Genomic DNA, 72,089 nt, shown 5'->3' with positions numbered 1-72,089 from the left:
GTCTACTTGCTGAGTCAAAATCTCTAGGGGTGCATGTAAGAATAAGCATTTTTTCAAAGGCATCCAGATCAGTATTTGCACACAATTTTTCGAATCACTTCCAATAAGGTTAGAACAGGAATTCTCGATCTTAAGTGGACTCACTTTGGGAAGCTATTGAAACAAAGCAATGCCCAGACCCCACCGCCATATTTTCTGACTCGCGTGGCCTTGGGTGGGGTGAACATTAGCATTAGTCAAAGCTCTGCAGGTGATTCTAATGTGCGGCTAGTGGCTCTCAGATGAAAAGTTTCAGAGTAAAAATGGAGACTCAACCTAATCAAACTTTGTGGTATACACTAAAAACAGTGCTTTGAGTGAGATTTATGGTATTAAAGTCATGTGTTAGAAAAGGGGTCTCAGATCAGTGATATAAGCTTTCACCTTAAGAAACAAAAAAGAAAGCAAACCAAACCCAATACAAGCAGGAGAAAGGAAATAAAAGCAGAATTTAGTGACATTACAAAACAGATAGACAAAAGCAATGAAACCAATAGCCCATGGTTTGACAAAACTGGCAAAATTGATAGACCTCTGATTGATAGACCAGACTGAGCAAGAAAAAAAGAGAGAAGACAAAAATTACAAATTTTAGGAATGAGAGAGGAAGCATCATTACAGACAGCACCAACATGAGCCATAACAACGTAGGAGAATACGATGAACAACTCTTTGCTCATAGTGTCAATAATTTTGATGATGTAGACAAATTCCTTGAACGATTTGCTAAAGCTTACTCAAAGAGAAAAAATCAATCAAGAGTAGCTAATGAGTATTATACTTCTTAAAGAAACTGAGTTGATTTTTTAAAAGATTTTATTTATTTATTTTTAGAGAGGGAAGGGAGGGAGAAAGAGAGAGAGAGAAACATCAATGTGCAGTTGCTGGGGGCCATGGCCTGCAACCCAGGCATGTGTCCTGACTGGGAATCGAACATGTGATGCTTTGGTTCGCAGCCCACACTCAATCTACTGAGCTATGCCAGCCAGGGCCGAGTTGATTTTTTTTAAGGAAAGGAAAAAACCTCCTGGCTCAGGTGGCTTCATTGTGAATTATACTAAATTTCAGGAAGAAATAATACCAACTCCCCTACTAACATCTTGCATTAGTAAGGTATATTTGCTACAGTTCATGAATCAATACTGATACATTATAATCAACTGAAGTGCATACTTTATTCAGATTTCTCATTTTTCACCTAAGGTCGTATTCTGTCCCAGGTCCCATCTGGGATACCCCACTACATGTGGTCATCACACCACCTAACATTCCTCATGGTTGTGACAGTTTCTCAGACTTGCCTTGTTTTCACGACCTTGGCATTTTTGAATACAGGTCAGGTACTTTGTAGCATGCCTGTCCACTGGAATTTGTCTGGTATTCCCATGGGGTTATGAGTTTTTGGGTAAAGTGTCATTTTCATCACGTCATGTTGAGAATACATACAATCAACATGATTTCTGACTATTGTTGTTGGCCCTGATCACCTGGCTGAGGTCATGTTTGTCAAGGGTCTCACCTGGAAAGTGACACCATCCCCTTCCTTATCCATACAGTTCACTTTGGGACACGTCACGACATGCAGTCCACACCTGAGAAGTGGGAGTCACACTGTTCTCCTTTAGGGGGAACAGCTACATACTTTATTTGAAATCCTTCTGCATGAGAGATTTATCTATCCTCCCCCATTTATTAATTTACCCAATCACTTGTTCATATAAGAGTGGATATTTCTTTCATACTTTGGGTTATAATCCAGTACCACGTCACTTACTTCATTGCTCAAACTGTTCCAGCTTTGGCCATTGAGGGGTCTCCCAGGTGGCCGCCATGCACCTTGGAAACACTACCACCAATGGGGCACTTTGTTTTGTTTTGTTTGTGTGGGGCACTACCAGATGCTCCCAGCTAAAATGTACTTCCGGCTTCGGTTGCATAATCAGCCATTTCTCCGAAGACCCCTGTTCCTTTTCCTGGAGAATTGTGTTAGAACTCAGTATCTGGGTGGTGGGTGGGTAGGTTTTATATAGAGCTAAATATTCATCTAGCATAAGATGCAGCAATCCACTCCTAGGTATTTACTCAAGTGCAATGAAAACCTATGTTCACATAAGAACCTGTATGTGAATGTGTACAGTGTTTGTTGTTTTTTTTTGTAATCACCAAAATCTGATTGGGTTTGTATAAAACCCAAATATACCTCAACTAAGCAAATGATAAAGTGTGCTCAATCCATATGATGGATTTTATTGCTCAGGAATAAAAATAAAAATAAACTAGTTATTCCCAGAGCAGATATGAATCACATATGCATTATCCTAAGTATAAAAAGACAGATCCGAAAGCCTATGCACTGTGTGATTTCTATTCATATAAAATTCTTGCAAAAACAAAACTATAGGAACAGACAACAGATCAAAGGGTGCCAGGACCCGGGGGTTGGAGTGATTGAGGACAAAGGGGCGCAGAAAAAATTGGAAGGATGATGAAATTGTTCTATACTTTATGGAGGTAACATGACTGTATATGTTCATCAAACTCTCTAGAGCAATGTGCTAAGAGAAGTGAATATTATTGTATGCAAATTATACTTTAATGTTTTTAAATGGAATAAAAATAAAGTGCTACATATTAACTCAGGGAAATGCTTGTGTTACAAAGCAGGTGACAGAGGACAAGAGGTGCTATGTTCTCAACTACTAAAAAGTGCTCAGACATAGAGGGATGAAAAATTTAGCAAAATCTTAACAATTATCTGTGTGTAGGAATATTATAATATGTAAAATATATTCTTTTTACTTCTTTTTATTAACATTTTATGACATAGCTTTTCAATGACAGAAGCACATTTATACAAAGGAAAGTGCATGTGAAGTCATACATAAACGTGACGGACCTTTCTGAAACGGTGTCCGCGTGCCGGGTGGCTCCCTGCGTCTCTTTCACCTGCGCGCCCCACGCTGCTGCATGGTGCACAGCATAGAGCAGGTGTGGATCAAAGCGGGGGGAGCCCTTGCACCCTGATAGTCTCACTCAGGAATGCCCATCAATTAACAATTTCTTCAATGGGCTGAAAGGGATGCTGTTCCCTTTTATCGTGTTCCTGACCTTCATTGATCTTCCCCCTGCTGACTGGGCACAGGCTAGTCTTCGCTGTAACTGCTGATGAGGTCTGGCTGTCTCCCGGTTGTAACCACGAGCCCACAGCAGCAGATGGAACAGCGTGGTGTTCTCTTACAGCTCATTAATCATGGAAACCTGGCTCGAGCTTAATATTTCACCGGCGGGCATGAGCTGAGCATAAATTTGCATCTCTTCCTCTGGGATTGGTAGGTAATAGTATATTTTAATGTGTAACCTTGCGGTGGGGCCACACATATCTGTTAAATTGAACAAATGTGAAAGAACATTTGTATCTGTTCTTCTCACCCCCAGACAGGTCCAGGTTGTAAGCTTCAGGATAGGAAGTCTCTGTCTTTCCCTAGAGCCACACTCACCCGGAACATCCTCCGCTGTGCTCCACCTCTGTGTTACTCACCACCAGCAAACAACACCCTCCACTGTGCTCCACCTCTGTGTTACTCACCACCAGCAAACATTCACTGGGAAGCTACTATGGGTAAGGAGTGGGGCTTAGTCCTAAAGAAGCGATGGGGTGGACAGAAGGGATGCGGGCCTTAGGGAGCCCATAGTCTTGCAGAGATATAGACAGAGTCTCTCTCTCTCTCTGTCTCTCTCTCTCTCACACACACATACACACACACCAGTGCCAGAATGTTACACACAGATGAAAACAACCAGTGGACAAGTGCTAGGGAAGGACTGCAGGGGCCAGCCCCAGAGTTGGGCAGTCAGAGTGAGAAACCCAGGAAGGGCAGCTCAGGGCATGGGAGCGTGGAGTTTGAAGCATCCTGATGCCAAGTTCTGCCTTATCTTTAGGTTTTGGACAGGCACTGCAATTTTTCAGCAGGCTCATGAGCAAAGCTGCACTTTAGCAATGTTATTCCAGCAGCGTAGGCTGGACGGAGTGGGTGGACAGTAGAAATAAAACTTTCAGTGAAACGATTGGAAGATGAAGACAGCAAGGCCAGTTAGGATGCTATTAAAATATTCTAGATGGGACACAGTGGAGCCCTAACCTCAGGCAAAGGCAGCCAGGTAGTGAGCACAAAGCAGGGTGCGGAGATACTCAGAAGACATGACCGTGACGATGTGATAACTGGTCAGACGGAGGGTTGAGAAGTATTGGTGGAGAAAGAGGGCATAACTTGCAGCCAGTTTTGCCCCCTCTGTTTTCTATCAAGTGTAACTCGAAGTCTTCAACTTCATTGAAAAGTGAAAAACGAAGCCCACTTTCCACAGACAATCCCACACAAGAGCAGAAACCAGCAGGACACAGGAAGGCTGGACACCATGCCCAACGAACCCCACCACGGTGCCTACATTACGTCCGGCTGCTGCTTGTTTTGCCAGCAGTGGATGTTTATATTCTCCCCACCAACAGCCTGGCAGAGCATGTATCCATCGAAGGTGTGGAGTGTGTGACTCCAGGAGGGAGCTCGGGCCACAGTGAGGGGTTAAAAATGAAAACACGCTGGTCCGGTAAAAAGAGACACCGTTATACCCCAATCCAAGCTTTCAGTTTTTCCTTTCCTAGTAAAGCTGTGAGGCCCACGCTGGTCTGCACATGATTTATCTGCCTCCATTCCTGCCAGACTTTGGCCCAGCTTCATGCAGACGCTAGACTATAAATGGCTGAAGAAATACCAGGCAAGGAGCAGAGTTGAAAGGCCACTGGGCAACTGTTTTTCTTTAGCTCTGTCTGAACCGAATAATCAGCCAGCTGGGTTCAGCCAAGCCATGGCCACCCCACCTTTTATTACTCATGAGGCAGTTTATGTGACCTCATCTCGGAGCGGTGACTGGGTCTGGCAAAGTTCTCAAGAGCCTAAAGCACCTCCGTGTATATTTCCTAGACTGATACTGCTGTTTATGTCTTGCTAAGCCACAAGGAAGAACATTCCACTCCTCAAAGTCAGCTTATTACTTTTTTGGGTAGGGGAGGGAAAAAAAAGAAAGCGAAAAACCTTGGTGATCTCTCCTTTACCTGATTCCATTCTGATGGAGATCTTTATGGCTTGCCAAAAGCCATGCGCTTTCCCGAGTTTCCAGAGCCCTTATAGTTACAGAAGGTCATGTAAGTGGTTCTGGCCAATAGACATTGAACAGAAGCCGTGCGTGTCATTCCCAAGCTGAAATAGTTAAGAGACGGCGCACAGCCTTCCAGCTCAGTCTTCCTCTGCCAGCTCACCTGGGAGCCATGTTTTCCAAGTGGTGTAGCTACAAGATGCAAGAAACTGAGATCTTTAAGTCACTGCTTGAAAGCAAATCGTCCTAGGGAGCTGCCAGACTCATGAGTGAGAAATGAAGCCCCTGAGATGTGGGGGCTTGTTTGTTACTGCACTAAAGCCTAGACTACTCTGACTAACAAAGAGAGCAATCAAAAAAATCACAATAGGAACTCAGACCTGGGGTTGTCACGAAACAGCTTCAATCGCTGATTTAAGACTGAGCACGCAGCCAGCAAGAATCTGAGCCAGGTCAGAGCAGGACTCAAGCAGCCTGCATGGCTGCAGAGCTCCTGGGCTCCCCGCCTTCCTGCCACTCTGGGGCTGGCTGGCTCACTCGTAGATCCTGAGATAGCTGTGAGCTGGGGATGGGGCTGAGCAGCCTAGAGGACATGCGGCATGGTGGAATTAGAACAAAAGGAGAAACTGGCATCACACCCAGTTTCATATGAACCTTTTCCATGTTGCTAGGCATGCTAAAACATCATCTCTTTGTCTATTGTGTTAGCTGTGTTGGCGTGCACAGCCAACACGCCCTTGTGCCAGGCACTGCTCTGGGCCCCAGGGGACTATAAGATTGGTGAAAATAGAGCCCCATTGTGCACTGAGCTTACACTCCAGACCCTGCGTGCGGCCCTGGAGGTGAGGATACTTGGGCTGTAGTCACAGTTTTACCCTAACTGTGACCTTGGGCAAGACCCATCCCCTATCTGTGCTTCCTTTCTTTGACAACAAGAAGGAATATTTGGACTTGGTAATGTCTAAAACGCTTTGCAACTTGGGCTACCTCCAAAAGAACTATTTGGGGGCCTATGAAAACATTGCAAGGCTGCTACAGGACAGAGGTGTCTACATCAGAAAAAGTACATAGAAAAGTCTGAATACCTAAAGTAGAAAGCTTCTGAAAACCTTGCTATACCTACTCACCCAGTTCTGCAAAGCCCAGTAACACCACTGATTCTTTAAATGTGTTATATATGGGCCCGGCTTGGTAGCTCAGTTGGTTACAGCATCATCCCACCATGCCAAGGCTGTGGGTTCGATCTCTGGTCAGGGCATGTACAAGACTCAACCAATGAATGCATAAATGAGGGGAACAGCCAATCAATATCTGTCTGTCTTTCTCTCCCTCTCTCCCCACTTCCTCTCTCTCTAAAAATCAATCAGTCAGTGTGTTATATATTCAACATATTTCCCCCTTTCACTCTGGGTAGAGGTAGAACATTCCCCCGATAAGCTGGCTGATTTTGAAAATACTCATTCCTAAAACATATTCAAAGAAAAACACCTTGAGGAAGCATAAGCCCTCCTATTATTATATCAGAAAGCTGGCTTCAGATAATCACTTATCTGCACTGAATGAGAATTATGTCCTCAGGAGTCTCTATACTTCTCAACTACTAAGCTCATCTTTAGAAATTTTTAAATAAAAAATGCATTGCCTCTGTAAATATGCGAGTGCTGATATTTTTGTCTACATAGAAGTTCCCAATTTCCCCATCGCTTGCTGGCCAACCTGGTCTTTTTTATATACCTAACATCAGATTAGTTCAAAGCTTGTGTTGAATTTTGTTTATGTTTCTCAAAAGGAACATTCTGTCTTTTATTAAAGGAAATGCCTATGAGAAATAACAAGGATGGCTCTTACAAATGATCTACTACCCAAATTCAACTCACCTTCTGCCTGTGGTTGTTCTCTCCTTAAAATCACTGTACAGCACAAGACAGTGAAGAGAACACAGGCTGGTTGTCAGACAAGCCTAGTTTTTTAATTCTCAGTTCATAAATGCATTGATTATATGAACTTGACACTTGACACTTGAGCTCTCTCAGCCTCAGGAAAAGTGACATGCCAATATCTTGTGCACTCTTCACAAAAATGATGTGTCTACCACACATTTGGTATTCACAATTGTATCTGTTATGATAGGCCACTCATGCTGAAAGCATCTTAGAGCTCATCTAGTCTGACCTCATCTCCCAGAGGCGGAAATGAGGCCGGAAGGAACAGGGACTTGCTTGGATTTCTGGACGGTCTGAGAATGCCTTATCGGTCTGCTCCGGCACCGCCTCTGCCCCACCACCTCTCTGACCCCCTCCCCGGGGTTCACCTGAGACATCCTGCCCCAGTGCAGGCCTGGTCGCTGACCTTTTCCTGGCCCTCCTGAAGCTTGTGTTGGCGCACTGCCCCTAAAACTTCTCTGCCCTCTCAGGCCCTGGGAGCACCAGGCCTGTCTCGTGAGATCTTCGTCTCCTTAATTCTGGTGTCCCACAGGGATTCATCCTGGGCCACTGTCTCCCTCATTCTGTAGAATTGTGTTCCCACTTTCTATGCCTCCTTATGACAACAACTCTCACGTTCGAACCTCCTTCCTGTCTCTGGAGAATTAGCCTCAACCTACTGCTCCACATATCTGCCTGGGTGTCTCTCAGCCACTTTGTGTTCAACAGCACTGAAAGTTATTCTTCAAACTGCCCACCAAGTCCACGTACGGACTCCTCTTCTACCGATGGCACCACCATCCACCCAAACACTTAGGACTCATTTTTTAATTCTTTCTCTCTTTTGCTGTCTACACAACACCCTGCTCCTGTGCTGAATATTTCTGAAATCCATCCTCACAAGCACACTGAAAACACCACTGCTCTAGTTCAAGTCTTCATCCTCTTCCTCATATTCCCAAGTGCCCTGACTTCCCTGAATACACACATTCAAACCCATCATCCCCAGTAAGCAGAATAATTTGTCTAAAACAGAGCCACTTAAAGACTGGCTCTCAGAAGAGTGATCAGGTTTCTGGACATGATAAAATAAGAAGTTCATGCCAGAATGGGAATCAGCTACATCACTGGCTTGCTATTTAGTTCAGCTGACTTTTTTTTTTTAACTAGCAAGACATTCTCCATGAAAGAAGCAAGTGTTGATTTATACTCTGTCACACGCTTCTTACGTCATCACAGTCAGGACTTTGAATAGCGCTGATCTCAAAAAGTCCAGGCCCAACCATGTGCCATGTGAGACCACAGAAGGTCTGACATCCGCTTCTCTCTCCCATCCTACACAGCACTACGCTCAGCCTCAGCTTCTCTGCTCCAGCAACACTGACCTGCCTCTCAGCCTCTCCTCCTCCCCACCCATGACCACCCTCCTCAGCCACACCTGCTCTTGTAAGAATACACACTGGTGGGTTTCCTCCAGAAAGCCTTTTTATCATCATCATCATCCCCATCCTACTCCTTCCTCTTCTTTCACTGTGTCTTATACATCTCATGTGCTATACTGATCATGTTGTTTTAAAATCGTTTATTTACACTCTTCTCCCAACCATAGTGTTAACTCCTTGAAGATAAGATCTGCATCTCACTTGCCTCTATTAGTTAGAAAACATAACACAGCTACTACAGTAATACATAAACCTTGACATCTCGGTTGCTTGTCAACATCGAAAGTCGCTTCTTGATCACACAAAGTCCCGTGCAGGTGTGCCTAGATGGCGATCCCAGGTGGCTCACCTCCACATGGTCACTCAGGAAACCAGACTTTCAGATCTGGTGATGCAGCTATGTCACTGGGTCTCAGAGTCCTTTCCCGGATCTCCCGCCTTCAGCTGGAGATGGTAAGAGAGAGAGAGAGAAATATCACACAAGCCCTTTTAGCAGCCAGACCTGGAAGTGGCTTTCATTACTTTTGCTCCAATCTGTTAGCCAGAATCTAGTCACATGGTTGCACCTGACTGCCAGTGAACTAAAAACACTATTATCTGTGGACCCAGAAGGAAAAGAAAACTGCTCTAATGAGCACCCAAAGGTGCCTAAGTTGGCCATGCCCAAACTTGCAGCACTTACCGCTTCATCTTGGGAGAATGGAAACTGTGAGAGGCAGTGGCAGGCACAAAAGCAGAGAACAGGTTTGACCTATCTCAGAGACGGCTTCTTGGGCAGATGGGCGTCCCTGAAGCCCCTTCAAGAGGCATCTGCTCTGCCTCCTCGCCATTTCAGACAGCAGCGGCCCTGTTGGACAAAGAACTTTATTTAACCCCTCCTTTATTTCTATTTCTATTTGTTATTTCCAGCAGCTAAAGACGAAAAGTAAGGAGTGTTATGTTCCATTTACACTGACCCCACATTTTTTTCCTGTGTGTTTCAGTTTCCTAGGAAAATCTTTAAAGGTTCCATTTGAACTCCAGTGACATTGTCATTTTTTAACTTAAACCATTCCCCCCCAAATCTCTTGATCTTAACTTTAAATGGCACTCTTTAAACAAAACATTAATTCAGGACTCAAACAGCTTAACAAGTGTCCCTTTAAAGGAATAGTATTTAATCGTATGAGCTGCTGAATTATCAATCCCAAGTTCAGAAAGTTATTAATAGAAGATGATGTGAGACAGATCAAAACATGTCATACTTGGGGAAGAAACAGCCCATTTTATAATTCCGAGGAAATATTCATGTGCTCTCTCAGCTGGAAGTTAGATCCAAGCCTCCCATTGCATCAGGCTTTAAATTGAAGAAAACTATGACTTCAAGTGATTTGTAACCTGACAAATGTAACATAATGAAATAGCCAATCAAATAACATCCATTAGACAGTTTGCAGAAGCAAAGAAACTTTAGTTGCAAACCCCCAATGTTGTGGACATACAGACGTTTAAAACCATCCGTGTGTAGAAGCCTACCCATCTAAGCAATTTCTATCTGTCCCTTAAAACCACCATACACTGGCGTGGGGCTCTGAAGGCAGACCCTCATCCTTAATACTATGTCCTGACTGCCTTTTCATCTCAACAGAACCTTAAGAAACAAAGAACTGAACTAAAGTATGAGCTTTCAGACCTCCAGCGGCCCCACATGACAAGCAGGGAGAAAATCTTTCATTACACCGTGGTCATCCCTGTTCCCTGGAAGCCAAGATTCAAACAGTCATTTCCAGACACTCTTCATGAATTCATCGGTTTCTTTAGGGGGTTTTTGAGTGCTGGCTACATTCAGGGTACTGTGCTGGCATCGCTGTTTTAAAGCAGAAAACATATTCTCTAAGGAGCTTATAGTGTGATAAGGAACAAAGACAGAGGCACCAATATTTACAATTCAGAACTATGTACTGGACACCTGGTCACGCCAGGCATTGTGCGGAGTCCCGGGGAGTCAGGTAGCTGGGGCTGAGGCAGATGGGTGAACAATAATGATCATGTGAATAAAACGTGTGTGACTAAAAGCACGAGGGTGCTTTTGTCATATATTGTATATGACAATGATAATGATACTGGTAGTGATAAATTCTAATCAAAATAATAAATAACAACACACTAAGTTACTATGTGATTCTAGAAACTTCTAAAAATGTTATCCTCTTATAACATTATAAGTGATAGTAGTGCATTGTTATTATCCCCGTGGTACAATGGAGGGAATAGGAGCACAGAGAGAAAACGTAACTTGCCAAAATCACACAGCCTTCGCTGGTGAAGACGGCAGTCCAACTTGGCATTCTGACTCCAGACAACATTGGGAGGAAATAAACATGAGGAAACCATGACGTTTGCTTAGGATGTAACTAGGAATGGAATCGGAGAAACGCCCACGGGAGAGAGAATGTTTGGCCAGTTATTGAAAATAAGTATAGGAAGACGAAAAAAAGAAGAAAACCAAGCTTCCCAGGGAGAGGAAACGGTTCATACAAAGGCAGAGAGGCAGGAAGAGTGAGCCACATTCGGGGACTGGCTTCTTAGTGGCACTGGGAGCACAGAGATCGGAGTCGTGCAAGGGATGACGTAGAAAGATGGAGTGGAAGAGGGAGGCAGGTTCCAAGCCTCTACCTGCCCCATTTAGGAGCACGGACTCATCTCCCACAGGACGGAAAGGCTTGCCCAGTATGGGGTATAAGAAGCACCTGTCTCAAAAGCCCTGCCCTCCCCTCCACGCAGGGTCTGCCCTGTCTCATGTCTGCCAGGTGCCAGTAACATTGGTTTTTGTATTCGACCAGTTCTTTCCTTTCTGTACCATGTGAATCAACTCTTGTTCTTTAAGAGTTTGCTGGAAACAAGTCGCAGTCTCAAATACCTGTCCCTTTTATGCAAGCTGAGGGTTTTTATTTTAAATAAAAATTCATTAGGGTTTAGAATAACCATAATAGCTTTGTGGGGGACACTTTACAAAGCAACTTTAAAGTACAATAAATCAAGGGCCTAACAAGTTGACAGAGCCCTTGAAAGCAATAGTATTTCACCAGCACAGGGACTTAGGAAAGCAATGCAAAGCTCAGAACAGGCACACAGGTATGCCAGCCAGAGGTCACGCCCGCTGCAGCTGCCTAGACAACGCCAGCGCTCCTACCTCTGTCGCGGGCATCTCGTCTTTCTGGGCCCAGACTCCCTTTCCCAGAGCGGGAGGTACGGAAAGGCTCCCCTGTGAGGAGTGGTCCTACTGTGCGTGGACCTAGAGTGCCCAAGCGTGGGGACTGCGCTGAGGCTGAGTGTGCCTGCACGATGTGATTTCTACGCGGCTGCCCCTCCACTGGCCATCAAGCATTTCAGCATCAGCCAGACCAAACGCGGGATACAACTGCCCTTCCATCTTCTGGCAACGGAAAAGGGAGGAAACGGTGTGGTCTTGTGGTGAATCACAGGGTGGGGGGTGGGGGGGTTGCCTGGGGAAGCAGGGCACCCCTGGTGCAGGCAGTAAGGGGGTGCTTGGCTGTGGAGAATGAAAAAATAATAATAAAACCAAGTATTCTCATGTGTTGGGAATTTTAAACAGTGGCAGGGATAAAACACAGCTCCCCATCCAGACAGACACCCCCACATCCCTCTGCTCTTCAAGGTGTGACCCATGTCTTCAGTTGATGGCTGGGTCGTGGGGGGAGGTGGCGGCTGCCTTTCTCACTTTGGCTGGTATCGCATGGGGCCCTGGGCAGAGAGCCTCAGGGTATCAAGGAAGCCATCTCCACCCACAGCTTTGGCTGAGAAATCTTAATGCTTCAGCGAGAATCAGTGGTTACTGGGCTCCATGAAACCACTTCCCGGGGAGAGGGGGGAGGGGCCGCCCTGAGCAGTCTCCTGGGCCAGCGGCTCACGGATGTGTGTATGTGCCTGTCAAACCTAAATAACACCCTCCGAGAGGGTTTTATCAAAGCACTGACATTTCACATTTGTGTTTCACAGAAGTGACTTTGATGTTTGGTAGTGAAGGGCAAACTAGACAACGGTCTATTGAAAAGTGATAAAAAAAAAGATGAGCCTATTTGGTTGCACAGAGAAAAATTCACACAAAATGCTATGTGATGCTTTTTCATCTGTAACCCTATTAAAGGGGTTACAGGGGTCATTCTGTAAGCAACGCCTTGTGGCAGTCAACCTGCGAAAATAATCTGAAAGCGGACAGCCTTACTTAGATAAGTGCTAACTGAACAGCAGAAAAAGTAAGTACAGCAAGAATTCTGAAGAGAAGACATTAGTGTAACCTGAACTAAAGAATTGTACTTATTTACAATTCAATCAAATTTCCCCAGCCTAGAAACACTTTATGTTCATAGTAACTACACAAAATATAGTCCCTTTATTTCTGTTGGTTTGAATGCTCAAATATCAAATAATTCCTTATTTTTGTGTGTTGGACTATAAACATAAAAATACCAAAATGTTTTAATAACAGAGATTTTAAATTATTTCATTTATCACCTTCATTATCAACTAAACAAAATATATTTATATACATTTTGTCATGCATTATTTTATTTACTACTCACAAAAGGTGACTATAGAATCATCTCCATTTGCAGATAAAGAAATTGAGGTCCATCCCTGGCCATTGTGGCTCAGTTGGTTGGAGCCTTGTCCCGTAAATGGAAAGGTCACAGGTTCGATTTCCAGTCAGGGCACATGCCTGGGTTGCTGGTTCAGTCCCCGCTTGGGGCACATGGGAGAGGCAACTGATCAATGTTTCTCTCCTTCCCTCTCCCCTTCCCCTCTCTCTAAAATCAATAAGCATGTCCTTAGGTGAGTGAGAAAGAAAAGGGAAGGGAAGGGAAGGGAAGGGAAGGGGAGGGGAGGGGAGGGGAGGGGAGGGGAGGGGAGGGGAGGGGAGGGAAGGGAACTGAGGTCCACAGAAACCAAGGTAGGGTCATTGGAATAGAAATGTGAGAGCTAGAATAGCAACCTTGGTCTTCTGAAAGCAAATCCTCCACTGGACAGACTCAGAGAACTTCACAAAGCCACTCACCAAACCCAATTCACACGCTAGAAGAACATTCACTAACCACCACCCACGTGACATCAGCAACAGCAGGGGGGTTTCCACTGGACACTCTCTCCATAAAGGGAATAGGACACCCGGTCAGGACACTGGCTTAGGACAGTTACCCACTGTGATCCTTGTAAGCATTCTTTTGGCTTCTGTCTCCATGGCACCGAGGACCTTTGCATGCACAAGCTTTCCCATCCAGAAAGGGAAGAGGAGACTTTGCAGCCTTGCTCAGCCTCTGCCAGAGAGAACTCCTGGGAGAAACAGAACAGGAGGTGAGCCTCTACGGACCTCTCCAGTGACCAGAGGCAGCCCTGACCTACTACTTTCGTTCAACGCTGAGAATATAGGTTGGGTAGTTTTAATAGGGAACAAAACTTACTATGTCCAAAAACTCACTTCAGGGCGTGCCGAATAGAGGACAGACTGCTTTAAATATTTAGAGCTGAGCTGGGACTCAACGCTCACAAGAAGTCTGTCAAATGCATCATCGCTCGTCTGCGGCGAGCAGCAGCCGACTGAGAAGAGGAAGTGATTTTCAATTAACTGATCACACAACATGCCTGAGCCTTTTTAGCAATAATCACTCAAAAATAAATATTCTTCCTTGATGGGCCAGCTGTCTCGGGAGCCTACTTGGAACCAAAGTTACTGGATATTCATGCAATTACATCCCCGTTGGTGGAAGTGTTCTGCCGCCAAGGGCCTCACCCACCTGGGCACTCAGCTGGTGATGCACGGGACCCACGGAACCCAGGCTCCTGGTCAGGACAGCAGGTTCTCGGGTACCTCTCTGGCAGGAAGAGATGCTGGGGAGGTTGTTCATTTTAGAGTCATGTGCTATGATTTCCAGTCCAGGCTGTCCTGTATCAGCCACCGTCTCTCTGATCCTCAGTTTCCTCGTCTATAAAATAGATAATAATCCATTCTCAGGGATTTCTGAGAGAATTACAGAAGATAATAAATACCAGAAACTGTGTTGCAAGGTGTAGAGAGCTCCATACTTTTGCATGTAGAGGCAACGAAAGGCTGGGCTCAGCCCCTTGGCCCCGACTTTGCTCCATACCCCACCCACCCCATACCACAGTGGGAAGAGGTGGGCAGGGTGAGGCTGGCATTGCAGACTCCAGGATCCAGCTCAGCTGCAGGTCTCGGAGGGCTGGGATGACTCAGGGAGCAGCTGAGGCATTTTCAAGTGCACATCCATCTCCAGATGCAATCTGAACTGGCCACCTAATTCTTGTTATCTCTCCGTTTGGAGCATGCTAGGAATGGCAATTATGAAATTTTAAAAGATTCATTGGCACCATTAGAATGAAATTCGTCTTTAGAACAAAGAAGACTCGCTCGCTTTTGCATACAAATAAAACCTGCACAAAACCCCGGGATCCCTTCCACTGCCTCCTTGGCAGAGTTTCTGTCCTCTAGAAATAAAAGTAATTCTGGGAGACGGCACGCCTTGCAACTTTCTTCTTCTTTTTTGGGAACAGCCCGAGCGTTGTGGAGGGAACATATGGAGGAAATGCTTTACTGGGAGTTAGTAGCACTTGTCAAAATAATAACATTTATTCAGTGCCTACTACGTACCAGGTGGTTGTTCTGTTACATCATTAAATTCAGACTATAAGTCTGTAGAAACTAATGCCATCCCCACTTCACAGGGAAAAAAGACAGGGGTATGGAGAGGTGAGTTCCTTTATCCAGGAACACACAGGGCTGAGACAGAGTTCACATGATGCGCAACTCCAGGCCTGTGCTCTTTTCAAAACACAAATGGAATGAAAATTCCCATGGGAAAAAAAAGCAAGGAAGTCCCAGGCATTTCCCACCGAGTAGGCCAGGGTCACGAGTCCTACGGTGTCAGGAGGGGTAAGGCCAGGTTTGCTCGGAGGCTCCTGCAGAGACCAATCAAGTAAGAACTGGCAAATGAGGTTTCTTTCCGCAGGACTTCCATGCACAGGAAACCATTGTGGAGCTTGCGCGAGAACAGCAGAAAGACCCCGGATGTTACAACAGAGATGAGGGGCCCGCACTGACAGAAAGGCACCCCATTATCCTTACCCATGAGCATGGGTACAGCCAGGTCTCGGCCAGGTGGCAGAGTTGGCCAAGGTGTCACCTAAAAAATACTCTAAACTTGGGGTCAGATTGAAAGCCCAGTCCAGTATTTATTAGCACTGTGACCTTCAGTAAAGGATTAACCTCTCTGAGCCTGAACAGGGTTACTGGGGTGACTAAATAACATTTCAGTCTCGACATGGTACCCAGTTCATGCAGGAGCTCAAGGTAGGAGGCCCTGTGCAGACGCACCCCCACAGTGAGAGGAGGGACGCCCTGCCCAGGCTGGGCCCACCCTGCCCCCGGCTGCATCTCGGAGCACAGCATTTCCCAGACACCCATCCGTTCACCCCAGTGCCACAGGAGTCAGGGTTCGATATGCTGGTGCGGTAGCTCTGCAGCCCAAAGCCTGGCTTGGAAAAATAATTCAGAGCAGCAAATAAAAAGCAGCTAATCTCTATTTCACGATCGAGCATAAATTAGAACTGATAAAAAAAATTAGGAGACACCCAAGTCATCTCTGGAATACTGATTCATTTGTCAACTTCACAATCTTTTAGAAGTAAAAGCGCTGCGTTTTGAAGCAAGGCATTTGGGAGAGAGAATGGAATGCTCATCTCCAGCATTTTATAGCTTTTTTGTTTGTAGACTGGAAATGCCACCTAAGGAGAGGGTTGCATCTGGCCTTAAACAACTCAGGTATCTGAATACACCATACAACTAGCCAGTGGCTGGGAAAGAACAGCAAACCCCTCATGCATATGAGGCGGGACCTGAAAACAATGGGACCTGTAAACAATGGCACTGTCTCCAAGGACATCCTCACTGACTTACTCTGATCGTTACACAGCAGCCGTGTGGGCAGGTGTGCTGTCCTCTGTTTTCCGTCCTCGGGAAACATATTCCCCCCACAGTCTCAGCAAGGATGTGGAGGGGTGGCAGTCTTCTGCCTCCCTCCATCTCTGTCCTCACGCGGGAGACCCCGGACCTTCCCCTTTACAAGGTCAATTCTAGCCCCTCCTCCAGGATGCTGTGGACCTGGGCAGGGAGCACTTGGGCAGCTCCGGTCCCTGACTGCTAGAGACACCCTTGGTCAATGTTCACTGACCTGAGGTCCCTTCCCACCCCACACAGGCCACGGAATAGCACTTCGGTCATGGGAACGCCTTCCAGCACCCGAGAGGCACAGGTGCCACTGGAGAGGTCTGAACCCACACATTGCTTCTTTGACCACGGAGAAGGAGAACAAGAGGCTCTTGGCTACTACAATCTTGGCATTGTATCGTTAAATCAGAGAGATAATTGAGGTAAGAAAAGAATAGGGTTGCCATGTGCAGCAAGTAACAACACAGGGTGCCCAGTTAAATTTTCAGCTCCACATCCTACGTATGAAACATACTCATGTAGGATGATGCTCTCCTAAATTTAGAAGCCTTGTAATATTATTTTAAGCACATTCTTAAAATACGGTCACTTGGTGAAACCAGAGTTGCCAGGTGAAATACAGGACACTCAAATTTGAATTTCAAATACACAACAAAAATTTTAGGGGAGGTAGGGAGGTGGCTGGGGTTGGGGAGGGGGGAGTTGTGGGGGGTGAATGTGGACAACTGTAACTGAACAACAATAAAATAATTTTAAAAAATTTAGGGGGTATAACTATGACCCACATATCAAATAGAACCTACTCATACTAAAAATGATTTGGTTTGGCCCTGAAATTCCAATATTGCATGGGGCATACTTATACCTTAAAAAATTATTAGTTATCTCCTGGCTGGTGTAGCTCAGTGGATTGAGCACGGGCTTCGAACCAAAGCATCACAGGTTTGATTCCCAGTCAGGGCACATACCTGGGTTGCAGGCCACGGCCCCCAGCAAATGTACATTGATGTTTCTCTCTCCCTCTTTCTCCCTCCCTTCCCTCTCTAAAAATAAATAAACAAAATCTTTAAAAAATATAAAACTTAAATAAAAGAGTCCTGAAATTTCACCATAATTAAAAAATTATTAGTTATCTGAAATTTAAATACAGCTGGGCATCCTGTATTTTATCTGGCAATTCGAGCGGGAGACCTACACATCTCTCTGGAAATCAGCTGCCTCCTGCCCAACATACAAGTAGACGCCCCTCCATCGCCCACACGGCCAGAGGAGAAAGTGGAGTAAGTGACGGAGCCCAATAAAGAGAAATGCACCTGAATGGAACACCTGCAGGCGTACCACTTTGGATGCCTTTGGTCACGAGTGACAGAAACCCAACTCGAGCCTACCCAAAAGACAGGCTGCATTTCCCCACGGAGCTGACAGTGGAAGGGACAGAGCTGACCACGCTGTGTGTCCCAGTGAGGGGCACTGGTGACATCCTTAAGAACATCTTATCCCCACCTCTCAGCTTTGCTTTTCTCTGTTTTGGCGTCATTGTCAGGCAAGCTGTCCCCACGTGGTGGCAATGATGGCAACCAGCAGTCTCAGCTCTCGACATCCTTACAGCTAATGACCTACGAAGGGCAGGAGCTCAGCCTCTCTCCCATTTGCCTCTATAAAAGGCTCGGGGAGGACTCTTGAGGGCCGGGGGGGCTGCCCACTTCTGTGGCTGAAGGAGGAAGCCTTCGCCTCATCAGACAGCACGGGGAAGAGTTTCCCTGCAGAAAGGTGATCTCTTCCACCAGAGGACTTGGGGAAAGGAAAATGTGAATAGAGAAGCAAAACCACAGGGACTACATTGCTCAGTAAATGCTCCTTCATCTGCCAAATGATGAGGTTCTCACTAGGGCAGGAAGAGCAAAAAGAAGGCATCAAAGCAGGGATATGATGGGTGACTGACAGGTGGCCTAAGAGTGTCTACATAAAGCAGTTAGTACCAGCATGAGGCCAGGGAGAATAATGAAATAACGAAGGTAAAGTTTTCTACCTTTTATCAGCCCACCTGGTATAAGGGTGAAATCTGTGCGGGAAGAATTCCCATACGTTATCCGGCGCCAATAGAAAAGGGAGTGACCTCAGGGTTCCACCCCGGACAGGAACTAGACCTGAAAACCCGTCACTGTCACACAGAAGAAGGGGACTGAAGTCGGATTTAAAATGCCGAGTGAGGAGGCTCACACATCCCCGTCAAGTCCTGCATTCCGCGGCCTTGCTCCCGCAGACAGACGCAGAGCTTCCCGTGCACCGGCTCCCCTGAAGCTGCCTTCTCCCGACCTGAGCGCCGTTCCCTGGGCAGGTTTTCCTGAATGGGAGGATTCCATCATCATTCATTGTCGCAGGCTTCATATTACTTGTTTTAGTGGAAACAACATTTCCAGTGACCAGTCAGCCCTGAAATTAAACACGAGTTTAAAAGACAACTGGAAATGAGCGCCAGGGAGCTGGTGAAGGGGATGGGTTTTTTTAATATTTTATGTATTTATTTTTAGAGAGGGGAAGGAAGAGAAAAAGAGAGGGGGAGAAACATCGATGTGTGGTTGCCTCTTGCACGCCCCCTACTGGGGACCTGGCCTGCAACCTAGGCATGTGCCCTGATTGGGAATCCAACCGGAGACCCTTTGGTTCACAGGCCGGCGCTCAATCCACTGAGCCACACCAACCGGGGTGAAAGACATGTGTTATATATTGAAGGAAATACGAATAGGAATTCACGGTAGAATTCAGATGAGTAGTAGAGTTTGATCCGCAGACCCTTCTCTCCAAACAGCAGGAAACTGGTGGCAGCTCTTTGGAGGGTGGCACACTGCAGGAAGTCCAAGTGAGGTTAAGAGGGCAGAAGGCAAGTGTTCAGGAAAATTCCCCACATCCTCTGGTCACCTACTTGCTGCTCTGATGCAGGATGAGGCTTTCTAGAATTTTGGTGAGTGCAGGGGACCTGCACTTATCAAACAGGTACCAACAGTCTCCCATAGCTACATGGCTGGGGAGAAGGAACCTACAAGACGCATCTCACCCTCAGAATCCATTCCGTTCCACAATTCAGGTCTGACGTTTAGTGATGTAAACAACTAATTGATTTAAAAATTCTAGTGCTTGCTGACAGTTCAAATGGGTCACCTGACCCTCAGCTGGGCTGCGGGTATCAGTCACAGAGCCAACGGGTTCGCCAAGGCCACAGGGTAGGCCGCCACCAGTCCCATGGTGCTGGCAGGTCTGGGGGCCTCCTTGGCATGGCTGACCCCTGTGGACAGAGAGCAGAGGTGCCGCTGAGGGTGCATCTGCACCCTGATGGTGCGGTCTGATGACCGGGGTTCAGCGAGGATGGGGGAACAGTTGGGGAATGACCATTTGTGGCTGCAAAGAGCTTCCTCAAGAGGATTCAGGTTAAATCATTTCACAGAGTCTTGATCTGAGAAAGAAATGGGGCTCGTGTGATTGAACAGTCAGAAAGGCGGATTGAGCTGTTTTAGGCCAAACTGATAGGCTTTGTGTAAAGTGACCTATAACTCTCGAGTCTTGGCAGTTATTCTGACAAGGCACCATCATCTCAGGCCGCTTAATCAACACCTTGACATCCTGACTTCCTCCTTTCTTCTCCATTCTCCACAGCTTTCCATGTACTCAGGGTAGAGACCAGAACCCCTCGCTGACTAGCTGACTCACCAGGCCCTGCATGTCCGCCCTGCCCACCTCCCAGCCTCCTTCATGCCCCCCTATTCCCTGTGGTAGCCACTCCAGACACGTTTTCAATGCACCAGGGCCTTTGCACGTGCTGCTCCCTCTCCTGAGAACACTCCTCTCCTCCACCCTTTAACTACTGAGCACGTATTCTTCCTTCAACAGCAACTGCAATCTCCCTTCCTATAGGGAAGGCTGTTATTTACATTCTCACACCAACATTTATCATAAATGCAGTCAGTGTTCTATTTCTTTCTACAGGTCTTTGGTTAAAGTCAGTCTCTCCTACTCGAGTATAAGGGCACGAAAGAAGAGGCTGGGACTTTGTCTTTTGCTTACTTTGGTTTTCTCACTAACAAGCATAAGACATGGGAAATATGGAAATGATGTAGGAAAGTAGGTACAAAAGAGGAAGGAAGGAAAAAGGAAGGAGAAAGAAAGGAGAATATAAAGGAAGGAAGGAAGAGAGGAGGAGGGGAAAAAGGAGGGACAGACAGGACAGAGGGGAAGGGCAGGGAGGGGAGGGAAGGAAAGGAGGGATGGAGGAAGGGGGAGGGGTGAAGGAGGAAGGGAGGGAGGGAGGGAAGGGAAGACTTGACTTGGCAGCATTGGGAGATGGCTTCCAGGCCTCTGGCTGGGGTGACTGGGTGGAGGGTGCCACCATGCTCTGAAGCAGACAGGGCAGATGGACCATCATCCTAGGAAGAAGACGAACGAGTTCAGTTTGGGACCTGCCATGGGTGACCCCAGGGGTGGTGCTCCACAGGAGATCTCCTCATTTCCCCAGAGCTCAGGGAACAAGTAAGCAATGCAATATAAATGCCTGCCTTCCCTCTTGCATGGATGGTTTTGCACAGGAAGGAGGTGCAGGGAAAGAAGAGCAACGGGCCAGAGAGGAGCTTGCTAGAAACCCACCCTGAAGTACCAGGCAGAGGGAACGACTCCTGCAGAAAACAGAAGACAGAGAAGGAACATCCAGAAGTTTACAAAAGTCCAGGGCCTAGGGTCAAAGACACCAAGGATAGTTTCTGGAAATGGGGAGGGAACAAGGCTGTCCATTGTGGCTGAGGGGTCCAAACCGGCGTGAGCTCGGAAGTGTCCAGTGGAGTGACTTTGGTGAGCGCAGGGCTTGGAAGTAAACCTATGAAAAGGAAGGGAAGGTTCTGGAATAATAGGCAACCATGTAGAAACCTGGCTCACAAGAAGAGAACTAAGGTGATAAAAAGAAGGCGGTAAAAGAGGATGGAGAAGATTTGGGCATTGTTATAGGCTGAACTGGAATGAACCAGCAAGACAAAAGAGGAGGATTAATGATGGGAAAGGAAGTGATATATGGACGGAAGTCCCCAGGGAAGGAGGAAAGACTGACATTCAAGGGAAGAGGGACTGTTATTCCCCAAGTCCTGGTGCAGTGCCTGCCACCCAGTAGATGAGCAATAAACACTGAATGAGTGAATGAACGAATGAATGAATGAATGGTGAACAAATAAACAAATGAACAGACAGAGGTAGAGACGCTGACTTTGAGAAAGCCTGACTTCCCTGGATTGGAAAGAAGGTAGAATGGGTGCAGATAAAAATAGATCGCTATGAATTACGACTAGTATTGCAGCAAAAGCTTTCATCTTGAATGAGCACTTACCTCAGTAGTTATCTGGACACAGAGAATGTCAAGAGGCTGCCGCATTTGTCACACAGAGACCTCCACAACGAGACGAACTGATTTTTCCTGGTCCCTGTCCCTGGGCTGCCACGGATGCTGCTGGGTGAACCGGGGGGTACAGTGGCATGGGGAAGGCTGGCCTTCAGAGTCAGAAAAACAGTTTTGGATCCTGTTTAAAGTTTAACACTTACTTGATTTGGGGAAAATTCTCCTAACTTCCCACTACCTGAGTTTGTTGTCTGTAGAATGGTGATAAAAATTACCATTTGCTCACGGGATGTGGGGAGATTTAGCGTAGCTAGGCTAGCAGAGTGCCTGGCGCCCAGTGCTCCAAATTCAAAGGTGATACTGCGTTGGCCAAAAAGTCCATTTAGTTTTTTCCATAAAATAACGGACACAGTTTTCATTTTCACCAATAACTTTATTGATTTAGATATTTTGTGTATGTTGGCTATCTCCAGTGTGGTGTAATGTTGCTTGTTCTCAATTAATGTCTCAATTTGATCACTATCAACTTCAGCTGGTCTACCTGACCATGGAGCATCGTCCAGTGAGAAATCTCGAGCACGAAACTTCGCAAACCACTCTTGACACATTCGATCTGTCACAGCACCTCCTCCATACACTGTACAAATCTTTTCTTTTGTGTGTGTGTTTCAGCTGTGTTTTTACCTTTCTTATAAAGCATAATACACTGAAAATGTTGCATATTTTCTTCCATCTTCAACATTAAAATGACTACACAAAAATTCAGCAGTTGCGATGTTTTTTTTTAATGCATGCTGGTATGAGAGCTGTCACAACACAGTCTAATGAAATTGTTTCAAATGAAGTTAAAGACAACTAAGCACTACTAGAGCCATCTTATGGAGAAAAACAAATGAACTTTTTGGCCAACCCAATATTATTGTGATTGCTGCTTGTGTTATTGATGTCACTGTTGTTTTGTAGCCAAGAAACGAGGCCTCTTGTGTCTTAATATTTTATTTAGCAGAAATCTGAGAATGATTTCCCTGGGCATGTTTGCACAGCATCCCATCAGCAAATTGACAAGCCAGCCAGTGACTTACAGAAATCACTAACAGTTCATAAATAAATCCGAGCCCTGAAACACAGTCAGGAGAAGGGAAAGGCCCCAACTTCAGACTCCGCACCAAAGGCAGCCAAGTGGACAAAGCAGACACTTAAGCAAATGCAACAAACAGATAAGGTAGTCAGTCAACGTGGATTTGGGGCTGACAGTTGGTACAGTATGTCCATTGCTCCAGACAGCACTTGTTCATATGGGGATTTGGATTCCCCAAGCCCAAGACAGGGCAGCCAGGGACAGAGCACTAGATGGTTCCCGAGCCAAAGTCCTGAGAGCTGCTTTGCTAAGGTCGAGCTGGGAGGACAGGGTTTGGTGCACAAGCCAAGGGCAGAAGCAGAGCTGCACAGAGGGACCATGGTGCAGAGTCAGCAGAGACACAAGACAGGCCGACTAGAAGCAAAGCAGGGGAACACAGGAGACTAGCGAAAGCCTTGCTCGAGGTCCCACGTTCGCCCTGGCTAGTGTTCACACACCTGGGATAGGACGGATTCCAGGAGCCGCTCGCTGCGCGGAGACCGCGCTCTGAGCTTTCGACTCTGTTCAACCTCTCTTCTGCTGACTCATTCTTGTTTCTTTTTTACAAATTTTCTGGCATTTTTTGTTTTAAACTTAAAAGTTAAGTCCTTTGGGGAAGAAGTTAGAACGGGAATGTATATGTTGCCATTATTTTCATTGTCATGTTGGATAGGCTTATCTTTGTAAACTACTTTATAATGCTGCTACGTATTTGTATATATTTGTGTGTATATGTACACACAAATATATGTATATGTATATATGTTTGTGTGTGTATGTATACATATAAAGTGTATAGCTATGCACATTTTCCAATTTACTTTACATTTGCCACCTTTTCCTCATGTAGTTATTATTTTCTTCCTGTTTCTCTTATCTCTCTTTCACAGAGTCCTGAGCAAAGCTAGCAGCTGGGCCCATTGAAACATGTTCAGCAAAATAATCCCTTTGGCCCCCCTATAAGCCACCCCAGTTTAGGGTGTGCATGAGGTGAAGTGTCAGTAATAAATAAACAAGTCAATAAATGCAGCCGGTTTCGATAGTAAGAATAGGTACCACTTACTGAGCACCTGCCATTTGCTAAGTTCTGCGTCAAGTGCTCTTCAGATTTTGTTTCATGTAACCCTCGTGATAACTAAATTGGGTGGATGTCCTCACCCCACTCCACTGATGGGAAAACTGAGGATGGAAGTAGTTGCACAGGCCGCTCAGCTGGTACAAGGCCTGAAGTCAGGGTGAGAAGACACCGCATTCTGGTTCTCTCCCGTAACACACACAGACATGCAGAAATGAGCATGTGGGCACATGCAGACTCCCCCCACAACACAAACAGTGTAAAGGGATGAAATATGCAAGCTGTTGCCCTGACTTCTCCGGGGACGTCCCCGAGGTCTGAGCCTCCTTCCTAGAACTCAGGCGTGGGGGAAATGGCTTTCCCTTGCTCTGCAGTCCATCCCAATCCCCGGTTACTCCCAACTCAGACCCACCAGTTCATCGAATGGCACGTCTCTCGAGGATTCACAGACAGAAGTGACGAGTGCCTGCGGGGCCTTCATGCACACCGTAGGCCCCAGGAAGTGGTGGTCACACTTCCTGTTCGCCCTGTCTCCAGATTCGTGGAAGCTGGGCCCCAGAGTGCCGCAGAGAAGCCATGGGAAAATGAACTTGTCCATAGCCTTCCCTGGTAAGGCTTGTTTTCTCAAAATTGGCTCCAGGCTTGCATGTGTGGATTAGCTTCCTCCTTTGGGGCCCAAAAAGGCTGGATGGCGATAACAGAGAGCAGAGTGCCACTTCCATTCCTGTGATCGGACCAGAAGGCAGATGGAGCTGTGATGTGAAGACACTATGTCCTTCCCCAGCCTGCTGCCTGGAAGTCCCGATTTCAGGATTCTTTCAGGGGAGGAGGTCTAGTGGTTCTTTGTGAGGCCTCTTTGGAAACCAAAATACCCTTGGATAAATGGAAGGTTAGACTCAATGAGGATCCATTCCCCCAAACTCATTCTAATCCTGGTTTTTAGCTTTGACTAAGCCCCTGTGAGAAAGGGACAAGTGATCAGGATGGGAGGAGTAAGGGGTGAGGCGGTGAGGAAGAGCTGGAGAAGACAGGCTACGCCCAGAACCAGCCTGCCCTTCACCTTCCCACTTAAGTCCGCTTGCTATAAAAGCTACATGATCATGATTTATTGTGCACTCACCGTGAAGGTGTGGACTTCAGAGGTATGTTTGTTGCTTCCAAAGCATGCATCCATTTGTTCACAAAACCATTCAACTGTTTTTATTTACTCATTGGAAAAAATATCCACTGAGGAACTATTAGCCACTCTTTAAAATCCCACAGTTTAATGGAAAGAGAGACAGTTATACACAGTTACAATGGAAGTAAATACAGCAAAATATAAATAATAGATGATACATGGATGGATGGATGGATGGATGGATAAGAAAGAGACATTAATTTCAGGTAATTAAGCTTTGTTGTCTTTTTTAAGGGAGGAACAGGTCGTTCTTGAGCAGACTCATAAATATTGGATAAAACTAGCTGATGAGAGGTAGATAAGAAAGCTTTCCAGAGAGAGAGCAGTCTAAGCAAAGGCATGAAAAATCAGGGGTGTGTGGGTGTGTGTGTGTGTGTGTGTGCACGCCCATGTGCAAACAACACTGTTTTGATATGGCTAGTTAGTAGGGTGCAGGGGCAGGGCGGGGAGAGGAGGCAGGACTGGCAGACCTGAGCCAGGCCGAGAGGCTGTGTGAGCCATGTTACAGCGTCAGAACTTCACCCTTGGACAGTGGGTACAGCTGATGGATGGAGAGCAGTGAGGACCTGGCCAGGGAGAGAAAAGCCCGCGTGAGCTGGGGTGATCCAAGAAAACTTCCCGAAGAAGGGAATATCCTGTGTTGATGGTAAACATAGAAGGAATAAAAAGTGATTCAAAGAATCTGGGTCAGGGGTGGCTCTATCACCAATTTTCCTCAACACAAAGAAAATCCAACTCATTTTTCTCAACTCTCCATCAAAGATGTAGAAAAGCAAAGGTCTTACCGTCCTTCACTATGATAATGACCAAAACTCTGATCTCTAAATCTGCAGCTAATAAGTATTCATACCCTGTAGAAAAGGAAATTAAAAAGTTAATGAACAACAACCAGAAGGTTCAAAGATGTTGTCTAGGGCACAGAAATAATAAACAACCGAGCCACGACTAAAACCCAGGTCTGATGCCAACCCAGTGTTCTGTGTGATTGAGCTCCCAGCCTCAGCTGTGACACGACATAAAAGTGTTTTCTTTTTATTCACTCTCTAATTTCTTCTGACTTCATAAAACCTCTCCCCATCCAAGAAAACTTCTTCACCCACCCTGGATCACAATGACTTTTGCCCCAAGAGGCCCTTTATACTTGCCATCCAAATTACACAATCCCCATATATTAGTATGATACTGTCTCACATCTGTAATTCCTATCCACACGTTGAACTTCTAGGTTCTTAGGAGTGCAGGGACCTCAGGGGAGACGATTCATGTTCACAAGATGAGACGAAATGCAAGAGACCCAAGAATTGCCTTCCTTCGGATCTACTCTTTCAAGGACGTTTATAGAGGAAACAGCTTCAGAAGATAGAGTGTCTGCAGATAGTGTCCTCCAGAACAAAGGGCAGGTTTGCTTACAATCCGGGATGGGTAAGGCAATGCCCCCTCTAGGGCAAAGGACACACAGGCTTACCTCCCATTATGAAAGACTTGAGTTCTTTCAGCTCAGATGTCCCCTTCACATGTACTTGGCCTCACTCTCTGGAAACAAGCTCAGGAGACAAGTGTAAATGCGATACTGTAGACGCTGCCACCGCTATGACTAATGTACTTTCCTTTGTCTCCGGCCCAGGAATTGCATGTCTTCTGCCACCGTCCATGAATCTACGGCAAACTAATTCATACCACGCAAGGAGAATAAAATTTCAGAGCCTTCACAGCTCTGGACAAGATCACATCTGTCAGTCCTCCAGTCTTCTCCCCGATACCCAAGAAAGTCCTGTCACATAGCAGGAACTCAACCATAATGGCCGTGGCAGGAAATAAGGAGCAACTCATTCTCAGCATTCAAATTTGGAAGTCAGACTATCAGTAAATGTTAAAAACTCAGCCTCTTGAGATAATCAAAATCTTTTGAATTAAATCTCTAAATAGCCATTAAACCAGTGTGTTTATCAGTATATTTGCAGTCGCTGAAAGCATGAAGTCTGAGGTCGAACCAGGCACTCCCTAATGACTAGCTGTGGGGTTGGGAAAGTGTCACAACCCTCTGCTCTTTGGTTTTGTTGATGGTGCAGTGAGAATAACAGCAGTTGCTCACTGCATGGGTTGTTCTAAGGATTAAATGAGCACATTCACATGAAGCATGAAAACCAATGCCAAGCACACGTGTAATGCTATGATTGTACTACTGCTGCTCCAAATACAGCAGCATATTTCAATGGCATCAAAACTACATTTAAAACTCCAAGTTTATTAGATCGGCTCATTGCAGATGAATTCCTGAGATGGACTGAACTACTTAACCATCAGGAATGAAGGACTCTTGTCCCAGGCAAACCCACACGGCCCCATTGTAGAGAAGTCTGGTGCTCACGGGGGGATAGAAACCCTTGCCAAAACTCTTGTGGATTATGATGATGATTGTCCGCACTCGAATACCATGCTCATGAGGCAGTTATTTTGGGCCCGCGTTGTTTTTAGAACCCCTCATTGTTTGACGAGGCAATATCGGATTTACAAGTGTCAGCAAGTCTGCAGCTGCTCGAGGAAGCTCCCAAGTTACAGACAGGAGTCTCTTGCCTCACGACGCACAAGATCATCAGGGGAAGAAGAAAAGTTCTGTGCCTGCAATCAGTCAAGAGTAGAGGAGGCTGCTCTCAACCTGAGAGCAGCACCAGCAGTCAAAATCGTGCGGCTGAACCCACGTGCATTTATCAGGCAAAGGACGCCAAGGAGATGGTAAGTCTGAGTCATCTGGTTTATGGCCCACACTATACAGACTCACCAAAGAGATGTCAAGCCTTCAGTTCATCTTATGTAAAGAAAGCTTAGCCAAGAGCACAATATTGGTTAACAAGAAGAGGAGGAAGGTAATGTTTATTGAGCACCTATTATGTGTCCATAAATGTATATTATCTCAACCTTGTGAAATGGGCTATATTAGCCCCTTTTTAATAGCTGAAAAAACAGAGGTTTCGGAGAGTTAAGGGACCTGACCCTGATCACAGAGAAGTGAGTAGTGAAGCTGGACCCTGAACCACGCTCCGCACTCCTAGGCCTGTGCTCTTCGGCCCCTTAGCCCCTGATGTCCCTTCCGCCATGGGCTTCACATGAGCAGGAGCTGCGTCCTTTTCACCAGTACCTCAGACCATGTATCTACAGACAATACAGACATTCATTAAAGCAGAGCCTTTACTAAGTTTGTATCAAACAAGTAAAGTTGGACATCAGCAAAATCATAATAAATTAGTTGAGTCTTCCCGGTCAGCCACCCAGAATAAAGCTCTAGGGTCCTTTCCCATCACTTGGGAAGCAGCCACAGACAACCATCAAACTCTACAAAGGCCCTTAGAGACAACCACCACGAGCTCCTGGGGTTAGCGGGGTAGAAAAGGGGGCAATTATACCGGAAGTGTCAGAAATAGGCAAGGGAAGGTGGTCATCCTAAAATCCGATGATACATCACACAATAGCTTAGGGTTGACTCCAGGCTCCCAGTGCTACATAATGACTCTTGCTACGAAATCTTGAGTGATGTCTGATCAGGCCTGCATCCGCTAGCTGAAGCCACAGACTCCAACAGCCCAAAATGCCCAGGTCTCCCCTGCAGGGCTGTCCGCCCATTGGGCTGATCACCACGTGGCTGCGGTAGGCGCCCATTGAAAATGGTGCAAAATGAGGAGACACGTAGACTGAGGTTCTGAGGGCAAACTGGAGTGAGGACGAGAGAAATCATTTGCCAAGACCCAAGGGCAGATGGTGAACAAAAGGGAAAGCTGAGAGTCAAGAGCCAGATCCCACCCAGACCCATGAGAAGCTGGAAGGGACCAGTGAGGAGGGTCCATTGCTCCAGGCTTCCAGCTCACTTCCGTGGGCCGGCGGGGCTGGCGGGCTGGCCCACAGGCAAGGGGCACAGCAAACATGACCCTCTGCCACCCATCCTCGACAAAGCCAACCAAGCTCCCCGAGAGCCGGGAAGGGCCTATGCGGACCCCCAGCAGGTGGGGTGAGGTGTGTTTGAGATGGCTCTGAAAGTTTTCTCTTGCTAGGCAGTGGGAGAGATGATGAGAACTGGGAGTTTCCATGAGTCATCCTCTCTGTGACACCGGGCACGGTACCCCAGGACTCTTCCCTCGCTTCTGGAATCGGCTGGAGTCGGCCCACGGACGGATTGGCCCAGTGTCTGACCCAAGGGCTCACACTCCTCTATTCCGTCCACAATGGGAACCGCTCAGGCTGAAGTCATCATCATCATCATCCAGGGAGAGGATCCCTTGCAGCCACAGATTCGCTAACAGAAATTGTGAATCCATCATTAGCTCTTCAGAAACAATGAGGCTATTTCTTGCCAGCACTCGGGGATGAATGCGTGCACTGTGCACGCTGACAAACATCCTTTGCGGTCTATAAATACCCCGGCACGTGCTCCCTGCTCCAATGGGAATAAATCCGGTCCGCCTGCTGCAGCCTCGGCGCAATCTCATTAGATAATTGCTACTGGAGAAAGAGCTCGGCGTGTGCTTCATACATCTGGCCTTCGGCAGCGTGGAACTTTTCCATGAAATGTATGCTCCTGTTGGAGGCTGGCAGGATTCGCTTGGATGGAAGGCTGAGCTCAGATAAAGCGACACAGCGCTGCAGGGACCAAATGTTCTGTTCGTGGACTCTCTTTCTAAAGAATGCAATAAAGTTCATCTTAGACACACAAATAGTTACTTCTCCTATTTGTCTTCCTTTTCAAGAAAAGAGGGGCTCATTATAGCTTCTTTCTCTCAAGGGTTAGCAGAACAAACTGGAAGCATTTTTACAACCACATAACCATGACCTTGTGGTTTCCTCCTTTTCAGACATCAAGACACTGGGGCTTAGGGAGGCGAAGTGGCTTCCCCAGGTTTATTCAGAGAGAAACAACAGATCTGGAATGCAAGCCAAAGGTTTTCTGACTCTAGGTTCGCTGCTTCCATCCATCTTCAGATCTATTGCACCTCAGGGACATTTTGTTTCCCCCAAAAAGTTTATAATACACTTAAAAGTTGCTTCAACGTTCAATATGATTCTTCTATTCTAGATTTATATGCCTTAATTTTAAATTAGCATTGGTGACTTTTCTCACAATGATATTTCACCAGCTACCTTTCTGCTGACACCTGTAAATGTCTTCACAAATTGTGTTCGACTTTATTAATGTTGTACAATCTCACAGTAAGATGCATTTATATTAGCACACCATTAAAAATGAAGGGTTCCTCAGAGCTGTGTAACTTCGGTGTATAGGCTGAATATCAGCCCCCAAAGATATCAGGTTCCTAAGCCCTGGAACCTGTAAATGTTATCTCATATGACCAAAGGGACTTTGCAGAGGTCATTAAATTGGGGGTCCTGACATGAGGGTATCACCCTGGATTGTCTGAGTGGCTCCTAAACGGAATCACATATTTTTATGAGAATGAGGAAGAGAGAAGCGTGACTCGGAAGAGAAGGCATATTGAAACGATGTATCCACAAGCTAGGCAATGCAGGCAGCTGCCAGCAGCTGAAACAGCCACCCAGTGGATTTCCCCTCCCCCACCCCACGGGCCTCTAGAAGGACCTGGCCCTGCACCATCTTATTTTTAGCCTGAGACTCAGTTAAAAACTTCGGTTCTCCAGAGCTGTGAGGAGATATGTTTCTGTTGTTTTAAGCCAACACATTCGTGATAACTTGTCCCGACAGCCCTGGGAAAGTAATGCTTGTAGGAAGGAGCCCCCCATCCCGTCAAGTGGGAAGGAAAACGGGTGAGCTGCACGCATGTCAGGAAAGCTGAGACGGGCTAGCACAAGGAGACACTGAGGCTCTTGGTCACTAGACGCCCAACTGCATGGCAGGGGTTCTGAAGAAGATCACGCTAGGGACCGAGGTAAGAGGGTTCTGGGGAGACACTTCCAGTCGGCCGAGCCCCGAAGGAAGTCACTGCTCCACACACTGCTGAGTGCTCTCCCAAGCCGCCTCCAGGAATTCATGTGTGATGCAGGCAGAAACACAACTCCTGTATGGCTCTGACCACAAGGGCTCAGACTGCAAGGTGCTAGGCTGGGCCGCTCACCTTCAGAGCCCACCAGCGGGGAGATTTCTGAGGTCTTGCAGAGCCACAGCTCTCCCACGGCTGCTGCAGACTGGGTCGAGGAAGGACCTCAGAGGCTGCTCCGGCTCCCAGGGCATCCTAGAGAGCACCGCTCTATCAGCAAACGGGTCCGCCTTGTGCGTCGGGAGAGGAAAGGTGTGCAAGCCTGCGTTTCCCTTCTACTCCCATCCTAGAAAATCAAAGTCGGACAGAGTCTGTTGCTCTGTGTCTCTTGGGATGACCCCTGTCCTCACGTGTCCTTAAATTCACTCCTGAACATCGCAGCGTGGGAGGCGCGGCTCTGGAATCTGGCACCACGTTCCCAGCCCAACTCCTTTACTCACTGCGTGAACATCAGCAAGCCCCTTTTCCTGTGACCCTGTTTCCTCGTCTTAAAGCGGAGACAGTAATAAACCCTGATGCCAGGAATACTGTAAGGAATAAACCAGATTACATAGGTAAAGTGCTTACATAGTAGTTTATTATTATCCCTATTGCTATTATTACTACTTTACTATTACTTTCTTATTACCATCACTGTTACCATTACTATTACTGTTACTACAATACATAAGCAGGCTTCTATTACTGCACTACTAACCGGGAAATCTTTAATAACAACAGACCCCACATTCTACAGCTATGCTTCAAAACTGTATTTCTGCCCACATTAAAGACATTTGGGGAAAAAGGAAAGTTTTTTTTAAATGGGCAAAAGGATGACATATATGCATGTAATAAGCCTCCGGATTTAAAAGTGGCCATAAACCAACCCTGTTCGGTTATATCCACCTCAGAAGTCGCGGAAACATTCAGAGGAGTGATGAGTCAGAGTTACCTTCATCGGACAACCTGCAGGCAATGGCCCTTCAATGAAATGCACCCGCAAACATAGAAAGGTGGGGAAAAACCCACGTGGCTCTTCCATTCACATGCCCTCAGGAAGAGAACCCCTCCTGACAGCATGAGTTACAGTCACTCTACATCTCTGAAACAAAGGCTTCAGCTCAATTCTCTCCGCATGGGATGGAATTGCTGTCACTGCCCTGGAAATGAGTACGCTTGTCTACTTTTGTCATGAGGGGTTTCTCCGTAAGATGCAGACATTACTGTCTCTAAGACTACTTTCAAAATGTGGGCTCATCTTATAGGTACTGGAGTAGCTTTTTTCAATGACTTAAATTCCACTTCTCTGGCCGTAATGAGTCACATTTGTGTGTTTGTACATTTCTCCTTCCTCCCATGAAGGCAATGTGTACCTCTGACATTGAGCATACAGGTTCACTCCGCTCTGCGTGATTTTCAGGTAACCAAATTGTGTCCCAGCAGTAGCAATTATAAACTGCAAAATACATACTGGAATCATATCTGCAGGGGCCCATGTTTCATTCATGGATTCCAATTTGGCTACATCCTCAATATATATGTGTTTAATCAGTTTACACTGGACAGTGTGTTTTATGATGGACACTCTCTTCTAACCACCACCACTCCCCCCTGAACCAAAGAACTAGCCCATTGTGTGTCCAAAACTCAAAAACATACAGAAAGGACTCCGGATGCTCTAAAAAGAGCATTTTCCTTCCCGGCCAGTTTTGAACATACTGAAATGTACTCACTCCACAAAAAACCATACAGCCAAGACATTCTCCGTACTGAATTAGGCAGTTTATTAGGCTCCTAGTTTCCATGTCTAGAACATGAACATGGATTTACATGCACTGTCTCATGTTGTGGATCTTACATGCATGTAGCCTTCAGTCAGCTGGGCCTTGGATTCTACTTGTCAGCGATTGACAGCTCGGCGTGAGTAAATGACAAACACGGAATGATACAGAAACCGCAGCGGCACACCCCACCCAATACCATTTCTCTTCTTTTTTTTTTCCAAAATCATATCACAACTCCTTCTTGTAAAAATAAATTTCAGAACTAGGCATTTAGTTCACTTCACTGAGAAAAATAAAGAGAATTCTATCATCTCGGAGCAATGAATGTCCAACTATGGCTGAAAGGTACACCCTGAGAATTAAATGATGTTAACGAACCCCTGGAGGTTTATAAAGCTGTGTCAACCTGTCATCGGGGAGGGACACAGGATGCGGGCGTGAACACCCCTGCTCACTTGGCTGTGCAGTTCTCCAAGGAGGCCGTGTCATAAACGTCCTCGTTGTCTTCGATGCTTGAGGCGTCCGTGGAGTCGGGATCGCCCATCACAATGCCCACGGAAGACAGGCTGGTAATGAAGGCGTGCATCCGCTGTGCATAGATATCCCTAATGTTAAAGTAAGGTAGTTCGTGACACTTCTCTGGGGGCTCCTCGCCGCCCTGGTCCACATCGATGTCCTTCTGCTTCTGGTAGTACTTGGAGAACTTGTTGAAGATAATGGTGATGGGAAGGGCCACCACCAAGATGCCACAGATGATGCATGTGCTGGCGATGAGCTTCCCAGCCAAGGTGACCGGGTGGGTGTCTCCATAGCCCACAGTTGTCATGCTGATGGTGGCCCACCACCAGCAGATGGGGATGCTGGTGAGGCTGGACGTGTGGTCATCTTTCTCCACCGAGTAGATGAGCACAGAAAAGATGGAGATGCCCACAGACAGGAAGAGAAGCAGCAGCCCAACTTCATGGTAGCTGTGCCTCAGTGTGGCACCCAGGGACCGAAGTCCGACTGAGTGCCGGGCAAGCTTGAGAATCCGGAAAATCCTCATCAGCCGGAGGATCTGCACCACCTTGCCCATGTTCTCGATGTCCTCACTCTCGTCCTCCTTGGTGTCTACAGCCAACGTGGCATAGAAGGGAATAATGGAGACGAAGTCGATTATGTTCAGGGGGTTTTTCCAGAATTTCTTTTGACAGGGAGCGGCCACCAGGCGGATGGCAAGCTCACCGGTGAACCAAGCAATGCACACGATCTCCACCCCCTCCAGCACGGGGTCATCCACCTCCCCGTCCTTGTTCTGGAACTCCGACATGCTGTGGACACACATGGCCACGATGGAGGCCAGCACCACGCTCAGGGAGGAGATGGCGATGAGCTTGGCGGAGAGGCAGTAGGCCGGGTTTTCCATCCGAATCCAGATCTTCTTCCGGAGCTGACCGAACCGCAGAGTGTCAAACTTCTCCAGCTCCTTCTCGAACAGAGAGGACTCTTCGAAGGAGGAGTCGGTGCTCACGTCGTTGCTTTTCTGGTCCCAGTCCTTCTCGTGGTTCTCATCCTTGCGTTCCTGGTAGCGATTGCTGCAGCAGGAGTCGAGGAAGAGCTCGTTGATGCCCCAGTACTCGATCTCCTGGCAGAACGAGAACACGCACAGCTCCTCCATGACGTGCAGCTTCCCCGTGTAGTAAAAATTCAACACGTATCTGAACAGGGAGGGGTTCCGGTCAAAGTAGTACTCTTTGTCGGCCACACTGTAGTCATCACACAGCTCCAGGATGGCCTCTTCCGAGTGGCAGGTGAGCAGCTTGCCGAGCCTGGTGTGTGGGAACCGCAGGAGGGTGCTTTGGTCGACGGACTGCTTAAAGCCCCCCACGTTCAAGTTGACGAGTTCCTCGTCTTGTCCAGGGCGATGGAAAAACTCACCAAACACCATGGTGGACGCAGGAGGCGGAGAGCTGGCTGGGAAGGAAGACGAGGAGGTTCACGCTGCACCTGGAGGGAGCAGAAGACGGCGTTAGCACTGACCCCCGCGGTGCCTGGCCAGGCTTGTTTCTCATCTGCCCTTTCCAGGGCGATGGGCGACATTCACAGCAAAAGCAGGAGATGCAATAAAGAGGGATACTGCACTTACACATCTTGACTAAAAAAAAACATCAATACGAAATGTTTTTTTTTTCAAAGACTGGAGTTCACAATCCATAGTTGAGGAAAAAGAAAACACAGCCACATAATTTTTATGAATACCAATTCTTATTGCTTTATCCATTAAGCATCCAAAATTTCCTTCCCACCCCCCAACCCCCAATAAAAAGCAAGGCATTTGGGATCACTTACACAATACAGGCCTCTCCAGTCTCAACCAAGAGGAGCGGGTGTTGGATGTGCTCAGCACAGACGTGACAGGCCAGCGCTGCCCGGCTCGCAGCTAATCTCTCCTGGTGCCCAGGGCTCGGTCATGCACCCTCAAGAAAAGATCTCTCCCCTCTGCTCTGCACCCCACCCCCAACCCACACTCCACTGGGGGCTCACCTCAGCTCTCCCAAAAGATGCACATTTCCCCTTATGTTCCTATGTTTCACTCCTGTGAAAGAAAGCCCTGTTCCCTATGTTTGACTGTGGACCATCAAGGGGATACAATTAACTCCCTGTCCTCAAGCACCCTATATCTTAAAGATATCTTTACACAGCAGGGGATGGTGTTTCAAATACACCCACAGCAGAAGAAACTGGGGAAACCTTTTTAAGTTAATTGCACTATCAGTTTCCCGACACACACACCTCTTCTCCCACCTCCTCCCTCCTCTGACAGACGGTCTCCCACACCCTCCCAATCGATGGCACCCAAGTCTATGCTGGCCCAGCACAGGGAGCCTTCTTTCAGCCCTGACACTAACCCGGATGGATTGTACCAGACCCACTTCTCAGAGAGAAAGTAATAGAGTTTGACCACCATTCAATACAGTGGTGATTCCTCTGAACAGATGATGCAGATAAACCGAAGGTAGGAGACTGTCACGCGAGCTGACCAACAAGGGAAAAAGGAATTCCCAACAGCAGGCACCAAAGCGTGTGCAAAAGCCACACCATGAATAGATAAGCCCTCTGTCTATAGATTCTATAGGTTCTATAGGTTCTATTAATGTCTATAGGTTCTATAACGTTAACGTATGACACAACCAATGCTACCATAGGCTAAATTGATATAAAACAAGAGTTACATTCCTCTGGCAGCTCATCAAAGCTGTAACAAAATAATGTTGAACGAAATGATGTTATCCAAGGACCTGCTGTACAACCATCTGAAGAGTCTGTAGGCGAGACCACCGGACAATCTTAACCAGTGAGTGGACATGGTTGCATTTGTGACTGTGACTCAGAAAGACCCCAGGGTCAGCAGGGAGGAAGATGCTGGGACACGGGCTGGGGCCAGGGAGACGGGATGCAACAGCACGGGGAAGAGGAGGTGAAGGGCTCACACTCAGACAGCGATGGTGTGTGGAAAGAGGAAGTGACAAATTAAAGGAACGTTCACAAAGTTTCTACAACTGATAGTACCTGGAGACTGACTGGCAAGAGGGGACAAGGGGGCTGGCAGGTTAAAGAGGGTGTGTTTTCTACTCTGCACAAGTGGGCAGTGGGTGACTCCGCCAGAGGAGGAAACGATGTGGAGAAGGGATTTCTTGCCCCTTATGTTCCCAGAAAACCAAGGCTGTCGCAGACACAAGTGCCTCCCCCTCTGCAAAGGACACACCAGAGGCCCCAGCCTTCTGCTACCCCCCACAGCAGGAAGCGCATGGTCACAGGGAAGACATGGGCATTTTCTCCCGGGACGCCAACGCTAAATGTGCTCCCTTCGAACCAGAGACCACAGCGCGGCCTGACGCACCATTTAGCAGATTTGCTGACCTCTTCGAAGGGACATGACTTCTTTCTGCCTCTGCTTTCTATTTTCACTTAGATGTCGTCTTTGAAGAACCTAAATCGGAGCTCGAGGCTTGGTCAAATATTCATGGAACTTCCGCTCCCTGGAAGCAAGCTTCTGCTCATGGCGAGCACGGGAGTGAGATGCGCCAAGGAGCTGGTTTCGGCTAAGCTAGCATTAAGACTTTAATGGAAGCTATTTCCCGGTGGATTACTTTTCCTCTCCTCAGCTGTCCCAGAAAGCCACCATACAGAGAGGACAGAGAGCCAGTGTCCGCCTGCACCACACTGTCTGCCTGAGCGGGTTTCACAGTCCTTGGGCACATGGTCCATTTCCCAATGGATTCTGCAGTCACTTCCCTGATGACCACGGTTATGGCCCCTAATATCAGTCCTCCAGCCTCTCCTCCTTGCTTGTCATTCATTCCACGCCAGTGAAAAGCCCATTGGGGGGGCCCTTCATTCCACGAAGCCTAGTCATACGAGCAGCACACATCCTCAAACCAAAGGCTCCTTCTCATGGGGCTTTCCGAACAGAGAAAAGGAACGCATCTGTGGATCGGATCAAAAGCTTGGGCTCAGTGGGCAAGCTGAGCTTCTCCAGGTCACAGCGGCCAGAGCACACGGTTGGTTTCCTTGGCTGTGTCTGGACCACAGCAGGTGACCAGGGCACGGAAGGAGGAACTCCCACCTTTACACACTGCAGAGAGGCTCCTTTACAGGCGCACAGTGTCCCGTGAATGCAAACTTTCCCTTTATTATTTGTTCCCCACACCCTCTCAAACAAGGGTAATAAGCTGATGGGGAATTTCATTCCAGGTAGATCAGAGTACCAGAGTACCTGAACCCACTGATCAGGTCTGATATAGCAAAACAGAGACCACAAGACATAATGTACCTGCTGATGGAAATATACACACAATTCTGCAGTATTCCAACCGCCCCGCCCCCTGCCAAAAGAAATGCCTAAACTTGATCCAGCCTCTAGGTCTTCCCGTTGAAATCAAAGAGAGATCTCACAAAAACCTGTTCAATGGCACTAGAGGATGCAGTCAGCAGAACGCAGACTCTGGGACACCGTACGAGACAAGCAATGTGGACCAAGTAAGGGACATATCAGGTAGGTTCTGTGTGTGGCCTTGACATGGACCCCGACTCCAACTGGTCAAATGCTTAAAATAAAATGTGAAAATCAGGGACAGTTCCACACCAACTAAACACATGATAACATAAAAGAATATTGTCACTTTTTCAATGTGCTAGTAACATCACAATTATGCTCTTCAAAACAAATTTATCTTTTAGAAGTATATGCTAAAACATTATGGATAAAATTATGCTGTGTTTGACATTTATGTCCAAGTAATCTGCGGAGAGCAACAGGGAATGGGGGCACTTATCATACAAGCTGAACTAGTAACTGTTGCAGCTGAGTGTTGGGTACAGAAACGTTTAATGTATTAGTGTCTCTATGTTCGTACATGTTAAAATTCCCCACCAAAAACGGTTTCAGGAGAATTTGCTAAGCAGCTTTTTAGGCCATGCACCATGGCAAGTGTTTTAACATACACAACTGTTCATCCTTTCATTCCCAGCAATTCGTGGAACTCCTGGACACCAGTAGTTATCACTGAATGAGTGAATCATGTCCTGTAATTCTCCCAGCCATCCTAAGGTCTTATATCCCAATGTTGCAAATAGGAGAACCTAAGGATCAGAGTTTAAGCAACATTATCCAGCTTTTATGGGGCGGACTCCTTCCACTGAGCCTCTAATATGAGCATTTAATTTTTTTTCAAAAAGTGGGAGGAAGGAGGGACTAGCTGATTTTAAATTTACATATTTTATCGTCATCTTTATTAAAGAATGCCATACTCTTTAGTAAGGGATTTTTGCTACTAGCACACCAAGGATGCACAGGACCTCAAATGAGGCAGATCTGTGGGTACAGAAGGCATTTGAACACAAGACAGAAAAATCAACTACTATTTTGATTCTCTTCCTCAAGAAGAGATTAGGCTCACGGAATCCATCTCCCTGCTACTATCAATCCAAACCACTTGTCCCGAGAACACTATACACTGTATTTGCACACCCTGTGCCTCTTGCTGTTTGTAAGATGGAAAAGAAAGACAAATGTCAAAAGTTCAAGATATTCATGGGGATCTTAAAGAAAAATTATATTGATCCACTTCACCCCAATTGATACCTGTTAAGCCTTTTCAAAGCCATTCACCTCTTCCCTCTCTCTCTGCGGCTTGCTCTCAAACTCCCGTGAAAAATACTCTTGAAACCATGTCTATTCGAGGCTGACACATATGTGTGTACATGTGTGTATCCGTGGCTTTGATATGCACTCACTTGGCTCAGAAAAGTAACACAAGTGTAACAAATACAAACCAGTTTTTAACTGGGCAGAACCACTTTTTAAAGTCAATTCCATAAAAGGAAAGGAAAACCTGGATTCCTTTTTTTCTTCCCACTAGTCCAAAATCTACATTAGTCCTTCCATCAAAGAAAAAAAAGGGGGGCATTTTTCCGCATTAATACTACCATCTGTTGAAAACTTTCTTCTAAAAAAGATGCATTTCATTCTATTAATTTTAAAATTATTTTTGTTTTTAAAAAGGGTAGGCCATACTAAATTCTATTGCTGTCTATGCTATGTGAGAATATTCCAAATAAAACCAAGAAAATGTAAAGAGAATTGAAAATCTAAACTGAATCCACACTCACAGATAGAGCATGCCACCCCACAAGGCCCCTGCCCCAGTGATGACCGTGTCTTAGAGCAAGCCCCCTGGGCACTGGCCCAGGTAACACATAACGAGAAAGAGAGAGAGAGAGTGAGAGAGAGAGAGCGCGCACATAGGAAATAAACAATGGGGCCAGAAAGAGCAGACAAACTGTCAACAAGATTATACGGTGCACTCTGATTGTGAACTTGGAAATGTAAAGGCTGGTGGTCCTTGGTTCAGGTCTTCATGAATCAGGGTATTTTCACCACAGCTAACATAGTGCAACCCTGAGAAAGAAATAGCTGTTTGTGTGACATCTAGAAACACACGCCTAGAGCCAGAGGGCAGAACACACAAAACTTTGAAGAGCCTTCTGGGAGTGTTTGAGTCTTTGTTTCCAGGGACCAGCATTCCTGGGACATCCTGAGGCTCCGACATGGAGCCATCCCTCCAGGAACCTTGCCAACAGCTCAGCCCAGCTCAGGAAGCAGGCCTGACTACAATGTGGGTCCCCCTGGCCAAACAGACAGAAGGAGAGGGCCCTCCTTGGTCTGCCCCACCTGACGTGTTCTGACACCATGGGCACAGCTGACATGACACCCATGACACTGGGCTTCAGGTCACCCTGTTTCAGAACATTCATAACCGAAGCCTGACTTTTACATGTTGAACCAAACAAAATGAATGCACTGGGTCCCCTCATCTATGCTGAACTAAAACACAGAGTAAAAGGCCGGGGACCTGAAAACTTGTGTTGGAGTTGCTATTTCCCAGCCACCTGACCTTGAGAGGGTCAATTCTTGATCTATAAAAGATGTCAGACACATTTTGATGGTAAATGACAAATGCAAAAGTCTTTCAAAAACAAAAGATACATATCAAACTTCATTCCAAAAATAGGACGTGGAAATAACAGTACCTTTACCTTCCCCTTCCTGCCCCTGGACCTCTATTAGCGAGACTCCCACCTCCTGCAATGTCAGGGCTCCCTGTAATGCGCACAGCTCATCTCCAAGCAGAGGACTGCTCAGGCAGCTGAATGACTTAATGAGCCAAGTAGCAGAAGAGCAAAGAATCATAGATGAGCCCTGGCTGGCATAGCTCAGTGGATTGAGTGCAGGCTGCCAACCAAAGTGTCGCAGGTTCGATTCCCAGCCAAGGTACATGCCTGGGTTGCAGGCCATAACCCCCAGCCACCGCACATTGATGTTTCTCTCTCTCTCTCTATCTCCTTCCCTTCCCTCTCTAAAAATAAATAAATAAAATCTTTAAAAAAAGAATCATAGATGGAAGATTTTCACCCAGAAACAGGAAAAATGTGGACTTTGCCACAAGAGGGGGGCCTCACCTCTGCAGTAGGCACGTCATCAAGTCTCCAAAGGAGTCCCTCCACATGGAGGAGGAACCCACACAAATGGCTAGTGGTGATGCTCCAGTGTCCAGGGAGGGGGTGTTAGAGGATCTGAATTCACTTAGACCAAAGTAATAGTCCTCCTGCCCAGCTTCCAAACTCTACTCACCTTCTCCCATAGTCCTTCGGTCCACTTTTATTTTAGTACCCACCACAAGATACTGTAATGTGTTTTTACAGGTCTCCTCCCTCCCCAACCCCCCGCAAATCCCATCATCATTGTCATTAGACTCTAAGCTCTTCCATGGAAGCAAGATTACTTGCTTCCATGTGGAGATGACTTATTGTCGTCTCCACAGCCCCAGCCCCTGGTGCTCACTGATGCCCATAGTCTAGTGAAAGATCTTCCCTTTTATCAGAAAGAGTTAACAAAGGCTCTAATGTTTTTATCAAAGAGCTGACAGAATGATCAAAGTAGGCATGATGAAACAAAATGCCTCCAGTGGCCAAATAAGTGAGCTAAACAAATGAAGTGGGTTGGTTGGGGACGGTGTGGTAAACCGCCTGCGGTTGTTTGAGAGGCAGAGGCTGCCCAGGGCCAGAGCTCTTTGTGGGAACGGAGGACCTGGGTAGATGTATTTTTGGTGCCCCAGGAGATCCCAGAAGTCCTGCCCTTTATGTAAGATGTCTTCATTTTAACTTGAACGGATCCACCATGTTTTCAACATCATGTGTCTCACTGAAAATGTGTCTCTGGGCCCTGGCTGGTGTGGCTCAGTGGATTGAGTGTGGGTCTGAGAACCAACAGGTCGCCAGTTCGATTCCCAGTCAGGGCACAGGCCTGGGTTGCAGGCTGTAGCCCCGGTACAGGGCACATGAGAGGCAGCCACACGTTGATGTTTCTCTCCTTCTCATTTTTCTTCCCTTCCCCTCTCTCTAAAAATAAATAAATAAAATATTTTTTAAAAATGTGTCTCTGGTTCAGGTACTGCCGATAAGCTCCCCCCGATCATGTGACCCGAACCAGACTCTTACCCACCCCAGCTGTACAGCACCCACTGTAAGTCAAACCAACTGAGATGGACATGAAGAGAATCTTGTCACAAAAATAGTAGTGTCACTCTCTTCAGTGTGAACTACCCATGTCCAAAGCAGGGGTGGGCAACGTGGTCCCTGAACCTCCCTGGGCTGGCCTGCCGCATCCCTCGGCACAGCTGCAACCCAATCCTCCCAGGCTGACACCTTCCCTTCCTCCTTGGTCCTCTGCCCCCACTGCCCAGTGACTTCACAATCAGAGTAGTCTCCCTGGGGTCTCACCTTCATTTCTGTCTCCCCGCCGTAAGGTTCGTTCTCCCCTTCCTTTGGCCAGTAACGGGGCCAGAGAAACAATCAGAGAGGAACTCTTACCCTTGTGGTGATGATGTCTCGCAGTCTGCCCTCATCCTGGCCAGCGGAATGTCCATCGTCATCCATGAAGCTCCGCCCTTCTTCCCCCACTGGAATGTGTGGTGCACAGAGGCATTTAGTGGCCAAAAAGAGGAGAAGAATCTTGTTCTCTGGTGGCACAGAGAAGCCGCTGGGAAATCACGCTCACCTGCAGAACAAGCCATCGGTCAAGTTGCAACTCCGTGGAGGAAGCACACCCAAGACAAGACACTCTATCTCAGATTCTGCACGAGGGCACTTGACCGATTAGCCCGCATCTCAGGCCCCGCCTAACTCTCAGGGAAGGGGCAGTCTTTCCTTCCCCCCAGGGAACCATCACTCCCACTGGACACATGGGTCGAGACCCATCATCACGAAGACTCAAGAGTCACAACCACTCTCAGGCTTAAGGACTCTCAGATCTTGACTGTAGTGGACACTTGGGGCATCTCCAGGGACCCCAAAGCCAACAGAACATCCAACTACAAAACGAGGCACTAGAATTACGACTGCCCTCACTCATTCCCCCCCACAGTTCTTCCAGGAGTGTTATTTTCCTAGCTAATCCATCAAGGATATACTTAGAAATCTCTAATGAATACATTTTAATCCATTTCCAAGACCAAGTTCTCAGTGTGACTGCCCTAATAGAATTAACACTGCTGCTCTAATTTAAAATCAATAGGTTTCGAAAGCTGGCCAAATTCAATTTTGCTTTATTTGTGCACTGTTATATTTCACAGGTGAGAATGACTACAGGAGCTGATCAGAATCTGCTGGTTAATGTATGCATGTGTGCATACATGTGTGCATGTGTGTGTGTGTGTCTGTGTGTGTGTCTGTGCGTGTAGGGGTGTATACAGAGGGAGAATTAAGTTTGCATCAAAACGAATAAAAGCACAAATTTCAATTCTCTCTCTGAATAAAGTAAAGAATGCAAAAAAAAACCCCAGCTCACCATGAGGTAAGCCTTGCCTCCTGTTGACGCATTCTCTTAGCATTGTATTAGTATCTAAGCATTCAGCCATTGATTTTCACGTTTTCCCATCAATACCTGGTCCAAAAGTTTGGGAAGAAAGAAGAAAAGATTGATTCCGAGTCTCAGAAAGAGTCAAAGAAGTGCCTCTGGCTATTTCAGTCACTAAGCAAACATTCATTACAGTGTGAGATCTGCAGGGCATTATGCCCAGCTCTGGGATTACAGACAGGATGCGGGCCCGCCCCTTTCCACCCCCAGGAGCCCACAGGTGCCAGAGCACACATCACGAGTAAAGGTGTCCTGACAACAACGAGGAGGCAACGGAGAGAAACACAGCGGAGCAGTTTCCAAGCTGGTCCCGGCACCCTGTGGGCAGGGAGATCCTTCAAAGATTTTCCACCTCTAATAGAGTTGACAAGGGAGAATGATTCGGGAAAAAAACGCAGCTCCACCCAGACTGAACTCCTGAGACAGGATTCTTGGAAGAAGAGGTGGAGAAATCTCAACAGGGATAAATAAAATCATTTCAGGAGCTCAAATAATCCTCCTCCGTCTCCTCCTCCCGCCCCTGCTCCAGGGCCTTCCCGCAGCCTCAGGTGTTTGCATTCAAACAAAACCAAGAAATGCTGCCCTGCCACTTAAGACAGGCGGTCTCCCTTTCCCTACCGGATTTCTTTCCAAATGTAGCACATTTTAAGGGAAGGGAAAATTAACCGAAATGAAAAGTCAACAAAGTATTTAGGCTGCTGAGCACATCTAAGAAACCCCAAGCACGGCTGGCCACCAGCTCATCACAGAAGGACAGGGCTGGTTTAGGGACAGACAGACCATGACGTTAGCCAACTACTTTTTACAGAAACGGGTACCTAGTGGGCCTTCCGTCAATGTCTGGTGAATGAACTACATGCCGGCCTGTCCCTTTCTCTCTCCCTCTCTCCAAAACTCAGGATTCTGTGCCTTGCCTCATGTCCCATGACTGTGATTCCTGTCCAAAACAGCTGGAGTTTGGAGGGGGAGCGGGGAATATAATACTAGTCATACCTCTAGGTGTGAATGGATGTCAATTCACACCCCTCTTGGGGCATTCTCATTCTAAGCACGACCTTCCCCACAGAAAATGATAACTAGCACTTTCCGAGTCCCCACACCATTCCAGGAACCTTCTCAGGGGTTTCACACATGTCACCTCTGTCCTCAACCACTGTAAGTGGTAAATGCTGTCATTCCCATTTTCACAGGTGGGACGTGAAGGCTCAGAGAAGCCCTTTGCCCAAAGTCCCACACCTAACGAGTGTCGGAGCCTGAATTCCAGGGCAGGTAGGCCTGCCTGGTCTCAATTAGTATAGAAAGTCAAGATCGTGTTAAGCTGCTGGGGAAGGTTAAGGCAGGACAGAGAGCCATGGGCAGCACATGCCCCGAACCAGCAGGCTCTGGGGAATAAAAATGTGCACATCAGATGCATTCTCCCGGTCCTGCTTCACAGTCCGATTTCTCTGTGTTCCTGCCGTTCTCTCTCCGTGGGCCACCGATCAAAGCAGAGAGTATCGTTTGTGACTGAGCGCAGAAGCCGGTTTCTGGCTTGGCTGAGTGATTCATCAGGATCCTGGCAAAACACATCGGGTTCACGCAAGGGCTGCTCAATCTCTGCAGAATTCCTCTCTCCGCAATCAAAGGGGACACTGTCCGCATGGGCTCTGCACTCCCCTCCGGCACGGCCGTATTTCCTGACGGGCTGGCTGCATCACTCAGAACGGACACAGCAGCCGCCTCCATCACTGGGGGCGGAACGGTGAAGCGAAGGTGGCACGTCGGACCCTTTCATCATCCACAGACCAGACATCCGGTCTTGGAACGGAACGGAGGATATCAGACAGACAAGGAGGCAGTGCACAGGAGAGGGATGGCCCCTGGGCCCTGCTTCCCGGACTCAGAATCACAGAAATAAGGTTCCCTCCAAACTTTAAATGATGTCATCGGTGCCTGAGACCTGAGAGATTAAAGCAGACACCGCAAGTGACAGGACAGCACAGATATGTGTCACCTGTACTCGCACAGAATCCTGACTGGACCGGTCACTGCCCTGCTCACATTCTTCTAAAATGTTGTCACCTCGGTGCCACCCGCTAGACTGAGAAAGCCTCCAGTTAGGGACCATGTCCTAATATCAGTCTTCACACTGATTATCTCTAGTACCTAATGGCGCTTGACACATTTTTTACGGACCGATTCCTCTCCCCCAAGGTGGCCAGGCTATAGTAAATCAATGAGAAGAATCAATATAGATCATGAAAGGAAGCTGGTCAGCAATGGAAGCGAAGTGCAAAGGATCAACACTGGTCACCAAGAGCCAGCCCAGTACTTTCAAAGACAGTCTTATCTTAAAGACACAGTCTCGCCAACCCCAGTGGGATTCGTCTTGAGTGGAAGTTTCAGTGTCCAGACCTCAGAATTCTGGGTAGCATGAGATAACCCCCAAATTTCCCCTTGTTCTGATTCTGGGCTCCTGGAGGTACCTCCTGATGATTTTGGTCCCCGGATACTTTGCCAACAGGGAACATATGAGCTATGCAGCCAGCACGCACATTCGGCTCACTCCATCCACTAGTGCTATGGCCTGGGGAAACTCGTAAGGCAGGACAAGGGTTATTGCTCAGTTTCCTATGGGTTTCTAGCAAGTCGACCTCCTAGAGTCTGATCAGCTCTGGGACGCTGGAAAGAGAGTTTGCCAAGTTGCAAGCCTAAGCCTGACCTGTGATAAGATTTCCAGGTAAGTGGCACCTCTGGGCACCCTCGTGGCAGCCAGCCAGCTTCCCTGGAGACATGCTAGTCTTGCAAACTTCTACAGCAGGGTTTCTCCATCTCAGCCCTACTGGCATTTGGAGGCCAGGCAATTCTTTCTTGCAGAGGCTGTCCTATGCCCTGTAGGACGGGTAGCAGCATCCCTGGCCTCTACCCCACTTAATGCTGGTAGCGTGTCTCCTCTCTGCCCCCAGGGTTGTGACAGATCGTCTCCAGTTGAGAACCACTGCTCTAAAGTAGACTGAAAGGACCACAGACCCATGTTTGGTGGCTGTTTAAGTCCAGGAAGCCCAGAATGACAGATTGTGCTGACACTTTATCCGCTGACAGGAGCTGGGGCTATCCCCCCAAATGCCTGATCTTTTGGAATTCAGTCATGTCGTTTCTGGGTGTCACACAAGCAAAGGTTGGCAAATGAGAAAAGATAAAACGAAGGTTAGCCTCTTATTGAAACGCAAAGCACACTCCATGCAATTTGAGTCTAGAGAAAAGGTCAGTGACGTCCTCTGAGAGTCTGTCTTCTACCTGCTAACACCAACTGGGCCAGGATGACGCACGGGCACTAATGCAGGTTTGGAGCTGTGGGCTGCTCCGGCTCTCCGCAGATGCTGGGCTCTGGCTAACCACACCGACTCCCCGCCAAGCTCCAGCCTTGTGGAGATGCATCAGACTCCCAGGGATCACGCAGATACATCTCTGTTGTGTAATCTTGCCTCTATTCATCCATCACAAGCCAATGTTCAATAAAATCTAAAATTAAATAATAATCATAATAATGAAAGCTGAAATTCAACCCTACCTCTATGTTGCCCAACTAATGAGAATTGTGGTCCAGGATTTTGCTTAAATAAAATTAAAATATCACAACCAGACCACCATAATTGGATTTAGAGTGCCAGAAAAATTACACTTATATTAAAAGTCAATAATTCAAAGCAATGAGAATAATACGATACCTTCAAGGTGACTCAGACAGATTACTAAGAATATGTCTGCCCTAACTTTTTCCAAATTGTCAAATTTTAAGAAGTGCATTAAAATATGAGAAATCCTTGAATTTACAATAATTTTTTAAAATTTTTTATCTGTCTTAAGGAGAAAATGAAAACTTCTCGGAGTGGAATATATTCAGGGATTAAAAATAAATTTCTAAAAGTTCTGGTCTCCAGAGAGAAAACTCAGAAAGTGCTCTCCAACGTAGTACCTCTAAATTATATCTAAAAAGTTAATATAAATTATATTTCTCTTGGCTATCCAGAAAGAGTGAATGCCAGGAATCCCTACTGCGGGAAGCACGGGGAACCACGCACCACTTTCCTCCCCTCCGGTTCTGTGTCTCTAGACGACCCGCTGTAGGGGCCCGGGGAGGCGGCCACCAAGACAATCGGCAGAAAGACAGTCCTGTGGAAGGGTGTGCGCCTCCTGGGAGGAAGCTAAACCACACAACCACTGTCCCCCACGTGGTCATCCCCATGAGTCCGCAGGGCCCTGGGCCCCCCTCTGTGGCCCATGCGACCACCGCCCCTCCACTGGCCCCAGGAAGGAATGCCCCACCCCTGGCTCCCTCCACTTTGCAGGAGTCGCCCAGCAGGAGGGCTGGCCTCAAGCAGAGGTTCTGCCCTCGGCCAGGAAACTGTGCGCACATCAGCCCACCTAAGGGCTTTAGACCCTGTGCTCAGCCTCATCTGTTCCCACGTGCTCAGTGGCCGAGGCACCAAACAGCCCGCAGCAGCAGTCATAGAAAGAGGAAGGGAAGGCAAGCGGTCCCCGAGGATACAGGGGGAAACATACATCACGCAACGATGACGGGCGTGCAAGCCAGTTAAAGGAAGCCTCTGCAGGACAGAGTAGCAATGCACATCAGGAAATCCCACAGGTACACATTTGGAACGGACCCTGAGGACATAAATCAGACCAGTGCACGGGGGTACGTGGCAAGGATGTTTCCTGCATCCTTAATTATTCATCAGAGCAAAAAGCCAGGCAACCTAAATGCCCATCATCACGGGCGTGATCACGTGGACTGGAAGGTGGCCTTGCGACAGAAGACTGCGGCCATTAAAGACACTGAAGCAGTGATGGTAAGAGCCCCTGTACAGAGTCGGGCCTGCCCAGCGTCTGCATGTCCGAGCCCACCTGACCCTCACCACCTTCAGACAGGCCGTGTTTTCACTGCCTTCCTTTTACCCACAGAGTAATTGGTAGATAGAGGTGTTCTTTCACTAACTAACTCTCCAGAATCTACAGCTCTGATGTGACTGCCTGGGGGTCTGAATTCAAACGATAGCGCTATAGAGCCATTCTCTTCACCACCACGCTCTACCGCCCAAAAGTCACAGCATGCTGAAGAAATGAAGACAGTACTTAATACAATATATGGCATGATCCGATCCTTACAAAAGGTGTCTACTTTGATAAAATGAAAAAAAAAATCTGTAAGAATACACACCAAAACGTTAAATGCATTCTGTCTGGGTGATGGAATTTGGGGTGATTTTTGCTTTCTACTCTGTACCTCTCAACGTTATGTGAAAATCATTGCAAGTAATATAAAACACTTAAGAAAATAGTTATTTCTACTTGGGAAAAAAATCCTAAGCAGCTTTGGTATTTGCAGGGGCAGGGAGGGTGGAAGGGTCTAGACATCGAGTGAGCTCACAGATCTGGGTAAGACAGACTCTTCAGCCGACACGATCCTACGTCACTTGTAGGAACCATAAGCTTCTGCTGTCCTGTCACCTCTGCATCATGGCAGGCACTGTCCTGAAACTTATAAGGAACCCAGGACAGCATGGCTCCTGCCCTCAGGGTTTACAGGAACTCAGAAGAGCTCCCTAGGAGAATAAACAGGTAAGGAAGTGACCACACGCACTACAAGGGTGACTCTGTTGGGTACTGCGAGGGGAGGGGCTCAGAAGGGGCTGCAGAAGTTTAGAGCCATAAAGAGTCCTTCCAGAACAGGGAATTAGGAACAACCACATGAACAGGTGACATTTGCACTGAGCCCTGAGGGTCCGAGGGTCCCATCAGTATGGGACAAGTTAAGGACACAGGTAAGAGTCAGAAGCTCTTCTCCAAGGAGTGGAAAGAACACGTGCGGAGACGTGGGGACTAGAAAGCTTGGGGGATGGCCAGGATGGAGCCCTATGACCTAGAGATATTTATACAGATCGTTTCTTCTCAGAATGTCAAGCACTCTGCCTCGACCACCCACACCTTTGTGAGCCAGGCACGGCCGAGCTGAGAGAGGTCCCCAGGGAAGGGGAGCAGACTGTGTGTGAGTGTGCTGAACGAGGGGACCGTACCCCAGGCCTCCTGAACGAGTTAGCCACAAGGAATCAGACAGATGCTAAAAAAACACCTCTTGGAGCTATCACTGTTGCTAGAAATCAAACCACTGTGAGGCTGCCTGTGGGCACAGCGGTCCACCAGGAAATGCAGTGACGGGCAGGGAAGGCAGGGAACTCCGGTCCTGCCGACTGCAGTGCAGACGGCACCGCGGCAGAACCATCCGCAGCGCTCACTCCATCACCCCGCTTCTCTTTCGGACCCCACTGAATCTCCTCTCCACCTGACAACGCAGGGTCTGTAGGGAGAACTCGGGAGGCCCTTGAACTTCACGGAGGAAAATAATCTTGATGTTTTACTAACCTCTACCTGAAACTTAGTATTTCCTCTTGTTAAAAATGCAGGCAGTGGTGCAGGGCAGTATTAGCAATGCCTGTGCTTTTGTCCCAATAGAAATTCGAGAGAGTGTTTCATACCATAAAAGAGTTGTTCCAGGTCCGTCAAAATGTCATGTATATTCTTTATTACTTTGCAATCAGAGTGGTCCCACACGGACTGCTAGATCTTATTCAATGAGCTACTACAGAAGCATGTATAAAGCTAAAGCATAAATTGGTTTTAATAGATAACTGTGTTTCCATACAATTGGATTCATACCCGGGATGTGGGGTGGTATAAGACTGGCAAAAGTTCCTGCCTTCAGGGAGGATTATCCGTGTTCCAGAGGGGAAATCACTTCCATTCCCAGCCGGCATGCTGGTCTACATGCTAGTCCTTGTGCCCGGGGAGGCACATTTCTGCCTCCAGGCCTTTGCACTGGCCGATCTCCATCCCCATGCCGCCGGATGCTGTTCCCCCAGGTGACTGCACGGCCCACTTCCTAGATTCCTTCAGGTCTTTACTCAAAGGTTATCTTCCAAACGAAGCCTTCCTTGGTTAACCTATATGAAATACCCCCCAAGGAAATGGCTCCTATCACCTTCCTGGCTTTATTTCCTCCTCTTAGCATTTATCACTTCCTAAAATACACTTAAAGACACGTACTTTAGTTTTTCCCCTTATTTATATCTCATTTCCCCTCTCCAATGTGAGCTCCACAAAGGCAGGAGTTTTTGTCTCTCTCATGCGATGCCATATCCTCAGTGCCTAGCACCTCGTGTAACACATAGTGTGTTCTTAAAAATTATTGGGTGAATTCATTAATGGGTTCCTTAATTAATTGGCTGACAGTTGCTAGGATGAGGGTGAGGGACAGCTACTGGCTGCTCCCATTCCACGTCGAATTTTAATATCTCTCTCGACCACCGCATCACTGAGAGAAAACAGTCCGAGCCAGTGTGTGCTTTTGAAGTCGTGGTGGCCGCAGAAGCACAGGAGCTCATTTATCAGCCCCGGCAGAAGGGAGACGCTGATTTTCATTAATAAAAAGAGTTTTCACCGAACAGTAGATAGATGTGTTCTCACACATACACACACATATTCACACGCAGTAAGTTATGGGATCCAGCTACACCATAAAACAAATACAAAAAAAACTCAATGGGAAAATGGGCAGGTGGCATGAAAACCAATACAAGCACTAACCCCGAATGCAATAGAAATGATGCTGGTTGATGAGATCGCCCCACGGATACCACTCGGCCAAGGACAAAGGGCAACGGGCAGTACTGAAACACAGGAGTAAACGGAGACGACAAATCACCGTGTGGGCACGGCTGGGCTTCTCCCGCCTCTGGGAAACATGCAGGATTGCCCACTTTAAGGCACTGCTGCTCACATACTAAAATAGCAAAGATACCTTTGACACAGGTCAGATCTGAGGCTAGCTGGGCCGTCTTCCCAGGCATAGGAAGCCCCTCAGTCCACTCTACACCCCGGGGGTGCTCTGTTGAATAAGAACAACCAGAGCTACGACTGGACTCCTCGGAGTTATAACATGTAAGTCAAGGACGAATAAGGAAATGACTATTTTATATCCCAGGCATCCCTATATAGATAGATATGCTCAAGCCACTCGCTGATGAAAAAACAACAAAATCAAAGACTCCCAGATTCCTCTTGGCAACACAGCTTCTTGAAATCACTTTTTACACATGCCCTCCCTTCTTCTCCTACAATCCTTGCCCCAGTGCTGCACTAAGTGTTTTTGCGAAGGGCACCACCAGGTCACCAAATCCAAAGGCCTGTTCCCATGGGCATTGTGACTCACCTGCCCAACGCAGCCGACCTGCCCGGCCCTGCAGTAACCTGACCCTCTCGTCTCATTACTCACGCTTGGTTTCCCATGGAAGTCTGCTTCCGCTTCCCAAACCTTAAATCTGGGGTCACAAAATAAAAAATAAAATGCCTGCAGGGGCCGGGGGGTGGGGGGCCCAAAATGAAAAAGGAGGACACATGGCCATCGTGACAAGCTGGAGAACACTCACCTGGCCAGAAGGGGCTCACACAGCCTCACCTGTGGGCATCGGGTGGTCGGATCCCCAGTCTGTAAAAACACTCACCCTTCTCATGTTTATGGGAACTTTCCCTGTTTTTACATGTTGGCAACTACGGTCTGTAATGTTTAAAGACTATGAGCTGAATCAAAGAAACGTACAGCCTGGATACGATCTGCTGGCCTCCAATTTGGTTCCTCTCCCCACTCACCCCCCTGGGTTCCCCTTTGGCAGGCTGCTCCCCTTCCTGGGGATTTCACCCAACAACTTGGAGCCCAGGCGTGTGCCTCGCCCCTCAGGGCTCCCTGCTGCCATCCAGACCTCCATAACTGCCCACTGGACGTGTCCATGTGAGTGGCCCGACCTCAAAATAAAACAGCCCATGCTTTCCCTCCATCCTCCAGGCCTGAAGGCCCCTCAAATCCTATCCGTCCTGCCTCTGTGTAGCCCACACGCTCAGTCTTGCTCCACAGTTCACTACAACAGTCCCCCTGCCTCAGACCCGTGCCCACTCCTCACCCTCAGGGTCATTCTTCACGCCACCTAACGTTACCCTCGGAAATGCACAGGATTTTTTTCTACTGCTTTCTAGTTGTACAACTCGAGTAAATTATTAAAGCCTCTCTTTGATGTTCCCTCATCTATTTAGGTAGAAAGATAGATAGAATAATTTAATATGATAAAAGATAATAATACATATATCAAAGCATTATAACGACAATAAAATGAGATAATACTCATGTCACATTTAGAACAATACCCAGCACTTAATATAAGTGCTATATAAATATTTATTTTTATTATTTTTGCCATTAAGTATTGCCAAGCCCGGAGTATCATTTGAGTAAGAACTGGAATTCTAAGTTTGCAGAATTTGCTGCATGTATTTGATGTTATTTCCATGCCCTCCCCCCCTCCCCCACCCCCGCAGGCAGACCCATCTATGGCAAAGCCTCCGGCAGCAGCAGGACCACTGGCAGCAAGGCCGGGAGGCCAGCACCTTGGTCTCCACGCCCCTTTCAGTCCATCCTTCACCCCCTTTCAGCAAACACCATCCTCCTGTTCGCTCCCTGTTCGCTTTCCAAAACCACCTGAGACGGCTACGAGATTACTTTTTACTAAGGGCGTGACGGAAGACCTTTGGACATTACCCACATCTCTTTGGGGTTCTGTGGATACAAGCAAGAGCAACTGTGTGGCTGGCTGAGCAAATGCAGCTTTTGTCAGAAGCTGACCTGAGGCTCTCAGGGTAGAAGAGAAGTCTGCAGACCACACCTGGAATCGGGCAGGAGCCAGGGCACTTGGGAAGGCCCTGGACGCAGAAACTACTCATAGAAGAAGAGGTCTGGTCCAGGGGTCAGTGAAGGAAGGAACACGTTCAGTGGCCTCTGCCATCCCGAGTCACTCAACCGTCAGAGCACCTGACAGGCTGGGCTGAGCCTGTGCCATCTGCCCTCCCCCCGGGGCTGGGACCAGAAGAAGCTGGCAGGAGGAACCGCCAGGGACATCGTTAGCGTTTACTATTCCACCAAGACAACATTCAAACAGGGAGGGGCCGTTACCCGGAGGGAATGAGGGCGCTTCGGGAGGAGGAAAACAGGTGTGTGGCCAACAATTCCATTCAACTTTCCCAGAGAGTTCTCCACGGTTGGCCTTAAAATACAATATAAAGAGAATTTAGAAGATTAAGGAAGTTCAGGAATCATGAAACAGGCCAAATTAACTATCCGGATGACAGAGGTGATCTCCAGGCACTCTAGGAGATAAGCCATTGACAGCAGTGACAATGACATCACTTTGTCCCATGTCTCACTAACACCCCTTCCCTCTCCACAGGTGGCCAGAGGGACTTCTCTAAACCACAAATAGGATGTGTCAATACCTTGCATAAACCTTCAGTGGCCCCCTTGTGTCTTCAGGATGGAGTCCAAACTCCTCGGATTTCAAGCAAGAACGTGGCTGCCTGGCTCTCTGGTCCCAGCGCCCACCAACCTGCTTCAGAGCCCTCTGCCACAGCCCCGTCAGACTGTTTGCCATCCCCACCCTCGTTTCCAAACCTCAGTGAAGCTGTTCCCTCTCTTCCCTTCTTTTCCAGTGAATTCAGTTCTGTCTGCAAGAAGTCAGCTCCAGTGGGACTGCCTGCAGGACACTCTCCTCGGAGGTACCGCACACACGTGCTCGTGCACACACGTCTAGTGCGAACAGGCACCTCTTCTTTGCGCTGGCAGAGCCCCGGCTGGCAGCAGTATCACCGATACCCCGTGATCTCGACGTCTGGCACACAGCAGACAGGAGGAGGGAGATGTCTGGTGGAAATAAGACTAAATGAATGCTCCCTTAAGGGTAGAAGACTAGGATTTTCCTGCTCTAAATAGATCGGAGAAGGCTGCTTGGGGGCATCTTCGCATCATACAGCCTGTCCTGGGGGCTCCCGGACCCCAGGGTGGATTGCCTGGCCGACTAGTGTTTCTCTGTACCCAGTCTGAGCACCCGGCACGTGAAGCCATTTCCGAAGGCTTGTAGAGGAGCATTTATGGCTGTTAGAAGCGACCGAGTGCTGTTGCCAAATCACAAATCCTCAGCATATTTTCAACAAGATTCTCCAAGAGCCAAGTGCTCTTTGCTGTAGTAAGTTGCCACAGTGACTATTTCACGGGGTGGAAAAAAAAAAAGCTTTACTAAACTTTTTAAAAGACATAGTAAAACAAATGTGATGGTTGATAGAACATCTAATCCATTATTTAGGAAGTAGAAAATAATGTCTTGATGCTTTCACAAAGATCCCATTCTGCCCGGGGAAGCCATGCTAGAACGTTTTAATGTTCTGCCCAGCACTGCCTGCTACGAGCAGCTCCACACTTCATCAACATGAAAAGAATTATAAAATAATGAGATCCCCAGGCAATGCAAGTGAAAAGGATTTCTATTTGACTTATTAAAATGAATTCTTATACCCCAGCTTTTCCCAGTCCATTCCCTAGGTGTCCGAGTTCTCCACACAGGAAGAACGAGGTGGGACAGAGCTCAGAAGAGGCGATGAGACCCCCTGATGAGCACTCACGGCCCCCAGTGTCCCCCAGTGTCCCCCAGCGTCCCCCAGCAAGCAGAGCACAGATGGCTGACAGCTCACAACCCAGCCCAGGAGACCAGGTTAGGCACCTTCTCTGGACAGGTGCAGGCTTTCCACCTGAGATACTGAAAGGAAGTTTGCACGGGTCCTGGCCAGGTGGATCAGTTGGTGGGAGCGTCATCCTGTACACCAAAGAGTCACGGGTTTGATCCCCAGTCAAGACACACACCTAGGTGTGGGTTTGAGCCCTGTTTGGGGTGTCAGGAGGCAATCAATTGATGTTTCTGTCTCATATCGATGTTTCTCTCTCTCTTCCTCTCTTTCTAAAATCAATAAACATATCCTCAGGTGAGGATTTTTTTTTTAAAGTCCTCACTCCACAGGAAACAGGAATGCATTCTGGGGAAAAAAAAAACAAACAAACTTTGCATGCCCTGGAGCGAAACATGGCTTTCTTCACCCAGTTTTCACATTCGAGGTGTCCCCGTCTGTGAGTTGTACCCACGTGAGCTGAGCCAGGGAAACTCAAAGTAGTTCCGCACCAGCCTACCTCGAGGGCATTCACGATAAAACAGTACAAACACCATTCGTGTGGAAGATGGCCATTGTTTGTTCTATAAACTCAGAAAAAAATGTGGGACTTTTTTTTGAAGGGTTCCTCTAGTTCTTTTATTTGAAATCATAGAAGTAATACACAGAATTGCTGAAGTTCAAACTCAGATGATATTAGATGCAAAGAGGCTAAAACATACAACATAACAAAAAATTACCTTGTCTGTGGATTTCTTCTATACCACTAATTCTCAAAATGGGATCAGAGGCCACCTGGGGTTCCTAAGACCCTTTAAATGGTCCATGAGATCAAGCCTATTTTCATGATAAACTAAGATGTCATTTTCCCGTTTCATTGTCGTCCTCCCCCAAGTGTCCAATGGAGCTTTCCAGAGGGTATATGATGTGTGAGAACACACACTAAATGGAGCAGCAAATTTAAGAATCTCAGAGTCTCATATTAAGCCAGACAATAAATAATTCATAAAAATATAAAACAATGCCACTCTTACAATAGCTTTGCCTTGAAAAAGATGAGATTAGTATTTTAAATGAATTAATACATGAATACTTTAAAATGTATGTATCTGTTCTCCTTCCTAATATATAAATACCAACAGCTATCACCCACATGAGCAGAAGCTTCTGGGCACTCTCAGTCATTTTTAAGTATATAAAGGTCCTGAGACGAAAATATTTGAGAAAACTCTATCATAGCATTGGAATCTCAACTTCTTTCTTTTTTTTTCAATTTTCTTTTTTTTTAAAGATTTTATTTATTTATTTATTTAGGGAGGGAAGGGAGGGAGATAGAGATAGAGAGAGAGATAGAGAGAGGCATCCATGTGCGGTTGCTGGGGGTCATGGCCTGCAACCCAGGCATGTACCCTGGCTGGGAATCGAACCTGGGACACTTTGGTTCCCAGCCCGTGCTCAATCCACTGAGCTACGCCAGCCAGGGCTTTTTTCAATTTTCTTATTGTGGTAAAAGATACATGACACCAAATTGACCATCTTAATCATTTTTAAGTGTACCATTCAGAGGTATTAAATGCATTCACAATGCTGTGCAACCGTCACCACCGCCCATATCCAGAACTCCTTTTTCGTTTCATCAAACTGACCCTCCATCCCCAGCATGGCACCTCTGTGTGCCCTGGCTCCCTCTGTGCCGTCAGCTAGCAGCCCACACCAAGGAGCGCTGTCTTCTCCAGAGCGTGCACCTGTGCGGATAGGCCCGTGCGGCAGGGCCCACCCCCAGTCCCGGGGGAGAGCGCTCCACCTCCTCCCCAACCCTGGAGTTCCACCTAACTCCGAACCACCCAGCCTCCCGCTCCTGATGACCAAACCGCATTTGCCGGGCAGTCTGACACCTACCCCCCACATCTAGTCATGCTGAAATGGCATAATTTCCAAGTTGCTGACACTAACTTACAAATGAAAGGTTGCAAACTAGGGCCTGCTAGTGTGCTCTGAACTGTTGATGTGGGTGATAGAATTGGCCAGTGAAAAGAGAGGAAAAGAAACCCATTAGGGTTTCGGGCCACATTACGTAAGTCTGGCCCCTGTACTCTGTACTTCAAGGCCCACATAAAAGACACTAAGGTGAGAAGACACAGTGCGTGCAGCTTCCCCGGGGTAAGTCTGGAGCAGCTAGGAGACAACAGCTCAGCGCTCGCCACTGAAGGGATGCTCCATGCTGACATTCGATTTCTGACCGGATCGAGAAGCCTGGGGACACGGCTTACAAGGTAAAGTTGCTAAGGCATCGAGTGACCGTCCATACTCAGGCTACACTGCAGGATTTGTGATTTAAGGAGATGATGAGAAGATACAGGGATTTCGATACCTTTTACATATCCTTTGACAAAGATGATAGATAGATAGATAGATAGATAGATAGATAGATAGATAGATAGATGATAGATGACACTGCCACATAATGACACTTTAGTTCATGCTTTTAGCCCAGAGGAGACAAAAATCCCCAAGAAGGTGCAACCCTGAAACACTTTGGGGCCAAATCTTGGCCAGGCAATGTCTTATCACCAAGGGGAGGAGGGCAGGTGGTGGCAGTCTTATGTCAGTGGCTTCAGGAGGGTACCACACTTAGACACCTGGGATCTTAGCAAACCCACAAGAAAAACACTGCCCAGAAGGTATGATTTATCGACCGCACAGATGAAAATGCTGAAATAACCCTGCCAGAATCCAAGTGTCTTCTCTCAATCCACATCTGCAAACCACAGACATTAACCACCGAGTTCTCCCATCTCTTTGATCAATTAAATTCTTTACCTTAGGTAAATAATAGGAAATGCTTTCAGGTTCACCTGGGCATGTCAATCAGGGCTTCAGAAAGCCAAACCAGTCCACGCAAGAACGCAAGTAAGAAATGTAAGCATGCTCAAGTCCAAAATGTTAGTATTCTGACATTTATTTATCTCAACACACTAATTATTTGCCAGGATATGTCAGCATTCGTGGAAGAAGTCTTCAAGAGGCAGCAAATGTCTTAACTGACCTTTGGAGTAACTTTCAAGGCTATGGTCCTATTTAAACTCTCATTTCCCACAACCACAAATTCATCATCGGGTTCCCTATCCCTTCTTCAAAGCCACATCAGGCTATCTGTGATATTCATGACTGACATTTGGGCCAGCAAATTCTGCTCTTCCCAGCGGGCAGAACAGATGTACCTGTCTGGTACGTTTTTACAAGACATCCATGGGTACACAGAGGAAGCGTCTCATGTGATGAGGAGGGCCAGGTGAGGGAGTTTTGCACCGAGACATGGAAGTGGGCGAGTAGTCTTGCCCAGGGCTCTCCACCGGGACTCACCCCCTTGTATCTTGGGGAGCCTTACCACTCCACACCCTCAAACTTCTCACTGGCGTCTCTCCACATAAGTCAGTCTGAAAGCAGACCGGCAATCATTAAAAAACCAAATGCTTAGAATCTCACCACAAATGTTGCCACGTATCCACTCAAAGTTCTCCTCATTCAATTTACAAAAAGGACCCAAAATTAACACAAAGAAATAACACTATGGAAGGAGAGTATTCATAGAAAGATATGAATTTTTTTAAATCACAAAATCACCGGGCTGTGGGGGTGGGGGGAACCAAAATGAAAAAGCACAAAATGATAAGCTCCCATTTACCCTGCAACTGGAGACAAAGCCAAGGCGAGGATTCAAATTTCTGGTCTTCCAGAAGCGCTACCCCCACTGAACTCACACACAGAGGTGTGCATGTGTGCACCTATTGAGGAGCTGGGCTCCGCTCCGTGACCTCGGCCAAGGTCGCCTCCGCATAGACACACTCACACACACAAACTCGTGTTCGCGCCCACTCCGTCTCTCTGTTCCCTCCCATGACCAACCCACACGTGCCTGGTCTCCGCTTCCCCACCTCCTGTTCGTTCGTCTCGCAGTGCCCCCTGGCTCTAGGGCCCGCCTCCCCAGCACACGTCTCTCGTCTGTTCCTCACAGCCCTCGCCCAAGATCTTCTAGAATCACAAACTGGCTCCTGAAACTCCATTAATTCCTTATCACAGTCCTCAGGATAAACCCTTCAGACCCTGACCTTGGCCTAAAGAGCCCAGCACGTTCCGGCCCTCATCGCCCTCTCTGACCACCTCCCAGCCACTCCGCCACCCAGTCCTCTGGGAATCCCCCCAAGGCTCCATGCTCATCCTCGCTTAGTTAGAGTCCTTCCACTCCTGCCTCAGCCTGGAACTCTCTTCCCAGAACAGTCTTCCCAGCTTCCCATCTAAAGCAGGGTTCTCCCCATCCCGGTTATCCTCCCCATGAGGTTCTCTGGAGTGCCTGCCACTGCTAAAATGTTTGCATTGATTTGTTTACTGTCTAGTTCCTTACCCATCTCCCACCCACCCCCACTCTGTTTCCTTTAGCCCATCTTACCAGCCCCCAGCATAGTACAGGACACTAGGTAAGTACTCAAGTACTAGTTGAATGGATGTTTATACATATTTGCATATGTAAAGAGGATGTGCGTGTGTACACAAGTCAATCATGCAGGCGACATTGGTCAGCATCTGCTCCATGCTCAGTTGAGAATGAGCTACAGGAAACTTCTTCATACACTGGAGACTTCAGCAAGCTCCCTAAAGCCGCAGCCGTCAACATTAACTGCCAGGCAGTGAAAGACAAATACCATATGATCTCACCTTTAACAGGAACCTAAACAAAGAAACAACAAAACGAAGAAACAAGCAAAATATAACCAAAGACACTGAAATAGAGGACAGGCTGACAGTGACCACAGGCGAGAGAAGAGGGAATTTCAGGGGACAATGGGAAGGGTTTATAGGAACAAATTTAAAGGACACATGGACAAAAACTAGGGGGAGGGTGGTAATGGGAGGGAAGAGGGGAGGGTTGGGTGGGTGGGCTGGATTGGGAGTAAAAGACAGAAAACTGTATTTGAACAATGATTAAAATAAAAAAAAACATTAACTGCTTCTCTGTAACATTATAGGCTAAAAGCAGATCTTGGGCCTTTATCGTGCAACACTTGTGCAATTAAAGACAATTTTATAGAGTATTCACTCCAAGCAAACCATGGTACCAGGCTCTGCAGGATTCCAAAGAGAGTGAGACACCTTGTCTACCAAGAAAAATACTGCAACCTCATCTAGCAACTCCAGCTTCGTAAGAGGAGTTTCCTTTTAACAGGAGTAGGGGTGTGTGTGTTGTAAAGTTGTAAAAGGCGATCTGAAGAAAGGATAAAGGATGAAAATTCTTCTAAATCAGCTTCTGTATTTTATTGCAAATCCTAAACATTGTTATGGTGTTCATAATAATTGGGATTTATCCACATTTTACATACCAGGTCTCTGAATGCAAAAACAAAACAGCAAAAAACAATGTCTCCTCCTCCCCGGCCCCCACTAAGCACCACGGCTAGCCAAGACCAGGAACCAAAAGCAAACTTCAGCATGACATTCAAACTCAGTTACCTCCAAGGACCCTCCAAATCTCAATATCCTCCTGTGAAGCAGAGAGATGAGAGTCATAAAACATCTGGGCATGGCCAAGTCCAAGGCTCACTTTGCCCTAATTTCTCCACCTGCGAGATGAGCTTCCTAACCTCCACCCTGCCTACCACTCACCACAATCAGTTACTGCGAAGACTGAAAGAACATAACCCCGTGAGCGTCTCTGCAAACTACAACAGGCTACACAGAAAGCCACTGCAAACTTTTATCAGGACTCAGATAATATCTAGCATCTTGTACTGTCCTGTTCTGTGCTTGTTGACCTTGAGTCTCCAGGTGCACTGTAAGTTCAGGCTCGGAGGTTATCTGTCTGCCCCTGTGTCCGCTGTCCTGGACACACGGCCCCCACATAACAAATTCTTGCGAGTTGGTTGCTGGTTGGTTTTTTAATGGATTTGACTCAAAGTGCAAAGTGTTCTGTGATTTTTTTTTTCTGTTTCTCACTGATAATAAACACATTTTCTGGAAACAGCCATAATATTTGCCTAGCCCATGATCTTAATGGTCTGCCTTATTTTTTTTCCCAACCAGCTGGGCAGAATTCCACGGGAAAGAAGACTATTTTGGCAAAAGCGAAAAGAACATTTTTCCAGTACCGTTTTCAAGGTTCCTTTTAAGGATGAGACAGGAGGCCAAAAAGTCAACCGGTAAACGCGAGCTACCTCTGACCGTCACCGTTAACAACCGAGTCTGAGTCCTGCGAAGCGCAGGGCACGGTGCTGGGGTGCGGGGATAAACCAGGAAGGCGGACTCTCACAGTGGCTCTGCAGCCCAGGGGGCCAGGGCCAGAATCCTGCCTTCACATCCACCTAGTTCTGTGACTTTGCACAACTCACTCAGTGTGCCTCTTCTTTCTCATCAGAAAGAGGGTCATCATAAAGCCACCTTCTAAGGCTGTCATGGGGTGAAATTAGTTAACACCTGGAGAGCTTTTAGACAGGGTCTACAAGAGGCCACAATAAACTTCAGACATCTGATGTCTTGGGGTCACCAGACTCGAGACTCAGAGAAGCAAAGTGCCACATGTCAAGTCGAGGGGCCATAAGGAGGTTGGAATCAGGGCTGGAAACCAGGTGTTCAGTTCCAGTCTGTTCTCTGCCACGTCTCCACGTGGGATTTCCCACAAGTGCCGGTCTGAAGGATCCAGCCTCCTGACATCTGAGAAGCAGGGCTAATAAACACCCTCACCGCCCCCCCCTACCCAGCAGAGCTGACCTCACCTTCAGGTGAGGCCTCAGCCCAGCCCTGCCCTGCTTTTCTCCCCTCCTGCTCAGACTGTACCTACAAGGGATCCACCGCGGCTGGCTCCACAGGAATACAGCGGCAAAGAAGGACAACAGCCTCACTTCCTCATGGGGTGGTTCTGAGGATTAAATGAGATAATGCTGAGGCCGTGCTGAGCAGAGTAGCTGCCATGCAGTATGCAGTCAATGAATGGCACTAAAAAATGAAAAAGGAGGAAGAAAACCCTGTGGTGCCTGCTCCCTCGAGGCTAACACACACGCCGGCACCACGTGCCAGGCCCAGGCAGACCGACATCTCCCGCGGAACAGAGGGAGGCAAAGTCTGGGATGGACGACGGTCAAGGGCGAAATTCCCTGGAGACCTAGGAGGTGTCTGGAGCTTCACTCTTCCCCTCCTTTCTTAAAAAAATATATAATAATAATGAAAAAATACTGAGCTGGTGCTTTGTATTGGATTGTTAATATTTTAATATTTTTGACTCGAACAAAGAGGGTTTCCGACCTCCCGATTTGCTCTCATGCACTTGACCATCAACAGTATAGCTTCCCTGCACTCACGATAAGCACGGCTCAGACAGAAAGACGGAATGAAAAGAGATTCCACAGGTTTGCTTAGTGTATTCACAGCATGCCCTGGAGTCAGAGTTCTTCAGCATTTGCTGTCAGCTTCTCCCCTATCATGATGTTGAACCTACTCCTGAAAAGACAAATCTAATATGAGCGCAGGAGAAGGAAGGAGTTTGGTGAACTTTAAAAGAAGAAGAACAGGACTAGGCTGGGAGCAGGAAACTCATCCTACACCTCTGTCTCCCCAGAGCAGAGAGCAGAGCCCAGAGCCGGCCCAGGTGGGCTGCTTGCAGGGGCATGTGGAGAAATCAGCGTCTTCAAGGAGTTTACAACCCAAGTAAGGAATGAGCCCTGCACAACACGCCCAGTCCCACCACAGAGTCAACGCCACCCTTTCAGCCTGATGCAAGGGGGGAAGAGAGGCACTAGGGCATCTTGCCTTTAGCACAGGGACAGGTGCTTAGGACACTGCTTGCTTCCTGTTTACCTGGGCAGGTATTTGCAAGCAGTCTAGAAAGTAGGGGGAACTGGGAGTAACTGACACAGGTCTAAGCGAATGGTTATGCAAATCACTTAGGCAAATAAGTGAAAAGGGAGGAGGAGGGGTTTTGCGCCGGTTTTCCTCCCCGTGCCCCACTCTTCACAAGGCGGGACGAAGTGCAGAAACCAGAAGTCAGGAAAGCACCAAGTCTGCTCTCTTAGAGGACAAGCAATACCACCGCCGCTCTCCACCCCGCCCCTGCCCCTGCCCCCACCCCCCTTCACTCCAGGGCGTCAAAGCAGCCCCCACCCCATTTCACCCCCCACCATCCCAGCAGGTAGAATTCTTTGGGGCCCTCCGCCCCTTCCAAAGACTGCCTGAGTTAGAATACCGGCTCAGTCTCCCCAGCCGAGGTCGGGGAGAAACCGAGGGCTCCAAAGGTGCTGCTTTCTTTCCCAAAAGAGACAAGTAGAACCGCGGGGGGGGGGGGGGGTGCACAGGATGAGACCTGCAATGCGAAAGGCGCTGGCCCGCTCTCCCCGCCCCTGCAGCCTGCCAGCCGGAGTGGCGCGGGAAAAGGAAGTTCCCGACCCGGAGCACCCCCTCCCACCACAGCCACTCCTGCAAACGAGGAGTCTGGGAGCCCCGAGCCGCTCCCACCAGAGCACGCCGGCAGCCCAGCGCGCAGTGCTGCACCGAGAAAAGGGCGACAAGGATGTCCTCTCCCCAGCAACTGTCGCGGGGCATCTTCTCGCTGCTGCAGGGCAAAGGGGAGGTGGAGATCGGACGGAGAATAAGGCGGAGCAGGCGCCGGGAAGCACTTACGTTCTCCAGGAAAGCGCCTCCTCTCCAGGAAGAGAAGGAGCAGGCTAAAGAAACGCCCCGGAGATGCCCCTTTGCAAAGCGCCGCCGCCTTTCCCCAGCTCGTGGATTCTCCGGCCTCCAGTCCGTCCTCCACACCTTGCCATCCCCACCCCACCCCCCACGCCCAGGAACTAATCCTCGATACCCTCCCCGCGGCTTTCGGAGGGAGGGACCCAGGCACCCCTCAGCTGCCCCCAAGTCACGCAACAGGCGGATCTCTAAGGCTCTAGTGACCTGGGTTTATGTGGACGAAGAACAGGGAGCACCCAGCAGGATGCAAAGTCCCCTGCAGACTTAGATCTCTGGGGACGTGCACCTGTGACCTGGGCCACCGGTGGTTGGGGGTGCCGGGGCAGCAAAACGTGAGGAAAGTTGCAGGGTCGAAGAGACTAGTCTCCGGAGCGAGCGCTCGGGGAGGTGGGGACAGAAGTAGTTACCTGCAGGAGTCCGGCGCCTCTGACTCCCTCGGCTCCGCAGTGCCGCCTGCGCTGCAGGATCAGGCCTCCATGCGCGGCCAGCGGCCGCTGCAGCGGCTGCGAGGAAAGCGTGGCCGCCACTGTCCGCCTGTCTGTCCAGCTCTTCAGGAGCACCGAGCCCCAGGGAGCCGCAGGCGGGGCGGGGCGGGGCTGGCCTCTTGGCAACGCCCCTTGGGTCCCAGCTCCACCCGCCACCTGGCTTCTTCTAGCCTCCGTCCCCGCGGAGGGCGGAGGGCGCAGTGGCCTGCCGCGGACCACAGCTGCCTCTGGGGGGTCTGGCCACGCGACAGCAGAGGGACAGAGAGAGTGGCTCGGCCGTGCGGGGCGCCAGTCCTCTCACCCAAGTGCACAGTCACCCCTGGAGCAACGCGCCCTGTCCAGGAGGGAGCAGGAGCGCTGGACACCTCCCACCTCGCGCCCTTCGGGGCTGGGAGTACTGGAACCCCTGGGAGACACACCACTTCCTCCGAGGGCCCAAAGGCCCTGGCGACTGCCTCTCAAAAGTCATGGCCCAAGCAACACCATAGATTTGTCGGAATTTTTCCTAGGAAGTCCTGCGGCCCCAACTTGTTTCAAAACAAAGTACGAAGGAGGAAACAGCCCTGTCTTGCCTGTTCACCACCGGCCCCGCTGCCTGCAGACGCATGCACAGATCAAAACAAGATTGGTTTGCACGCTCTGTTCCTCGACTTACCAAGTCAGAAGAGGTGGGGGGGCATGCACCCAAGCACGGAGCAGAAGGGGACCCAGTTGGTACCCCTTTCTGGAAAGTGGAGGAGGGGACCGTCTCAGGAAGATCGGCGCCTGAGGCGGAGACGGAGGGACAAACCAGGACCTCAGCGAGGGCTGCGTGTTGTCCAGGAGGCATCGCCTGCCGGCCCCTCTGCAGTGAGCAAGGAGGCTCGGCGAAGCGCCAGAAGCAGGAGACGCGGGATGCTAGGGGACCCACCCCCGCTCCCCTCCCGCCTCCAGACTGCCGAGCTGCAGATTTCGAAGTTGTGCAGACTTGCAGTAATTCCTCAGGGCCAGCTGCTCCCAGCCGTAGGCACCTCGTGTCCCCTGGGTTCAGCCCCACAGCGTGAAAGCTGCCAGCTGCCCCAGCCCAGCAGCCGCTGACCACTAGCCTCAGACCAGCAGCACCTGGCAAGCGCACCCCTGGTTAAGTTCCAGGCCCTGAGCCAGACACACGTGAGGGGGTGGCGCCAGGGGGTGTATGGGAAAGGGGAAAGTCAGTTTCTCTGACCTCGGGGAAGGGTGGGACCTGGGTTTTCTCATTGTTTTTGTTTGATTAAAAGCCAAAGTGGGGGTCCGAGAAAAGAGAGGGATATTTACAGGGTCTGGTAGGGTTTTTTAAAAGGAGGGAAAACCTGCACCATCCAGGGAGGGAGGTTTGGCCAGAAAGAGGGTAGTAGCAAGCAGGAATGGGAGAGGAGACGGGAAGAAACACTCAAGATGGGTCCCTCGGACTCGGATGTTATCATCACCTCAGGAAAGCAAGGTGGGGATGCGGGTGGCTGAGGAACAGGTGTCTGAGGCCCTCTGTCCCTAATCCCATGGCTCTGTGCCTCCCCCAAACTGGCCCCCTCTATGAGGAAGAGGATCCAAAGCACTTGTCTACACTTGCTGTTTGCAAGTAGCTGAAGAAGGTGATTTTCATACCCAATTTATCATAGGTAGCAGAAGGTTATTCTAAATATGTTTACGCTTTATCGCTGATGATGCACCCGAGAAGAAATGCGCTCTGATCGCTCCCGGAAGTTTAGCTATTTAATCATTTACAATCGCTAAGGTTTACCCCAGAAGTCAGCGTGTTTACTTGGGAGTGAAACGTGTCCACCGTCTCTGAGCGCTGCAGAAGGCATCTGCAGTGCAGAGCAGTCGGAGGGTCAGGTTCCGCTCACGGGGTGGTGCGTGGCAACTGGAACGGAAGACCGCACGCAGTAGGGGTCACCAAGGGGCCCCCACTTGGCATCTGTGAAAGCTGGGGACAGAACAGGCAAGACTTCTTTTCGGGCACAGGGGGCTTGTGCAGAAGGGGCACGGGTCTGAGGCTCACACTGGGCTTCTCGTCTGCTGGACCCTGGTGGGGGGAGCCCTGTGGAAGTCACTTAACCTTTCCATCCTGGGGTCGTGGGTTCTTCATCCACAAGGAAAGGGCCTCTCTCCCAGGGTGATCATGCAAAGTAAAGGCAACAACAACACAGGGAAAGCACTGTTAGGGCCATACAAAGCAGGTCGGTTTCCCCCAAAAGTCCACCCCCCCAAAAGTTTACCAATGTTCATGCAGGCAAAAGTGGGGGATGCATGCCTCCCTCACACACTCACATACCACGCTCTCACCCCCCAACCTCAGGCTCCATCCCCACAGCGCATGCTCTGGTCTGCCTGCCTCACTCCCCCAAACATGCTCACCTGCTGCCCCCTCCAAATGCCTTTACACCAATTGCCGTGACACCCATCTGAATCCATGCTGCTAGGGAAGCCACCAGACTCGCCATGCACGAACCTGGAAGAGGCTAAGCATCGGTGCTGGCAGTACTCACTCCTCCACGGTTTCCAGAGGACCCCAGGGTTAGTGCAGACGTCCCAAGCCGGCGTGAGATGCCGTGCAGTGGTTCTCCCAAGCCTGCGTGTTCTTGCTCAGAGCACTTTCTCAACCTTTCAGTTCTTCCTCCCTCTCTCACCCGCATGTCCATGGACCCTTCCCTACCCCCTCCAAACCTGTCCTGACCTTCCATTCTCACTACAGTCCAACGGACAGATAACCAGCTGGGTGACTCTGGGAGGAAAGGGAGAGTGAGGGGCTGTGGCAGCCATCGTTAACGTGTACTCAGTCGGTGCCTCTTATTTACTACTTGTCAGTTGTCAGCCGGAAATGTCACTGCAGCCCATGTGAGCACATGAAAAGGTCACTCCCCCCAACCCCCCAGGCTTTCCTGGGCATTCTCGGCGATGCTTCCTCCTGCTTGGAGTTCCCTTCCCAACGACCCAACCTTTCTTTGTGTCAGCAGCAAACATCCCTTTGCCGCAGGACACCATCAGGTGGGATAAGCCACTGCACCCCAGAAAGCGCCACTCTCCTCTCCTGGGTGTGCGTCCCCTCGTCTCAGTCCTGGGCTTCCCTCTCCCACAGCGCCTACCACTCTGGATTTTAACTGTATATCTTCAGCCGGACAAAGAGCTCCTTGAAGACTGGGTCCGCAGGACCTTCTGTGGTTCGGCATGTTCATGAAACAAATTACTAAAGGCTCTGTCAGTAGTTCGGGCTGCTCAGCTCCACCTGCTCCTGATAGAAACTGTCATCCTGTAGTTCTGTGTTACCTTCCATCAGCCGAAAACTTGAACTATCACATCCATCCGCTTGGAGGCAGGGCAAGACTAAATCTAGTGAATAGATATAGTTCTAGTTCTAGCTATAGAATAGTTTATTCCAGATTATTGATACAACGACCACTCTTCTTTCACAACACTATTTGCATGCTTACTTTAATGGCCCTGTTGCGTTATTTCTATATTGAATACCTTAAATATTGGGGGTCTTCACATGCAAAGACTTCAATCCTAGTCCGTCTCTGCCTCTGATCATTTTGGTGATGTCTCCCCGAAATGATGTCTAGCTCTCTGTTTGGGTTTTTACTAGATACCTCCAAAGTCTTTGCCAGCTCTAAAAGCCTTACCATTCTACAGACAGGAGGGACACAGTCTATGAATTATTAAAGGAAGAAATGTGGCAGACTATGGCCTGTCTCCAGGCACAAAAGAATGTTCTTGGAGGAGAGGTACTTGAACGCGTCCCCTGAGGACCCTTGAGCCGCTCCCAAGGTGAGTTCCCACGTGCCATGAGGACTCGTGCCAAGGTCAGAAGGCTCTGGGCCAGTGCACCTGCACCACTCCCCTTGTCTGCACTCCTAATGCACTCAGCGAGGAGAAGCCTCTGTCTGAGAAGTCGGGTCATAAGAACACTCCCAGGAACGGACTCCCAGGGTGCTCAGACCTGGCCAACTGACCTTCTCAGCCGGATTTCAGGCTCTTCGCACCTTCCTCTCTGCCTTCCTCATCCCACACATCTTACCCCAACCCTGTCGCCCTGGACACACACCGTCCACTCTTGCGTTCCAGCCCGACACGTTCGGCCCAGCTTTGCACTGTGTCATTGGGTGCTCCCCAGCCTGGACCCTGCCTGGGCCCTGCTTCCACCAGGCCCCCTTCTCTACCTGGCAAACGGCAATGTAACCCCCCAAATCACCACCATCCATTTCTCTGACTCTTCTGACCCAAGTCATATGTAGCTGCTCCTTCTACTGGGTCCCCTTAAACTCTGTATAAACCCTCCGCTTAGAGGTACTCTCCTGCTCTCTCGTCGGCTGCTTGGACTGAGTCCCCGCGTTGAAAACTGTGAGCTCCTGGAAGGCAGGCACCCTGTGGTGGTATTCAATCTCAGTATCTTCAGGGACTGGGCCCGTGACGGCTGCTCAGTGGACTGATTTCCAACAAAAAGGTAGGTGAACGGACAGACAGATGGATACATGGACAGGTAGATGGACGGGTGGGTAGACCGGTGGATACACTAAGGCATTCAGTCTGCAGGGGGGAGGGTGCAGAAAGCAAACTCAGAGGCACCAAAGACCAGGTGTTGTCACCTCATGGCTTTTCCTCCAGGGGCATCGTGTGTCTATTTTAACAATCCTTCATTTGTGTGATGGGACTTAGAGTCCAGTCTTCATTTCCATCTATAAAAATTAAGAGTATCCCCACAGCAGAGACCACTAGGCACGGTCCTGTGACCCTTTGTCTTCTGCCTCCTGGGTCATCATCGCAGGATAACCACTCTTCCCGGGTTTCCTGGTGTTGTCTCAGTTTCAACACCAAAAGCCCAGCGTCCCAAGAACCCCTCAGTCCAGAGAAAACCAGGACAGTCAGCCATCCTACTAGGTGCATCGCCGCCCGGGATGAAGTCCCACTAGCAGGGAGCACACGGCTGAGGTATTTCCAGTGGGATGTCAGTAGAAGTGGCTTGCTCAGACTCAGCGACAGAAGAAATTTTCTATTAAAATTTCTTTTGGGAAAAAAAAACACACACACACAACTTCTAACCATAATAACGAGGAGGAAATTCTGCCCCAGGAAGATACGGGGGTGGGAAGGCAGCAGAAGAGGTTTCTGGAGGAGCAGGGTGGCAGGTGGGTGCCCCGTGCTGCGCTGGCAGGAAGGGGCAGGCCTCTCCCTTGAGTGTACACACACCCGCCTTCTTCGAATGCAGCCACAACGACCTGTGGGCCACGGTTCCCCCTTCCTTCCTTCTTCCTGTTCTTCCGTGGTTGCAGAGGGCTAGGTGACTCATCCTCTTCCGTCATGGCAAAGTATCATCTCTCGTGTTTATTGTTTATTTACGCCTTTGCTCCCACTCCACTCCGGCATGGCCAGCCGCCCTCCGTCCCCAGCCATTCTGACACGCCTGTCAAGAGCCTTCTGTTTCCATGCGTCCTTGTAAAATATGTCTCATTCTTTTTATACAAATGGTCGTTTGTCATTCATCTCCATCTTCTTGTCTTTCTCCACACAGGGGGGCTGTTTTTAGCTCCATCCCTGTTGCTCATCTGGGCTGCTCCTCTTTATTCTACGTCATCCACTCCCCAAGGATGGTGCCCAGAATACCCAAATTCCCCACCACCGCAAACCACACCGGGGCGGACAACCCCACCCTCGTCACACTCATTGCCACAGTCCCTCCTCCAGGACCCCCCCAGGACTTTCCGCCATCCAGACACTGAGGGGTTAATACTTGGCCCAGCTAGAACTGACAGGCTTTCCAGCAGTCGTTAGAGATTTTGAATACCACCCCTGGATATGCATATACTTGATGTGACTGTCCCGGTCTTTATTTCTCCGCAGAGCAACAACAAAACAAGGAAACAAACAAGCCTGAAGAGTTCAGCCCAGTGTCTTGTCTTTAAGGAATTCCCAGAGCTACGAAAACACTGTGGACACTCCCATCTGTATCCCCAAGGTCACGTCTAACGCACCCTGCATAGGGGTGCGGAGGCGGGAGCCAGCGGGCTGTGACCACTTTCCTGAGAGCAGGGCCAGCGCCGCAGGCAGCCGGGCCGGCAGGTGAACAGTCTTGGACCGGACACCCTGAGCTTTAACTTGGCTCCGCCCCTCTGCGGCTGTGCGACTTGGGCCACTTCACCTCTCTCGGCTCCTCGGTCCCCTCATCGGCAAGGTGCTCCCCAGCAGGGTTGGAGTGGGGTTCAGATAACATAACGATGTGATACAGGGCAACATAAAGACAAAGTCTTCTGTGTTCGACTCAGCATCAAACTAGCTGGGTCGCATTGCCCTCCCCCCTCCCCAATCCCATCCCCCGCTACCGTGTCTCAGTCTCTCCCCTGCAAAATGAGGATAACTACACTGGATGAGACTCCAAGCGCTGCCTTGGTTGACATGTTAGAGCCTCATAGGGCCCCGGAGGCTTAGCCAGAAGTTCCCCAGCTCTGGGCAGATATACGCCCCTGCTACCCCCCACTACTAAGAAAGTCTCCCTAGTTAGCTAGTTTGCCTCTCAGCTGGACTGGTGACACCCCACCTGGCTCCGAACCTAATCGGCCCTACCTCCCTGCCAGAACTATTCACACAAGCCAATCACATCTTTCTGAGGAAGCCAAGAGTCACCTCACCTGCTTGTCACCACAAAGCCTGCCTCCCCGGCCCCCGCTGGTTCACTCCACTCCTTGGGCAGCCCTTCTGGCCCTGCATGTTGCATGGGGTCCTCCTCCCCAAGGTCATGAGTATGCGTGAGCAAGAAACTGATGTCTGTCTCATCCGTCCAGTGCCAGAGAGCTGGCTGGTAAGCACTTACCAGCACAGCACATCCCGTCTCCACCTCCCTGCCCAGCCCTCTTGGGGACTGCAGACCCACACAGGGCCCGAGAAGCAGTGGGAGGGGAAAGAGGAGGAGGGGCGAAGGAGACCATGCCCACTTGACTCCAAGCCCTCTGAGCAGGGCAAGGGCCAAAAATGGGCGAGGAGAAGAACTCTGAATCCCATGTGAGGTTAGCATCATCAACCAGACAGGACTCGTTTTAATAAAAGGAAATAAGCAGAACCTATGGAATCTACCCAGGATGTGGGAAGGGGAAGGGGACTGTATTCCAGCTGAGGACAGTGACTGTAAGGAACAGCACCATTCTCTGTGTGTGTGTGCCCCTTTGGGCCTCAGAAAACCTCTGGCCATCATGTAATGGCCTTCCATTCATTCATGTGCAGCCATGAGACCTGCCTGGGAGAGAACCTTGGCCATCTACTTATCCAACCCTTCACTCTTCCCCGGGGAGGGGGGTGGGGGGCCAGTCTCCCTCCTCATGGGGGAGAGAGAGGCGAGGACCCCTCACTCAAAGTCACAAAGCCTGGATTCAGAGGGTGCGTACCAAAGTCTGGATCCGTGGCGACATCCTAACCGAGGGAGAACTTGAGAAGCCCCACAAAACAAGCGATCAAATCCAGGTGCCCAAGACCAGGACCTGAGACTGAGGCAGAGCCCAGGGCACTGGGGGAGCTGGGAAGTCGAGAGAGAGGCATACCTAGCGGAGTGCCGAGCCACAGATGGCTCTCAGAAGCACGCACGTTCCTGCAACTGTTTCCTAGTCCTCGCCTAGTCCTCGCCAGGCCTCTGGGCTGTCCTGTGGTCCTGGGCTAGCCACTGCCCTCTGGGGCTCCTGTGTTTTCCAAGCGAGGAGGTGGCTGCTGAAAGAGATGGCCTCTCCTCTCTAACGTGTGATGCCTTCTCCGTGAACCACACTAACTC

General features: G+C 48.5%; 1 protein-coding gene across 3 annotated transcripts; it reads right to left on the bottom strand.

The window, feature by feature from the left end:
- Window positions 1–33,055: 33,055 nt before the first annotated feature.
- On the bottom strand, window positions 33,056–64,558 carry KCNS3 (potassium voltage-gated channel modifier subfamily S member 3). Of its 3 annotated transcripts, none has more exons than XM_028514310.2 (3): window positions 64,247–64,558; window positions 42,491–42,677; window positions 33,056–35,065 (listed from the first exon to the last, which is right to left on the bottom strand). In XM_028514310.2, the coding sequence occupies exon 3, from the start codon at window positions 35,004–35,006 to the stop codon at window positions 33,531–33,533; it is 1,476 nt and encodes a 491-aa protein (XP_028370111.1). In that variant the 5' UTR covers window positions 35,007–35,065; window positions 42,491–42,677; window positions 64,247–64,558; the 3' UTR covers window positions 33,056–33,530. The 3 variants fall into 3 exon arrangements, with proteins under 3 accessions (XP_028370111.1, XP_035883570.1, XP_035883569.1); XM_036027677.1 differs by lacking the exon at window positions 64,247–64,558 and adding an exon at window positions 63,771–64,020; XM_036027676.1 differs by lacking the exon at window positions 64,247–64,558 and adding an exon at window positions 46,788–46,987.
- Between the last annotated feature and the right edge of the window lie 7,531 nt (window positions 64,559–72,089).

The sequence above is a fragment of the Phyllostomus discolor genome, chromosome 6 (assembly GCF_004126475.2).
Source record: "Phyllostomus discolor isolate MPI-MPIP mPhyDis1 chromosome 6, mPhyDis1.pri.v3, whole genome shotgun sequence".
In the NCBI taxonomy this organism is placed as follows: domain Eukaryota; kingdom Metazoa; phylum Chordata; class Mammalia; order Chiroptera; family Phyllostomidae; genus Phyllostomus; species Phyllostomus discolor.
Note: the sequence above shows the minus strand (reverse complement) of the source record. Positions and strands in the feature narration are given on the sequence as shown.

Excerpts from the sequence above, each read along its gene's own strand:
- KCNS3 (XM_028514310.2), bottom strand. The coding sequence starts at position 35,006 with ATGGTGTTTGGTGAGTTTTTCCATCGCCCTGGACAAGACGAGGAACTC.